Below are 72,089 nucleotides of genomic sequence, written 5' to 3' on the forward strand. Positions count from 1 at the left end.
TCTAATTAATTTCACATCGAAATTTAAATATCCAACCACAGGATGCACATGGCAAAATTTTCATATGGTTGGACACAGTGAGAGGGGGCCACGCCGTTGCAGTCCTGCAGCCTACAGGTAGCAAACGGTCCACTTTGGATTTTTTTTTTCATGTTTTTTTTTTTTTATTTTTTAAAATAAATTTTCAATTATAAATAACTAAATTTTACCTCACTCAAAATTATTTTAAAATTTTCTTAATTTTTTATTCAATTCTCTCAAAATATTCTAATTTTCTAAAAAACTCTAATACTTCAATTTGATATTTTTTTAATAATATGACAAGTTCTAAAAATTTATTAATGAGAGTAGATAAGAGTAAAGGGAAATTGATGTTACATAACACCTGTTCAAAATAAACTGTGAGCTGTCATCAAAAGACAGAGGTCACGTGGTAAGGATTTGGTAAGTGAGAAATACAGTCTCGCTCGAGTAAAAGGAGACCTGGACACTTTAATTCTCAGACTGCTGTCATAACTCGCCTTCCCCTAATAGGCTGAATCTTGGCAACAGAGTTACTGTTATCAAGCACATTCTCATTTCACCTGCTATCGCCGGATTACCCACTTATTAGCTAGCGATGTCTTTTACCGAGTAGCCAGTCACATCATTGCCAGATTTTCAAGAAATACTATATTTATTTCCATTTTATTATAGTATAAAAAAAGAATTATCACAGAGGCAAAGGTAGGCTATCTCTAAGGCTATTTAAGTTCTAAGTAATCTATTACATTCTCTCTATTCTTCCTGATGCTGACTTGAGCGTCGGAATGGCCGCCGTGGACATCCACCGCCGCCTCACATTTCCTCTCTTATAGGTTCTAGCCAATTACAATCTAGTTCCAGTCCGGCCATATCATCAATATAATTTCAGCGACATCATTTGGTTCCACTGTGAGGAGATACCGGTCTCCGATCGTCGTACCTTACTCAAAATGGCTAGAAGTCCTACAGCTACTGTCAACATTGCTATCAATGAAGGAGTCATTGTCTCCTCTACCCCATATAACCGAGAGAACACGCCCACAGTAATCAATGAAGTAGACCTTAATAATTTAAACAACAAGCAGATACTCCAGTATTGTAACAGCCCGGAAATCAGACTGCTACCGGCGCTAGGATCCAGATCGGCTTAAGGCCGCCGGGACCCGTAGCAAGCCTAACATACATCCTGTGAACCTGTTTAATCCCATACATGATCAACAACATACATAAAAATTAAAACTTTTCTTTTCATTCATGAACCAAACTCAACCTGTGCATGCATTAACATAGACATTAACATTAACCCCACCATGGAGTCCTCATCAATGCTCCAATGGGGTTCCATGATCATGCATTAAGTTTGGTAAAACATAAACATCAATAAAAGATCATGCATTCATAAAGGGATTACACAGCTAGGGTCAAGCACACTTCTAAACCTCAATACCGTCATTACATTACATAACTCAACATTACATTACAACATCCATCATGTCCACTACTAACTATTACATAACCAAAACTTTACTCTATCCGACCTCCTGCTCTATCCTGTACCTGCAAACCTGGGGGTTAAGGGAATGGGGTGAGCTAAAAAGCCCAGTGAGCAGAATCATAAAACATTTTAATTATTCATGTTTTCATGGAATGCATCATAGCACAGACATTTCACATCAAGGACGGACTTGTCACTAATAACTCTCATTTCCTTAAACAATCATGCATTTGCCCGGACGTGTGGCATGGGCAGCCCGGGACTTCATAACATGGGGCCAGGACGCGTGGCATGGGCAGCCCTGGACTTCATATGTTACATATTGAGAGCTAGTGGGTCATCCAACATCCATCCACATCAACAATAAAATGCAATGCATCATATTCGTGGTTACTAATGTAATACAACCTACGTAAACATAGCATTTATAATGCATGGGTCATGCTAAACATTTTATTAAATTTAAAACATAGTTCTGTTCCACTCACACCTCTGGCTGATGCTCTAAGGACTCTGAAGCAGCTAGCACTGCTGACCTCCTCGGTTCCTCGGGTCCGAACCTACACAGGTGGACTCAGATGAGGGACCAAATATACATAAACATAACCCTAAAACATCCCCCAAAAACCCCCTAAAACACCTCAAAACAATCATAGAAAACATGCAAGAAATGGCTGGACAGGACACTTTCAGCGGCAGGTTCGGCGGCCGAAAGTCCCTCAAGAGCCGAAAGTCAGGCAGGTTCGGCGGCACCTTCGGCGGCCGAAACTCCCAGACAGAGACGAAACTCATGCATGTTCGGCGGCACTTTCGGCGGCCGAAACTGCCTTCCAGAGACGAAAGTCCTCTTTCGGGGGCAGGCTTCGGCAGCCGAAGGCTGCCTCCACAAGCGGGTTCGGCGGCCGAAAGTCCATTCGGCGGTCGAACCTGAGTTTCTCCAAAGTGGCAGAAACTCAACTCCAACATGCACAAACGCCTCCCAAACTTTTCAAACATGCATAAACCTGATCTACAACATGCATACTCAAGCAAACAAGCTCCTAGGGGCTTCAAACTATCTTAAACCCCAACTACAACACATCAAGCAACCACAAATATCATACATTGCTAAAAAACTTAACATAACCCATAAAACCAACCAAAACCTAAACATGCATTTCTACCCCATAGATCAACTTAAAACTTGTTTAAAACATATAGTGAGCTCAAGATCGGCCCTTACCTCTTGGAGATCGAGAGGAAAACGACCTAAACTTGGAAACCAAAGGAAAAGAGCTCCTGTGCCTTCCAAGCTTCAAAACTTGCTCAAATGCTCAAAATCTTCAAAACAAAGTGAAAACTTGTGAAAATCGTGAAAGATTTGAAGGAAGAAACTCAAGATCGGTGAGGGACGGCGGAGAGCTCACCTTGGCCAAAAATAGGGAGAAAAGCTCGCCCATTTCGGCTAAGGGACCCCTTTATAGGTGGCTGGCCAGGCCACATTCGGGAACCGAACGTGCCCCCGCATGCATGCCATGTTTGGCGGCCGAACATAAGGTTCGGCGGCCAAACCTGGACTTCCCTCACTCATGGTTTCGGGGGCCTAAGGCACACCCGAAGCGCATGCACGTTCGGCGGCCGAACTTGAGGTTCAGCGGCCGAACCTGGGTCTTCCTCCAAGATTATTTTTATGCAAAAACTCATTTCTTACTTGAGTAAAACCATAAAATACATTAAAACATTTTATGAAAACATGACTTTACCCTTTTAGAGGTTTTCGACATCTGAGATCCCACCGGACGGTAGGGATTCCGATACCGGAGTCTAGCCGGGTATTACATTCTTCCCCCCTTAAGAACATTCGTCCCCGAATGTTCACCAACAAACCTGGCATGGCATAAAACATAAACATACATAGCATGCAACATACACATTAACATAAAACACATAACACTTACTTCAAAAGAGATGAGGATATTGCTGGAGCATGGACTCCCGTGTCTCCCAGGTACACTCCTCTATGTTGTGGTGATTCCAAAGGACTTTCACCATCGGGATTTCCTTGTTTCTCAACTTTCTGATCTGGGTGTCTAAGATCCGTACTGGCTATTCAACATAGGTGAGATCTTCTTGGATCTCCACATCAGGCTCACTAAGAACCTTGCTCGGATCTGACACGAACTTTCTCAACATGGAAACATGGAAAACCGGATGGATTCTCTCCATTGAAGCAGGCAAGTCCAGCTTGTACAATACATTCCCAATCTTTTGCAAGACTTCAAAGGGTCCGATGTACCGTGGAGCCAGCTTACCTTTCTTCCCGAACCGAATCACCCCTTTCATTGGAGACACCTTGAGCAATACCAAATCCCCCTCCTGAAACTCTACTTGTCTTCTGCGGACATCTGCATAACTCTTCTGCCTGCTCGAAGCAGTCTTGATCGTTTCTCTGATTATGGGTACCACCCTGCTGGTGATCTCTACTAGCTCAGGCCCTGCCAAGGCCTTTTCTCCAACTTCTTCCCAGCAAACGGGTGATCTGCACTTCCTTCCATACAAAGCTTCATATGGGGCCATCCCTATGCTAGCATGATGGCTGTTATTGTAGGCAAACTCCACCAAAGGTAGATGCTGCCTCCAAGAACCGTCAAAGTCCAGCACACACATTCTGAGCATATCCTCTATTGTCTGGATGGTCCTCTCTGACTGTCCGTCCGTCTGTGGATGAAAAGCAGTGCTAAAATCCAATTTGGTACCCATAGAGTTCTGCAGACTCCGCCAAAACCTGGAGGTGAACTGAGGTCCTCTATCGGACACTATAGAAATAGGGACCCCATGCAGCCTGACGATCTCATCAACATACACCTGCGCCAACTTGTCCATAGAATAGCCACTCCTGACAGGGATGAAGTGAGCAGATTTGGTGAGTCTGTCCACAATCACCCATATGGAGTCCAATCTGTTGGACGTCGCCGGTAACCCCACTATGAAGTCCATAGCTATATTCTCCCATTTCCACTCTGGAATAGGTAGCGGGTTAAGCATTCCAGCCGGCTTCTGATGTTCCAGCTTCACCCTCTGACACACTTCGCAGGCTGACACGAACTGTGCCACTTCTCTCTTCATAGTTGGCCACCAATAGACCTTCTTCAGATCTTGATATATCTTGGTGGCTCCAGGGTGAACGCTGTATCTGGCATTATGAGCCTCCCTCATAATGTCTCCTCTTAGCCCTATGTCATCTAGTACACAAAGACTGCTCCCATAGCGGAGGATCCCCTTGCTGTCGAATCTGAACTCACTATCTTTGCCTGACTGAACAGTGCTGGCGATCTTCACTAACTCTGGGTCCTCATGCTGTTTCTGAGCCACCTGCTCCAGAAACACGGGTGCCACTCTCATCTGAGTAATCAAAGCACCTGTACCAGACAACTCCAACTGTAGACCTTCATTTATGAGCTCGAAGAACTCCCTCACTACTGGCCTCCTCTCTGCCGAAATATGGGACAAACTGCCAAGTGATTTCCAGCTTAAGGCGTTCGCCACAACATTCGCCTTACCCGGATGGTACTGAATCTTGCAATCGTAGTCACTGAGCAGTTCTACCCATCTTCTCTGCCTCAAATTCAAATCTCTCTGACTCAGGATGTACTGTAGGCTCTTATGATCTGTGAAGATCTCACATTTAACCCCATAAAGGTAGTGCCTCCACATCTTGAGTGCAAAGATTACTGCTGCCATCTCTAGGTCATGCGTAGGGTAATTCAACTCATGCTTCTTCAGCTGCCTAGAAGCATAAGCGATCACCCTTTCATTTTGCATTAGTACACAACCCAGTCCCACACGGGACGCATCACAATAGACTGAGAAGTCTTCATTACTAGATGGCAGAGCTAACACTGGTGCTGAAGTCAACCTCTTCTTGAGCTCCTCAAAGCTTTCTTCGCACTGGTCGGTCCACACAAACCTCTGGTTCTTCTTAGTTAGTCTGGTCATGGGAGCTGCAACTTTAGAGAAGTCCTGAACGAACCTCCTGTAGTAACCTGCTAAACCCAAGAAGCTCTTGATCTCTGTCACTATGGTGGGTCTAGGCCAGTTAGCTACAGCTTCCACTTTCTTGGGGTCTACCTCGATTCCATTTTCTGACACTACATGCCCCAAGAATGAAATGCTCCTCAGCCAGAACTCACATTTGGAGAACTTGGCATACAAGCCATGTTCCCTCAAGGTCTGCAAAACCAACCTCAGATGATGGGCATGCTCCTCTACATTCTTGGAATACACTAAGATATCATCTATGAAGACAATAACAAAGTGATCCAGGTACTGGCTAAACACTCTGTTCATGAGATCCATGAATGCTGCAGGGGCATTGGTTAGCCCGAACGGCATCACAAGGAACTCATAATGCCCATATCTGGTCCTGAAGGCTGTCTTCGGCACATCCTCTTCCCTTATCCTCAACTGGTGGTACCCCAATCTCAGATCTATCTTAAAGAAACAACCCGCTCCTGCTAGCTGGTCGAATAGATCGTCGATCCTTGGCAATGGGTACTTATTCTTGGTAGTGACCTTGTTCAACTGCCTGTAGTCGATACAAAGTCTGAGGGATCCATCCTTCTTTTTCACAAATAGCACTGGAGCACCCCAAGGTGAGGTACTCGGTCGGATGAAGCCTCTATCTACCAACTCTTGTAACTATTCCTTAAGCTCTTTCAGTTCCGCAGGTGCCATCCTGTAGGGAGGGATAGAGATCGGTCTAGTTCCAGGCATCAATTCAATTTCGAACTCTATCTCCCTAGCAGGTGGTAAACCTGGCAGCTTGTCTGGGAAGACATCTAAGAACTCTCTGACTACTGGCACTGAGGCGGGCTCCTTGACCTGACTATCGATCTCTCTCACATGTGCTAGAAAACCCTGACAACCCCTCCTGAGCAGCCTACGAGCCTGTAGGGCTGATATCAAACCTCTAGGTGTACTCCCTCTGTCTCCTTTGAAGACAACCTCTGACCCATCCTGACATCTGAACTTGACTACCTTGTCTCTGCAGTCCAAGGTAGCACCATGGGTAGATAGCCAATCCATCCCTAGAATGACGTCAAAATCTGTCAAATCTAGAACCACAAGGTCGGCTGAAAGGCATCTTCCCCCTATAAAAACTGGACTATACTGGCAGACTGACTCTGCCACTGACGGGTCACACTTGGGTCCACTAACCCAGAGGGGACACTCTAACCCAGAGACCATCAAACCCAACCTCTCTACTGCTCTCGGAGCCACAAAAGAATGAGATGCACCAGGGTCCATTAATGCATACACATCAGAACAGCCAATGATGAGATTACCTGCCACCATGGTGTTAGATGTGTTCGCCTCCTGCTGTGTCATGGTGAAGATCCGTGCTGGAGCTGATGGACCTTCACCCCGGGAACCTGAAGAAGAGGCTGCTCCTCTCCCTCTGCCTCTGCCACTTGCCTGAGTCATGGCTGGAGCTACTGGTTGGGCTGCACTACCAGAACCCGTCTGCTGAGACTGTGCCCCTGAAACTGCTCTAGGACACTCCCGAGCCATGTGTCCCTCTTGTGCACATCTGAAGCATGTGTTCGTCCCAGCCCGACAGATTCCTTTGTGTGGTCTACCACACTTCATACAGACATGTCCGCCCGAACCAGAACTCGCGCCACCTCCCATTCCCAGACTAGACTTTATCTTGTTCCAGAACTTGCTCCTTTTGGACTTGGATCTGTCCCACTTTGCACTGCTCGGTGTCTTAGAAGCTGAAGACTGATCCACTGACTGTTTAACCCTTCCCTTTATGGTTGCGCTAGCCTCCATTTTTCGGGCCATATCCACTATGGCATGGAAGCTCTCCCTTTTTGCTGACTGAATTAAGGAGGAATACCTGGAGTCAAGCTTCATGATATACCTCCTTGCCTTCTTCTGATCTGTATCTAAGGTTTGCCCTGCAAACGGCAGCAGCTCCAAAAACTTGTCTGTGAGCTCCTCCACACTCATCCCATCGGTTTGCCTCAACTGTTCAAACTCAATCATTTTCAATTCCCTGGAGCTATCAGGGAAAGCCCATCCTGCAAACTCATTTGCAAACTCCTCCCAGGTCATGCTGTCCACCCTCGGGTTCACATAATTTTTAAACCACTCACGTGCCTTCTTGCATTTGAGTGTGAACCCAGCCATCTGAATGGCTCTGCTATCATCCGCTCCTATCTCATCTGTAATCATTTTGACCCTTCCAAGGTACTCAAATGGGTCATCCCCTTTGTCATACTGAGGAGCACCAAGCTTCATGTAGTCAGTCATCTTCACCTTGCTCCCTCCAGATGAGCTAGGTTTAGGTATGTGGGTTTCTGGAACTGTGGGTTCTGCTGGGGGTGGAGGAGGTACAGCATTCCCCGAGGTAGGGTTTGCTGGATTTGGATGGTAGGGAGGGGGTGGATACATAGGGTACTGTGAGTATGGTGGGTAGTAAGGTGGGTATGGCATCTGAGAGTGATAAGGGTTATAGCTGGGGTAATCCGATGTACCTCCCATCGAATACCCGGGGTTTTGAGAAAAGGGTGGGTAGTAAGGTGGCTGGACAAATCCCGAGGCCTGAGTGCTTCCTTGGGACTCTCCCATTCCCTCTTCCGACATACTTACTCTGAGACTGCCATCCCTCCTCTGGTCCACATCCATCTGATCCTCCATATCCTCTGACATCCCACCTTGAACTGTTCCCCTCACTGATCTACTTCTGCTCATATCCAAAGACCTTCTAGGGTCTCTTACCGCTCTTTCCCTGCTAGACCTGCTAGACATTGCCCTTGGCAATGCAGGGGGATGGGCACTCATGCCCTCATCCTCAGGTGGTACTCCAGTCAATCGTGCAGATCGACGAGTTCCCCTCATCCTGTTTTCTGAAAAACAGTACACATCACATAAACATTAGCATCATATGGTTCATGTGAGAACACATGAACCCGCATCACATACATAGCATACATCACATATCATTAATGCTCATGCTTATAATCATGGCATTTCACATCATCATCAAAAGACAGGACTACTCATCCTATCCTAGTGGACATGATCTTTCCTATTGTGCTTGACCTTCTATAACATCTATGAGCCCGACACACTATAGGTCCGACCATATGAACCTAGCGCTCTGATACCAATCTGTAACAGCCCGGAAATCGGACTGCTACCGGCACTAGGATCCAGATCGGCTTAAGGCCGCCGGGACCCGTAGCAAGCCTAACATACATCCTGTGAACCTGTTTAATCCCATACATGATCAACAACATACATAAAAATTAAAACTTTTCTTTTCATTCATGAACCAAACTCAACCTGTGCATGCATTAACATAGACATTAACATTAACCCCACCATGGAGTCCTTATCAATGCTCCAATGGGGTGCCACGATCATGCATTAAGTTTGATAAAACATAAACATCAATAAAAGATCATGCATTCATAAAGGGATTACACAGCTAGGATCAAGCACACTTCTAAACCTCAATACCGTCATTACATTACATAACTCAACATTACATTACAACATCCATCATGTCCACTACTAACTATTACATAACCAAAACTTTACTCTATCCGACCTCCTGCTCTATCCTGTACCTGCAAACCTAGGGGTTAAGGGAACGGGGTGAGCTAAAAAGCCCAGTGAGCAGAATCATAAAACATTTTAATTATTCATGCTTTCATGGAATGCATCATAGCACAAACATTTCACATCAAGGACGGACTTGTCACCAATAACTCTCATTTCCTTAAAAAATCATGCATTTGCCCGGACGCGTGGTATGGGCAGCCCGGGACTTCATAACATGGTGCCAGGACGCGTGGCATGGGCAGCCCTGGACTTCATATGTTACATATTGAGAGCTAGTGGGTCATCCAACATCCATCCACATCAACAATAAAATGCAATGCATCATATTCGTGCAAACAAGCTCCTAGGGGCTTCAAACTATCTTAAACCCCAACTACAACACATCAAGCAACCACAAATATCATACATTGCTCAAAAACTTAACATAACCCATAAAACCAACCAAAACCTAAACATGCATTTCTACCCCATAGATCAACTTAAAACTTGTTTAAAACATATAGTGAGCTCAACATCGGCCCTTACCTCTTAGAGATCGAGAGGAAAACGACCTAAACTTGGAAACCAAAGGAAAAGAGCTCCTGTGCCTTCGAAGCTTCAAAACTTGCTCAAATGCTCAAAATCTTCAAAACAAAGTGAAAACTTGTGAAAATCGTGAAAGATTTGAAGGAAGAAACTCAAGATCGGTGAGGGACGGCGGAGAGCTCACCTTGGCCGAAAATGGGGAGAAAAGCTCGCCCATTTCGGCTAAGGGACCCCTTTATAGGTGGCTGGCCAGGCCACATTCGGGAGCCGAACGTGGACTTCCCTCACTCATGGTTTCGGGGGCCTAAGGCACACCCGAAGCGCATGCACGTTCGGCGGCCGAACTTGAGGTTCGACGGCCGAACCTGGGTCTTCCTCCAAGATTATTTTCATGCAAAAACTCATTTCTTACTTGAGTAAAACCATAAAATACATTAAAACATTTTATGAAAACATGACTTTACCCTTCTAGAGGTTTCCGACATCCGAGATCCCACCGGACGGTAGGGATTCCGATACTGGAGTTTAGCCGGGTATTACAAGTATATCCAAAGGTTGCAGGCTAAGAGTTTAAATAATTTTGTGTTATGTCGAGTGTTCTTATTAACACTCATAGTTTTGGCTCAGAAATGGATCAACCACTAAGCCCAGGTTTAATTCAAAATTTTACACAGTATTTTATGCTATTCAAATCCAAATTTATCATTTGCATACCTCCCAAAAAGTTTTCCTCAGACCTGTGAAAGATCTGCCAGGGAGAAGGCGAGTCTTTAAGGAGTTTTATTTCTTGTTTCAATGCTGAAGTCATACAGGTGGAAGAATTGAATTATGAGATAGCATGTGAGGCATTGAAGAAAGGAACTCGTAACTTCAAGTTCATGGATTCCTTAATAAAAACCCAGTCGTGACGTACCAACAATTGATAGACAAGGCCTAGAAGTATATCAGGTTGGATGATGAGTTTTAGACATTAAAAGAAGACAAGAAGGCAAATCAAAAGCTAAGTCAAAAATTCGAAAGACGAGCCCATGAAAGGGATCACAGGAGCTACCCCATCTCACGCAAGAAGGACGAATAGAGTAAGTACAAGAATCATACCCCGCTAAGTGACTCACGAACTCATATCTTGATGTGGATCAAGAAAAATAAAAAAGAGATCAGGTGGCTGCCTAAGCTCAATCCCAATAAGGCGAAAAAATGAGACAGAACCAAGTATTGTCGCTTCCATGAAGACCATGGCCACACAATAGAAAAATGTCGACAATTAAAGGACAAGATCAAGAGACTTATAAGGGATGACACCCTCCAAAAATTCATGAGAAAAGGAAAAGAAGGTAGAGGTATGAGCCTGAGGAAACAAAACTTGAGACAACTCCTGATAGAGAACCCGTAGGAGTCATATATGTGATAACAAAAGGACTCGGCGAGGTATAGACAAATTACATACATAATCACCGGAAAGTTAGGGAACTTTTAAAGTCTTGGGTAAACATTCGCCCATGAGGGTGGTCCATCCGAAATCTCATGAGAATTCTAGTATCGTTCAGATTTTTATAGCAATTTAGTCCTACCCTCATATGTAAATGGAGGATATCATTTAATAATAAACCCAACAAAGTTTTTTTTTTTTTTTACATGGTATGCTCTTCAGTGAAAAGGGACAATAGACCATTTGGGTGTTGGTCCCACTAATCAAGGCCACAAGGAGGTTCTCGTCAGGCCAGGTCATAAGGTGGTTTTCGCCAGACCGCTTGGGTGTTGGTCCCATGAATCAAGGCCACAAGGCAGTCTTTGCCAGACCAGGTCACAAGGCGGTTTTCGCCAGACCACTTGGGCATTGGTCCCACAAATCAAGGCCACAAGGCAGTCTTCGTCAAGCCAGGTCATAAGGAAGATTCCACTAGACCACTTGGGCATTGGTCCCACAAATCAAGGCCATAAGGCAGTTCTAGCCAGAGTAGGTCACGAGGCAACTTTTTCCAAAACCACTCGGCCATTGGTCCCACTAATCAAGGCTATAAGCAGTCTTTGCCAGGTTAGGTCACAAGGCGGCTTCCACTAGACCACTTGGCCATTGGTCCCACAAATGAAGGCTATAAGGCAGTTCTCGCCAGACTAGGTCACAAGGTGGTCTCTTTCAGACCACTTAGGCATTGGTCCCATGAATCAAGGCCACAAGGCAGTCTTCGCCAGGCCAGGTCATAAGGTAATTTTTGCTAGACCACTTGGGCATTGGTCCCACAAATTAAGGCCACAAGGTAATCTTCACAGGTCAGGTCACAAAGAGTTTTCTGCCAGACCACTTGGGTGTTGGTCCCATAAATCAAGGCCATAAGGCAATTTTTGCCAGGCCAGATCACGAGGTGGTTTCTGCCAAGACCACTTAGGCACTAGTCCTACTAGCCAAGGCCATAAAGCAGTCTTTGCTAGGCTAGGTCATAAGGTGATTCCTGTCAGACCACTCAGGAATAGATCCCACTAATCAAGTCAGTTTTTGCCAAGCCAAGTCACAAGGCAATTTTCGCCAGATCACTTGAGTGGTTGGTCCCATGAATTGAGATCATAAGGTAATTTTTGCTAGATCACTATCCTACGAGTCAAGACAGTTTTTGCCAGGCCACCAATTATAGCCACAAGGCAAGCATCCGCCATACCTTATGTTTAGGGCATTAGTACCACTCTAGAAATTCACTAAGTTTCTTATTTCATGGCCCCAAGGCGGGTTAGTGACTAGGCATTGTAGACGGATGTTAGCCCCTTGAGCAAACCTTTTTCCCTTGAAAAAATAATATGCAGAAAATGTAAATGCCTAAAAGGAAATAAATACAACATTCTCATTAAAAAATAAGAAAATATTACAAAAAGGCAAGGTCATCAGCCTCATCCGCCCAAGTCTCTATTACATTGATATTTTCGGCATTCATTATAGGAGAAACTCGTTAGAGGGTACATCTTCATCACGCTCATCCTCAAGGGGAGTATCTTCAACACGCTCCCCTCCACCCTCATTTTCTTCCTTGGGGAGGATGTCATGTATCTAGGAGAAATCTTTCTCAGAAGGAAAACGCTTCATCAGCTCCTTCTTCACAGAATGCTGGCCTTGAAGAAACATCTCCCTAACTTGGGCCACTGTCTCCTGAAGTTTTGCCTTGAGCTCGGCTATCCTGGTGGAGGCAACCTGAGCCCCCTCAACTTGAGCCTGCAGCTCCTAGACCCGGCATTACAACAGGGCCACTTGATCCTCGACAGATTTAGCCTGACTCTCAAGGCCCAGGTTGGAGGCAAGGGCCGCTTCAAGGTCAGCCTGAAGCTTTTCCATCGATTCCAGGGTCTACTTCATTGTACCCTCAACTTTGACCACCTAGGCCTTTAATTTTTGAACATTCCTCGGCCAAAATCTCCCTGTGTGTCTCATTTGCACCAATTTCTCCCTTTAAGGCTCTAAAATACTCCTTGACCACATAGGCGCAAAGGGCACCCTCCAATGCAGAATGAATAACATTAACAAACAGCTTATCCGTCTCAACCTCATTCAAGTGACGACGATCTGCAAACCTCAGGGAACTTTTGATTAGTAGGAGACGTAGAGAAAGGTCATCAAGGAGACAAGGTACCCCGTTTAGCGCTAAGGCAAATATTGAATGCCAGTGGTTTAAGAAGATCTACCCTAGCACTCACAAGAGCGGAGGAAGAAGGGGCATCAGTACGGGTAGATTCAAGCTAAAGGGGGAGAGGGCAATACAATCACCTTATCTGAAGGGCGTACACATTAGGGGACTAGCAAACTCAGCAGCAATAGCCTTACCCTTTCGAGCAGTATGTACCACCTCGGTGAATCTGCTTGACCCTGCCATATCTGCAAACAAAAGGAAAAGTAAGATAGTAAGTTCGAATAAAAAGGATGAAAAGAGAAGTACCTTGATCCTGAGGTAGGGGTGCACTTTTAAGGAGGACAGGCGAGTGAGGAGTGCGAGTCTTGGGTTGCCAGTAGATGACTCTGCCAGGACAAGGTGGTGTTCCTCATTGCCTTGGTAATATCAATCTTCCTCAAGGCTTTAGCCATTGTCATAAGGGAAGCTAAAGCCTTGTCTTCCTCCCTCCTCGGGTGGACTGACAGTGCGGTTGTCGAGACCGGTCAAAAATAACCTTTTTAACTATCAACAATATTAAAACTGTAGACAGTGGTGAAAGGATCGTATCCATAGGGAATTGACACTTACTTACCTCTCTTGTTAGGACCAAATAAAGTAAAGTGCAAGTGCATGTAAAGTAAAAATGGGGGTTTTGAGATTGATTTGATTATACTAATAAAAAGAGCAATTAAAAAGAAAGCAGATGGTAAATTAAGAATGAAACAATAATGATGAAAGCTCTAGTTGAAGATTCAGATTCACTTTAGTTGATGGGATTGATCATTGACTCATATGTTCCTTTGTTTGATTCAACAAATTGGCCATGGAGATTGAAGAAGCTTCTCACCTCCATTATCTCTCCTTAAGATTAAATCAATTAGGGAAAGTCCTCCAATTAATTACTAATTAACAAGTTGTCAAAGAACGTCTTTGAGCCTTAGGCCTTTTACAACAGTCAATCGCATTAAGAAATAGAGAGAACCAATTCTAGTTACCCAAATGTATGGAGACAACACTAGATAATGCAATTTCCTTGGTTGTGCACCAAGTGTTCTTCTGTTTGAACAATTCAAGCAATTACGGACTAAAAATCATTCAAACTAACAATAAATTACTTTGCATCGAAGAATCAATGTAGATCTTAAATAACAAAGCAATAATGTCTCAAAGCATGAAATCACAAGAATACTGAATAACAAAAGATTAACAATGTAGTCCAAGTCTCTCAAACCACAATACAACTAAAGCTTCACTTATTCTTCAACTAGAATAAAAAGGTTTCAGCCACTCATGGCTGAAACAAAATAACCAAAAAGAATGATAGAAGAAGAGAAGAAGAAGCCGAAGGAGGTGGAAGCGAGGCGGTCTTGCTTGATCCGGATGGGAGAAGGAGAAGAGTCTCTGAGAGTCTAAAAAATTCGTGGCTGCCAATGAGAGTACCTTTTTATAGAGATTATGTGCTGCCCTAGGTCTTCCTTGCTTCCTAATTAGTGTAGAGGCTGCCTATAATGCTGCCCAAGTTGTTGCAGAAGAGGAAAGAATCGGACTGCAAGGCTTTAGAAGGGAGTTGGTGCGCAGATTGCTTTTAGAATAGGAAAGGGACGTACCTTGTGCTTGAAAAGGAAGGAAGAGTGATTCAAGGCTGCCAATAGAGGAAGATGGTGCGGCTTGACCTTCAGGAGAGAGGTGTGCGCGCGGATGGCATTGAATAGGAAGGAGGCGCGCAGATGGTGCTCTGCAGAAGAGGCAGGCGCGCAGATGCTTCTGAATAGGAAGTACGAGTTATCCAGATTTTCTATTTAGATGGAGCTTCTTTTGAATCTTGAATCTGGACTAAATAAAGGCCATGTGCATTGAGATCTCCTTCCTGAATAGAGAGTGGTGCGCAGATCATGCTACAGAAGGAAGTTGGCGCGCGGTCATTGAATGCAGAAGGGAAAGTGCATCTATCCAGTCTTTCCTTTTTAGGTAGAGCCTTCGTTTGAATTTTGAACACTGAACGCAGGAGAGGCAAGTGTGCCTTCATGAGATCTTGCTGCCTAAATTGGAAGATATGACTGCTGCAGTGTGTGCACATCTTTAAACAAGGAAAGAGAGATCTACGATTCGAATTTCAAATAATCTTCTGACTGAGCTTTCCTTATTTACTTTTGCTTCTGCACTTTCCTCATTTGAAGACTTTCCTTTTCTGAAAACTTGCCTTATTTGAAAACTTTCCTTTCTTGGCACATGTTCTAAATAAGGCAGGAAAGATTCTACAGTTCAAATTTCGGACAAATTGCTAACTGTGCTTTCTGACTCTTTCCTTATTTGGCATTTTCCATATATGAAAACTTTCCTTATTTGAAACTTTCCATATATGAAAACTTTCCTTTTCTGGAACTTTCCATATTTGGCACTTTTTGGCAGTTTTAAGAGCATTTTCTTCAGATTGTCTTTTCACACCTAGTTTCTGCAAAACATGAACAAAACCACCAAATTAGGTAGAAAAGGTGCAAATAAACATCATTAAGATCATGATAATATGGCCTAAAATATGCTCTGTCATGGACCCCATCTTTCTTCAGCTTTTTCCAGTAGTGCCAACTAGTTTGATGGAGCCCAAAACCCCCCTAGAGTACGATGATAGAGGACAAAAATCTTATTCTTCCACCATTTTAAAGAAGAAGGCATCCAGTTAAAAATAAGAAACTCGTTTAATAAAAACTTATTCATTTGATGGGTCGAGGTGCTGTGAGAATTTGAAGAATCAATTATCACAAACCGTACGTTTACATAAGCTAAGCTTTAACTTAATAACCTTTGGTTCGAGCTGCGAACAAGCCAAGTGATGCTGCACAAGGGTCGCCCAAAGAAAGGCATGAGTTGTCAACACATAATAGGTCCACGTGGCAAGATCTGATGAGTGGGTAGCGCGGCCCCACTCTAGGAAAGGAAGACCCGCACACCTCAACACCCGGTTTATTAGCAAGACTTGCCCTCTCCTGGATAAGATGAGTCTCGGCACAAAGTTATCATTATCAGGCACAGTCCCGCGTATACCCATTATGCCTATAATCACGGGATCACCGACCTATTAGTCGGCGATATCCCTAATCAAGCAAACGATCACATCATCATTAGATTATTAGAAAATGCTATATTTATCTCTGTCTTCTTACAGTATTAAAGGAGAACGACCAGAGAGGCAAATGTACGATGTTCTTTTATACTGTTCAAGTTCTAAGCAATTCCTTTCTCTCGCTTTTCTCTTCAGGCTTATTGAGTTGAGCGTCGGAGTGGCTGCCGTGGGCACCCATCACCTCACGTTCTCATTCTTGCAGGTTTAACCAATCACAGCACAACTCTATTTTCCGACTGCATCACCAAGCTAGCCTGGATGCTTGTTGGTCAATAAGCTCAAAGTTTTGGAATAAAAAATGCATAAGCTCTATCACATCGACATATTGTCGAACCCCGTGAATATGTGCGTCGCCTATTTTGCTTTTCATTTTAGCAAAGGCACAGCAGAAAAATAAAATTTCTCTGATTTCTTTTTGCCAGAATCCGAGTGCTTCGTTTAATTCACAAGAAGGATATGAGACTAACCTGTTAATCTCGTCGAGAAGATACAATGTTGGACTGATGGTGCTGTTTTTTCAAACGAACACCCTCAATGGTATCCACATGAACGTCTTCTATCCTTCTGGAGTGCTAGCTCTCTCAAAGATGGATAGATTATGTGCTCCACAATCTGCAGCTTTTTAGACTGAGTTTTCTCAAAAATATGTCCCATACACAATTCGTAGAAGGGGTATTTATATGTTTCAGTCTTTTGTTTTTCCCACAACTCCTTTTTCTAAAAAGAGTTGTGTTTTTCCCATAACTCCTTTTCCTAGAAGGAGTTGTGTTCATAACCCACTATCACAATCTCGCAGATACTCAAATATCTTATGTGATAGAGTCCTTCATCTGTAATAGTTACAGATAGTCTGCAGATCTTTTAAATATTATTATCTCATAATAATAAATGATTAATAATAATAACACTTTATTATTATTAATTATATTAATAATTAATATTAATAATAATAACACTTTATTATTATTAATTTTTATTAATGATTAATATTAATAATAATAACACTTTATTATTATTAATTATATTAATGATTAATATTAATAATAATAACACTTTATTATTATTAATTATATTAATGTGCTTTGGGCTTTTAGCCCATTAATATGACATAGCACATCAACAATATTTTTTTGTGTGTGACCCAATAGGCTCACATTAATTGGCAATAGGCCCAGTCTAACAAGGCCTATAAGTCATAAGTGGCCTCTAGCAAGACATTATGACTACCCAACTAATATGAGGATCAATAGTCCGATAAAGTCTAATAAATAGAACATGAATTAATTCCTTTGTCACACGATATCTAGTTTGAACATAAGTCATGGTCAATGTCAAACTTATAATGTTCAAATTTATGATTTCTCGATCTTTAAATAGACTGATAAAAATCAAATGATATTCATCGCACTATCAATTCATTTGAGTACGGCCATGCATTTCTCAGTCTCACTTATCGAGGAGCCCAGAAGATATCTCTCTCGGAGAGAGGGACAAATCCTATCTTGATTGTTCATTATCCTCTACATAATTTCTATTATGCTCAATCATAACCTTTATGATTATCCGATTAAAGACAATGTTTGGTTATGTCAAAACATAATAGTCCTCATGTTGGAAAATATGACAATCTCAAGTCAAAGGATTAAGACATAACTACTTTGAGATTCACTTATGATAATAACCCATGTAGTGATCTCAGTGCGGGTCCATCCAATACTTTGTTCTCTAACAAGTATCCATGATTATTGAATTATATCAGCATGTACATAATCATCTCATGATTATCAATCAATAATCATACTAGCTATATTTTATTATTATCAACATAATAATAAGTAACCAGGGATGATAATCATTATTACATAACATGCAAACAAATAATAATGATAAAACCCCTTTTATTAATAACCAAAACGACTGATAGAGCATATTTTAGTCCACTTTATCATTATGTTCTTAATGTTTATTTGCATCTTTCTGCTTAATTTTGTGGTTTTAATAATGTTTTGCAGTTATTAGGTGTAAAGAGACAATCTGGAGAAAATGCTCTTAAAACTGCCAAAAAGTGCCAAATATGAAAAGTGCCAAATATGGAAAGTGCCAAAAAAGAAAAGTTTTTAAATAAGGAAAGTTTTCAAATAAGGAAAGTTTTCAAATAAGGAAAGTTTCAAATAAGGAAAGTGCAGAAGCAAAAGCAAATAAGGAAAGCTCAGTTAGAAGATTATTTAAAATTCAAATCGCAAATCTTTCTTTCCTTGTTCAAAGATGTGCACACACTGCAGCAGTCAAATCTTCCTATTTAGGCAGCAAGATCTCAAGAAGACGCACTTGCCTCTTCCGCATTTAGCATTCAAAATTCAAATGAAGGCTCCACCTAAAATGGAAAGACTAGACATATTCACTTTCCTTTCTGCACATCCATCCGCGCACGCCAACTTCCCTCTGCAGAGCATCCGCGCGCACCTCTTGCCTTCTAAAGAGCTTGCAACGCAATTCTTTCCTTTTCAGACACAACTTGGGCAGCAAGCACCTCTTGGGCAGTAAGGGCAGCAAGTAAGGACCTAGAGCAACACTTTCAACTATAAAAAGACACATAAGGAGCCTCCCCGTACCTCTTTACACACCTCCTTAGACACACCTACGGTATTGCAAGTAGCCATATCTCTTCTTCTTCCTTTCTTTAATTTTGGTTTTTGTTTCAGCCATGAGTGGCTGAAACCTTTTATTCTAGTTGAAGATTAGGTGATATTTTGGTTGTTTTATAGATTGGGAGACTTGATCATATATTGTTCATCTTTTGGTTATTCAATATTTGTGCAATTTCATGCTTGATTCCATTATTGCTTTGTTATTTTGATCAATGTGGCCAATTGATTCTTGATTGCAAGGTAATATATTGTTAGTTTGAATAATTTTGAGTCCGTAATTGCTTGAATTGTTCAAACACAAGAACACTTGGTGTAAAAACTAAGGAAGTTGCATAATCTAGCAATATCACCATGCGTTTGGGTAGCTAGGATTAGATCTCTCTATTTCTTAATGCAATTGACAATTGTTTTGATGCCTAAGGCCCAAGGACGTTCCTTGGCAACTTGTTAATTAGTGATTAATTAGAGGACGTTCCCTAATTGGTTTATGATTAAGGAGAGACATGGGGTTGAGAAGCGTCTTCCATCTCCATAACTAATCTATTGAATCTATCAAGGGAAACTAAGTGTCAATGATCAATCCCAACAACTGAAGTGGATCCAACTCTTCAGCTAGATCTTTCTTATTATTGATTTCTCTTTATTTTTATTATTTGGTTTACTTTGATTGCTTTCAGTTTTAGATTAATTAAATCAATCTCAAAATCCCCCATTTTACTTTCAGTTTTGTTGCTTTCAGTTTTATCTCGTTTCAGTTTATTTCGCTTTCAGTTTATTTTGCTTTCCGTTTATTTCTCTTTCATTTTATTTTTGTTTCCGTTAATTCTCTTGGTTTTGATAAGGAAGATAGATGAGTTTTCAATTCTCTGTGGATTCGATCCTTTACCACTATCTGCAGTTGTAATATTGTTGATAATCGGAAAGGTTATTTTTGACCGGCTTCGACAATCGCGAGTTAAAAATTGGCGCCATTGCCGGGGAATTGATTTAACTCATTGATTTTTCTTTCAGGACCTGATCTGTAACCCGAAGAACACCCTATCGCAGATCTGCACATAAAAAAAATGAGCACTCCATTGCAGACCACACTTCTGAAACACTCCAATCGCACCACACTCCTTCTCTTCACCATTCGGCCGCCAAATCTCATCATCATTCGGCCACCGAACCTCATCCTCATTCAGTCGCTGAACATCTCACCAAAGGCACAGTCACCATCGTAGAACTGATTCATGGATGAGGTAAGTACATCTATTCTCAGTGCTCAAATTTCTAAACTAACCTCTATTGTGAACAGTTGTGTCATAGGTCGAGCTCAACAAATTCAGCCACCAAGGCCATGTAGGATCTGTGCATATGTGGGACACCCAACTGATCAATGTCCTACACTTTATGAGTATGACCAGCCTAGACATACATTTGGAGGATTCTATGAACAGCCAAGACATGATCCATACTATAACACATACAATCCAAGTTGGGGAGCCTATCCAGACTTCAGTTATGAAGAGGCTAACAACTACCAGGATTATCAAGGATATCAAGCCCAACTAGAACCTCCAAGTTCCAACCAGTACCTTGAGAAGATGATGGAGACATTGGTAAGTTCTACGCAAAGTCTCCAACAACAAGCAGATCAAATGGCCACCAGAGTGAATGCACTAATGTTAAGAAGAGAGCAAGAATTTCAAGATGATGAGACAGATGATGAAAGTTTGCAAGTACAAGAACAAGCTGCTGAAGAGACACAACCAGAATATTGTTTGTCCAAACAAACTGATCAAACAGAACTTGTTGATAGTTTAGATATCATTGATTGTTTGAGCAAAGATGTTTTTAATATAAATCAAGATGATATTCTGAACAATAATTTATACAGGGAAGAGAGCTAGAAAGAGCCAGAATCGAAAGAAACCGACTGTTGCATCCAACAGGTGGACTGCAGCCATGTGCAGAATGAAGAAAGCTTAATCGCACCTCTTTAGATGAGTTCGCAGAAAGGCCTTGCACAGGACAGTCTTGCAACACTTCCAGTCGCACCTCTTCAGCTTCCATCACATGAAACTCATAGGACAGTCTTGCAACACTTCCAGTCGCACCTCTTCAGCTTCCATCACATGAAACTCCTTCCAGCCTTCCATTGCAGACCAGTCTTGCATAAGAAGGAGTACCTGAAAGCCTTTCAGGTGCGTCCTTTCAGCTTCAATCGCAGATCAATCCTCTTCAGCTCCCCTTTCAGTCAGATCTTGCGCAGAAGGAGCAAACTGAAACCAATTCAGCCATAGATCCAACGCAAACAGCCTATATTCACAAGGAACAAATGGTATTCCAAGCACCTAAACCAAAGGACCATGCGAATCAATGCCTTCCCAAACCTCCGGATAAGGTAGAGTTTGTTTTGCCTGAATTCAGTACTAAATTGCAGCTAGCTATGGAGAAATACGAATTGAAGTTGGAAATGCTCAAGAATGCAAACATGAGAGCTAGAGGCTCACCTCATCTGAAAGAGGAGAAGCTAATCATGGTACTTCATGAGTACATGGAAAAAGTAGGATGGGTTATGACCAAATCAAAAGGAGTGCTATAGTTTCTACTCAATTCAGTTGGGACTCTTTCCCCTTCCCCAATTACTTAAACCTTGATCAAGTGGATCGCACCATGCACACTACACCCAGGGGAGTACTCAGTTTTCTTTTGCATTTTAATATTTCCTATACATTGAGGATAATGCATGAATTAGGTGTGGGAGTGCATATCTCTGAATCTTTTCCTTTCAGTCTTTCAGTTTTGCGATTTTCCCTTCTTCTTTCAGTTTTTGCACATTTTTTTTTCTTTTTTTCTTTGAGTGTTTGCCATTTTTCTATCTTTTCCTTTCAGTTTTTGCGTTTTTTTCCTTTCAGTTTTCTTTCAGTTTTTGCTTTCAATAACACACACAACGACAATCTTCTTCTTTTTAATTTGCTCTACTCAAAATGATAGAGTATGTTGGATGAGTTTTCTTTCCATGACCTCATTGATGTGATGACTCTTTAAACTTATGTTGAATCAATTGCAGTGAGTTGTATTCATGTTTGAGAATTGCCTTTTGAATTGAATCTTTGAGCTTGCCATGGTGAAAAATATATTGATGACACTCATTAGAAAGAATAAATTGAAAATTGTGTGAATGAACTTAACATGACTTGTTTTAGCAATTGGTGTTGATTTGCCCAAATTATTAAGAGAAAGAAATTCAACAAAGGCTTAGACTTCAAAAGCACAAATTGAAAAACTGTTCCAATGGTCAAAAGACTATGAACAGAGCTAGTAGCCATTTGGACAGGTGACCAACTGAGTAACTGGGGGTGGGTATCACAAATATGTACCTTCACGTCAAAAGGTTGATGAATTTTTCAAGCAAGGATAAAGTGCAAAAGGCTGGATAAAGTACTTCAAGGTAAGGGCAAGTCAATCCGAAAGCTAGAAACAGTCTTATCTGAACAAATAATATGTACATGTGTAATCTCTCTCTCGAGGAAAATAAATCCTAGCCATGGTAAGTAAAGGGAGACAAAGAAGGAAGGTAAGTAACTTTGATGCATATATTCTTCACTGCAATGATTCAAAATAGGTATCTAGAGTAAGAACTTAAGTGGAAATAAGGATGAAAAAGCAAAGAGAGCTCGTTTGACAATGTTTATGTAATACCCGGCTAGACTCCGGTATCGGAATTCCTACCGTCCGGTGGAATTTCAGATGTCGGAGACCTCTAGAAGGGTAAAACCATGTTTTTATGAAATGTTTTAATGTTTTTGATGATTTTAAGTAAAGAGGAAATGAGTTTTTGGATAAAAACACCCTTGGAAGAAACTCAGGTTCGGCCGCCAAAACTCAAGTTCGGCCGCCGAACATGCATGCTTTTCGGGTGCGCCTTAGGCCCCCGAAGGCATAAGTGAGGGAAGCCCAGGTTTGGCCGCCGAACCTCAAGTTCGGCCGCCGAACATGGCATGCATGCGGAGGCACTTTCGGCCCCCGAACGTGGCCTGGCCAGCCACTATAAAAGGGTCCCTTAGCCGAAAACGGGCGAGTTTTTTTCCCCATTTTAGGCCAAGGTGAGTCCTTCCGCCATTCCTCACCATCCTTGAGTTCTTTCCTTCGAATCTTTCAAGATTTTCATAAGTTTTTACGTTGTTTTGAAGATTTTCGAGTTTAAAGCAAGTTTTGGAGCTTTGAGGTTCAAGAACTCAAAATCTCCCACCTTCGAGTTTAGGACGTCTCTCTCTCGATCTTCAAGAGGTGAGAGCCGATCTTAAGCTCATTTCATGTTTAAAGTAAGTTTTATGCAAGATCTATGGGGTAGAATGCATGTTTAGCTCATAGTTAGGTTTTTGAGTTAATGTTATGTTTTGAGCATGTATGTTGGATTTGTGTTGTTGTTGTGTGTTGTAGTTGGGGTTTAAGTTAGTTTGAAGCCCCTAGGAGCCAATGTATGTATATTTGCATGTTTTGGATGAGTTATATGCATGTTGAAGGATTTGGGAGGCAAATGTGCATAAAGGAGCCAAGTTTCTGCCCTTTGGCAGAAACCAGGTTCGGCAGCCGAAGGAACTTTCGGCCGCCGAACATGGCTGGGGAGGCAGGCCTTTCGGCTACCAAAGTTGCCCCCGAAAAGAGACTTTCGTCTCTGTCTGGCACTTTCGGCCGTCGAAGGTGCCGCCGAACATGCATGAGTTTCGCCTCTGTCTGGGAGTTTCGGCCGCCGAAGGTGCCGCCGAACCTGCCTGACTTTCGGCTCTGGAGGGACTTTCGGCCGCCGAACCTGCCGCCGAAAGTGCCCTGTCCAGCCTTTCTTTGCGTGTTTTGTATGGTTGTTTCATGATGTTTTAGGGGGTTTTTGGGGAGTAGTTTATAGTTATGTTCAGGTGTGTTTGGTCCCTCATTTGAGTCCACCTGTGTAGGTTCGGACCCGAGGAACCGAGGACCCCAGCAGTGAGTTCAACTGCTTCTGAGTCAGTAGAGCTTCGGCCAGAGGTGAGTAGAATAAACCTTTATGTTTTTAAAGCAAATGAATTATAAAGTTGAGCATGTTCATGCATCATGAATGCCATGTGATGAATTAGGTTGTTTGCATTAGAATTCACGAATATGTTGCATTGCATTTATGATGTTGATGTGGATTGGTCATTGAATGATCCTTTAGTCCTCATATGGTATGATGATGCTACGTCATGAGATGGTATGGAAGTCCAGGTTGTACCCATTCTACGTCCCTGGCACTATGTAAGAGAAAGTCCAGGTTGTACCCATTCTACGTCCCTGGCACATTGGTATGTATGATATGTTATGTTAAGAGAAAGACCGGTTATACCCATTCTACGTCCCGGCACTTTGGAAATGTAGAGGACTATTGGTGACAATACCATCCGAGATGTGATTAATTGTGATGTGTTGCATTACATAATGACATGAGATTTAAATATTGTTTTCTATTATTCTGCTCACTGGGCTCTTGTAGCTCACCCCTTTTCCCTAATCCCCCAGGATTGCAGGTACGGGCTAGACAGAGAAGTCAAGAAGAGTAAAAGTCATATGTATGTAATAGTTAGAATGTGGACATGACAAACTGTATAATGATGTATAGATGTGTAATGTAATAATATTGAGGTTTAGAAGTGTGCTTGACCATAGTTATTGTAATCCCTTTTTATTACATGATCCTAGATGTTTATTGATGACTATGTTAGCCAACTCAACACATGTTATGCCACCATTGGGGGCTTTGATGAGATCCCATAGAGGGGTTAGGCTATGATGATGATTATATATATGTTCAGTGCATGCACAGGTTGAGTTTGGCATATGATAGAATGTATGAAAGAAAAGTTTTAATTTTTATGTATTTTCTTGATCATGTATGGGATTAAACAGGTAAACAGAATGCAGGTTAGGCTTACTACGGGTCCCGGCGGCCTTAAGTCGACCCGGATCCTAGCGCCGGTAGCGGTCCGATTTTCGGGTCGTTACAGTTTATTTGCTTGAGGATAAGCAAAAGGCTAGGTGTCTGGGTATTTGATAGAGCATATTTTAGTCCACTTTATCATTATATTCTTAATGTTTATTTGCATCTTTTCTGCTTAATTTTGTGGTTTTAATCATGTTTTACAGTTATTAGGTGTAAAGAGACAATCTGGAGAAAATGCTTTTAAAACTGCCAAAAAGTGCCAAATATGGAAAGTGCCAAAAAAGGAAAGTTTTCAAAGAAGGAAAGTTTTCAAATAAGGAAAGTTTTCGAATAAGGAAAGTTTCAAATAAGGAAAGTACAGAAGCAAAAGCAAATAAGGAAAGCTCAGTCAGAAGATTATTTGAAATTCAAATCGCATATCTTTCTTTCCTTGTTCAAAGATGTGCACACACTGCAGCAGTCAAATCCTCCTATTTAGGTAGCAAGATCTCAAGAAGACGCACTTGCCTCTTTCGCATTTAGCATTCAAAATTCAAACGAAGGTTCCACCTAAAAAGGAAAGATTAGACAGATTCACTTTCCTTTCTGCACATCCATCCGCGCGCGCCAACTTCCCTATGCAGAGCATCCGCGCGCACCTCTTGCCTTCTGAAGAGCTTGCAATGCAATTCTTTCCTTTTCAGACACAACTTGGACAGCAAGCACCTCTTGGGCAGCAAGGGCAGCAAGTAAGGACCTAGAACAACACTTTCAACTATAAAAAGACACATAAGGAGCCTCCCCATACCTCTTTACACATCCCCTTGGACACACCTACGGGATTGCAAGTAGCCACATCTCTTCTTCTTCCTTTCTTTAATTTTGGTTTTTGTTTCAGCCATGAGTGGCTGAAACCTTTTATTCTAGTTAAAGATTAGGTGATATTTTGGTTGTTTTATGCATTGGGAGACTTGATCATATATTGTTCATCTTTTGGTTATTCAATATTTGTGCAATTTCATGCTTGATTCCATTATTGCTTTGTTGTTTTGATCAATGTGGCCAGTTGATTCTTGATTGCAAGGTAATATATTATTAGTTTGAATAATTTTGAGTCCGTAATTGCTTGGATTGTTCAAACACAAGAACACTTGGTGTAAAAACTAAGGAAGTTGCATAATCTAGCAATATCACCATGCGTTTGGGTAGCTAGGATTAGATCTCTCTATTTCTTAATGCAATTGACAGTTGTTTTGATGCATAAGGCCTAAGGACGTTCCTTGGCAACTTGTTGATTAGTGATTAATTTGAGGACGTTCCCTAATCGGTTTATGATTAAGGAGAGACATGGGGTTGAGAAGCGTCTTCCATCTCCATAACTAATCTATTGAATCTATCAAGGGAAACTAAGTGTCAATGGTCAATCCCAACAACTGAAGTGGATCCAACTCTTCAGCTAGATCTTTCTTATTATTGATTTCTCTTTATTTTTATTATTTGCTTTGATTTTATTGCTTTCAGTTTTAGATTAATTAAATCACTCTCAAAACCCCCCCATTTTACTTTCAGTTTAGTTGCTTTCAGTTTTATCTCGTTTCAGTTTATTTCGCTTTCAGTTTATTTCGCTTTCAGTTTATTTCGCTTTCAGTTTATTTTGCTTTCCATTTATTTCTCTTTCATTTTATTTTTGTTTCCGTTAATTCTCTTGGTCTTGATAAGGAAGATAGATGAGTTTTCAATTCTCTGTGGATTCGATCCTTTACCACTATCTGCAGTAGTAATATTGTTGATAATCGGAAAGGTTATTTTTAACCGGCTTCGACAACCGCGAGTCAACGACATACAAAAAGGTCCAAAATAATGGCCTAGGGCATATACACTAACAAATGTGGGTCCATCCAATACTTTATTCTCTAACAAGTATCTATAATTATTGAATTATATCAACATATACATAATCAACTCATGATTATCAATCAATAATCATATTAGTTATATTTTATTATTATCAACATAATAATAAGTAACTAGGGATGTTAATCATTATTATGTAATATGCAAACAAATAATAATGATAAGAAAACCTCTTTTATTAATAATCAAAATGACATACAAAAAGGTCCAAGATAATAGCCTAGGGCAAATACACTAACATTATGGACATGTTATGTTATGTTTAAGAGGAAGTCTTGAGGAGCACCCGTCGTGGATCGGACACTATTGGAATTTGTAGAGGGTTACTGGTGATAAGTCCATCTTGATGTGAATTGTTTGTGTTGTGATGCATTCATATGATCATATGTTTATTGAATTGTTTTTATATTCTGCTCACTAGGCTTTTGTAGCTTATCCCTTTCCCCTAACCCTAGGTTTGCAGGATCAAAGTTAGCTCAGGAAGTCGACTGAGTTGCTAGTATAGTCTGTTGTAAAAGTATAGTTATGGACATATATTAAATTGTGGATTAGAATTGTGCATTGCCCTAGTGTTCTTCTTTGTAATCCTTGTTTCATGATCCCTTATATGTAAAAGTTTTTAAGTATAAGTTATGTTTGAACCGAGCTTGAGGCATGTTATGTTGACCATACTATAGCATTTGATGAGGGCTCTAATATGGGTTTATATGATTTCATTTATGGTGCATACACAGGTCAAGTCTTAGTTCATGAGATGGATATGCTTTTGTTGTTTGTGTGATCATGTATGGGATTATATCAGGTGTAACAGGATGTATAGTAGGCTTGCTACGGGATTCAGCGACCTTAAGTCGGTCTGAACCCTAGAGCCACTAGTGGTCCGGTTCCCGAGTCGTTACAGAGTGGTATCAGAGCCCTAGGTTCATATGGTCGGACTTAGAATGTTGGGCTAGCAAGCACAATTAGGAAAAATCATGTCCACTAGGATAGGATGTAAAGTCCTGTCTTGATGTATGTATGATGATATGTAATGCCGTGACCGTATGCATGTGCATTAATGATATGTTATGTATGATGTGGGTTCATATGTATTCACATGAACCATATGATGCTAATGCTTATGTGTTCAATGTTATTTTTTAGAAGAAAGGATAGGAGGCTCACATCGATCTGCACGGTTGACCAGAGTCCCACCTGAAAATTAGGGTATGGATGCCCTTCCCTCTACTACTCCGTCAAGAGCGCGATCGAGTAAAACTAACAGGGGTGAAATGTCAAGGGACCCTAGAAGGTCTTTTGATGTAAATAGAAGGAGAATATATCCGGGTAGGATGTCTGTAGATGTCAGAGAAACAGTAGGTGATGATCAGCAGAGAGATGGATGTTTGGATATGAGCTTTGAAGGAGAGGGTGTACAAGAGTCTGAAGGAGGAACAATAGGCACTTAGGCCTCAGGACCCACCTATCCACCTTAGTACCAACCCTACCCATAGGGACCCGAGTATCCGATGGGAGGTACATCGGATTACTCTAGCTGCCACCCGTACCCCTTATACATGCCCTATCCTCCCTATTACCTACCATATCCACCCTACCCTATGTTTTCACCTCTACCCTATTACCAGAATTTCGCAAACCCTAACATAGGGAGTGCTGCACCACCTTCTCCTCCCCCAGCATAACCGATAATTCCTAAAACCATACCACCCAAACCTAACCCATTAGTAGGGAACAAGGTCAAAATGACAGATTACCTGAAGTTCGATGCTCTTAAGTATAAAGAGGGTGGTGACCCATTTGAGTACATTAAAGCAGTGAAAATGATAGCTAATGAGTTAGGGGCTAGCGATAGTAGAGCCATTTAGATGGTGGGGTTCACTCTAAAGTGCAAAGAAGGCAAAGGAGTGGTTTATGAATTATATGGACCTGAAGCTAGACGGTTTGTCCTAGGAGCATTTTGCAAATGAATTTGCAGGGTGGGATTTTCTAGACAGTTCAAGGGAGTTGAAGGTGATAGAGTTTGAATAGTTAAGGCAAACTGAAGAAATGCGTGTGGATGAGTATACAGACAAGTTTCTGGAGTTGCTTCAGTATATGGGTTACACTTATGACATTGACCAGAAGAAGGCTAAGAGGTATACCATGAGGATCCACTCTAGGTATTCCTCCCTGATCTTAGAAGCAGAGAGAGAGAGTTTTCACACTATAGTAGATGCAGGTAGAAAGATGGAAGCTAGTGCCATCATATAGGGAACAATAAAGCAGCAGATGGCACAATCATCGGGTTCCAAAACCTCGAGTATAGGAAGGTTTGATCTCTCTTCTCTGAGTGCAGCTGCTACAAGAAGTAGAAAGTGGAGTAGATCCACTAAGTAGACTAAGAAGAACAAGTTCTCAAACAGGTTGAAGCGTTGTTTGGGAATGGGTAGTGGTTCAAGCTTTAGTTCAGATAGCTTTGGATGTGTGAGGTGTGGTAAGCCGCATAAAGGAGTCTGTCAGTTTGGGACTACAATTTGTTACAGATATGGACAAGAGGGACGCATGGCACGTGAGTGTCCCAATGTAGCTAGGATGTCACAGCCCCAACAGATGGCTTCTGGCAGCGTGGCTCAGCTAGCAGCTTTAGCCAAATCACAGGGCAGAGGCCGAGGTAGAGGGAGAGGGACAGCCTCTTCTTCAGCAAGTTCCTAAGGGGAAGGTCCTTCAGCCCCAACAAGGATCTTCACCATGACACAACAGGAAGCTAACACATCAAACACAATGGTGTCAGATAAACTCACTATTGGGTGTTCTGATCTGTATGCTTTTATGGAACCAAATGTGTAATACCCGGCTAGACTCCGGTATCGGAATCCCTACCGTCCGGTGGAATCTCGGATGTCAGAAACCTCTAGAAGGGTAAAGTCATGTTTTTATGAAATGTTTTAATGTATTTTATGTTTTAAGTCAATAAGGAAATTGAGTTTTGAATGAAAAAGACCAAGGAGACATTTCCAATTTCGGTCGCCGAACCTCAAGTTCGGCCGCCGAACGTGGGATGGTTTAGGGGGGCATGTTAGGCTTTCGAAAATCTCAAAGGTTCGACCGCCGAATCTCATGTTCAGCCGCCGAACTTGCATGAGATGTGGGGGCACGTTCGGCTGCCGAAAGGTGGTCTGCCAGCCCTATATAAGAGCTCCATAGCCGAAACGGGCGAGTTTTCTCCCCATTTTCGGCCACGGTGAGTTCATGCTCTCCTATGGTTCGTTTTTTATGTTTTTCCTCCGATATTTCATGTTTTAACAAGCTTTATATTGATTTGAAGAGATTTGAGTAAAAAGAGCAAGTTTTGGAAACTTGGAGACCAAAGAGCGGATCTCTCCCATCTCCTAGTTGGATCGTCTCTCCTCTCGTTCTACAAGAGGTAAGAGTAGATCTATAGTTCCTTTTACGTTTTAAGTAAGTTTTATGAAGTTTCTTGGGGTAGAAATGCATGTGTAGGTTTATGTTGAGTTTTTGGTTAAATGTTATATTTATGAGCAATGTTGGTTGTTTGATGTGTTGTAGTTGGGGTTTAGGATAGTTTGAAGCCCCTAGGAGCTTGTATGCTTGAATATGCATGTTGTAGAATAGGAAAATGCATGTTTGAATGTGTTAGGAGGCATTTGTGCATGTTGAGCTGAGTTTCTGCCCTTTTGGGAGAAACCAGGTCCGGCCGCCGAACCTGCCTGTGGTAGCATGAATCGGCTGCCGAACCCTGCCCCCGAAAGTGGACTTTCGGTTCTGGAAGGGAGTTTCGGCCGCCGAAGGTGCCGCCAAACATGCATGAGTTTTGTCTCTGGAGGGAACCTTCGGCCGCCGAAAGTGCCGCCGAAGGTGCATGACTTTCGGCTTTGGAGGGCCTTTCGGCCGCCGAACCTGCCGCCGAAAGTGCCCTGTTTAGCCCTCCTTTGCATGAATTCCTTGATTGTTTTGAGGTGTTTTAGGGGATTTTTGGGGGATGTTTTAGAGTTATGTTTATGTATGTTTGGCCCCTCATCTGAGTCCACCTGTGTAGGTTCGGACCCGAGGAACCGAGGAGGTCAGCAGTGCTAGCTGCTTCAGAGTCCTTAGAGCATCAGCCAGAGGTGAGTGGAACAGAACTATGCTTTAAAATTTAATAAAATGTTTAGCATGATCCATGCATCATAAATGCTATGTTTACGTAGGTTGTATTGCATTAGTAATCACGAATATGATGTATTGCATTTTTATTATTGATGTGGATGGATGTTGGATGACCCACTAGCTCTCAGTATGTAACATATGAAGTCCAGGGCTGCCCATGCCACGCGTCCTGGCACCATGTTATGAAGTCCCGGGCTGCCCATGCCATGCATTCGGGCAATTGCATTATTGTTTATGGAAATGAGAGTTATTGGCGACAAGTCTGTCCTTGATATGAAATGTCTGTGCTATGATGCATTCCATGAAAGCATGAATAATTAAAATGTTTTATGGTTCTGCTCACTGGGCTTTTTAGCTCACCCCGTTCCCTTAACCCCCAGGTTTGCAGGTACAGGATAGAGCAGGAGGTCGGATAGAGTAAAGTTTTGGTTATGTAATAGCTAGTAGTGGACATGATGGATGTTGTAATGTAATGTTGAGTTATGTAATGTAATGATGGTATTGAGGTTTAGAAGTGTGCTTGACCCTAGCTGTGTAATCCCTTTATGAATGCATGATCGTTTATTGATGTTTATGTTTTACCAAACTTAATGCATGATTATGGCACCCCATTGGAGCATTGATGAGGACTCCATGGTGGGGTTAATGTTAATGTCTATGTTAATGCATGCACAGGTTGAGTTTGGTTCATGAATGAAAAGAAAAGTTTTAATTTTATGTATGTTGTTGATCATGTATGGGATTAAACAGGTTCACAGGATGTATGTTAGGCTTGCTACGGGTCCCGACGGCCTTAAGCCGATCTGGATCCTAGCGCCGGTAGCGGTTCGATTTTCGGCTGTTACAGATTGGTATCAGAGCTAGGTTCACATGGTCGGACCTATAGTGTGTCGGGCTCATAGATGTTATAGAAGGTCAAGCACAATAGGAAAGATCATGTCCACTAGGATAGGATGAGTAGTCCTGTCTTTTGATGATGATGTGAAATGCCATGATTATATGCATGAGCATTAATGATATGTTATGTATGCTGTTTATGTGATGTGGGTTCATGTGTTCTCACATGAACCATATGATGCTAATGTTATGTGATGTGTACTGTTTTTCAGAAAACAGGATGAGGGGAACTCGTCGATCTGCACGATTGACTGGAGTACCACCTGAGGATGAGGGCATGAGTGCCCGTCCCCCTGCATTGCCAAGGGCAATGTCTAGCAGGTCTAGCAGGGAAAGAGTAGTAAGAGACCCTAGAAGGTCTTTGGATATGAGCAGAAGTAGATCAGTGAGGGAAACAGTTCAAGGTGGGATGTCAGAGGATATGGAGGATCAGATGCATGTGGACTAGAGGAGGGATGGCAGTCTCGGAGTAAGTATGTCGGAAGAGGGAATGGGAGAGTCCCAAGGAGGCACTCAGGCCTCGGGATTTGTTCAGCCACCTTACTACCCACCCTTTTCTCAAAACCCCGGGTATTCGATGGGAGGTACATCGAATTTCCCCAGCTATAACCCTTATCACTCTCAGATGCCATTCCCACCTTACTACCCACCATACTCACAGTACCCTATGTATCCACCCCCTCCCTACCATCCAAATCCAGCAAACCCTAGCTCGGGGAATGCTGTACCTCCTCCACCCCCAGCAGAACCCACAGTTTCAGAAATCCACATACCTAAACCTAGCTCTTCTGGAGGGAGCAAGGTGAAGATGACCGACTACATGAAGCTTGGTGCTCCTCAGTATGACAAAGGGGATGACCTGTTTGAGTACCTTGGAAGGGTCAAAATGATTACAGATGAGATAGGAGCGGACGATAGCAGAGCCATTCAGATGGCTGGGTTCACACTCAAATGCAAGAAGGCCTGTAGGGGTGAGTAGTATTCGGTTCAAACCGAAAAAATCGACCGAACCGAACCGATTTAAAATTTTGGTTTGGTTTTTTATACATTTTGGTTCGGTTCGGTTTTTAATTTCAAAAATTTCGGTTATTTCGGTTCGGTTCGGTTTTGATCAGAAAAAAACCGAAAAAACTAAACCGAACCGATTAGTGATAATAATATATTTTTTTAATAATATAGAGAAATTAAATCATATTAAGATTAAAATATTTTAATTAAATTTTAAAATATTAAAAATAAAGTGTAAAAAATAAAAAAATTATTAAAAATCGAAACCGATCAAACTGAACCGAATCGAACCGAATTAGACCGGTTCGATTCGATTCGGTTTCTGACCAAAATCGGTTCAGTTCGGTTTTCATAAATACTAAAATTTCGATTTTCGGTTTATTCGGTTCGGTTCGGTTTTGAACCGAACCGACTGAATGCTCACCCCTAAAGGCCCGTGAGTGGTTTAAAAATTATGTGAACCCGAGGGTGGACAGCATGACCTGGGAGGAGTTTGCAAACGAGTTTGCTGGATGGGCTTTCCCTGATAGCTCCAGGGAATTGAAAATGATTGAGTTTGAACAGTTGAGGCAAACCGATGGGATGAGTGTGGAGGAGCTTACAGACAAGTTTTTGGAGCTACTGCCGTTTGCAGGGCAAACCTTAGACACAGATCAGAAGAAGGCAAGGAGGTATATCATGAAGCTTGATTCCAGGTATTCCTCCTTAATCTATTCAGCAGAAAGGGAGAGCTTCCATGCCATAGTGGATATGGCCTGGAAAATGGAGGCTAGTGCAATCATCGAGGGGAAGGTTAAACAGTCAGTGGATCAGTCTTCAGCTTCTAAGACACCAAGCAGTGCAAAGTGGGATAGATCCAAGTCCAAAAAGAGCAAGTTATGGAACAAGATAAAATCTAGTATGGGAATGGGAGGTGGCTCAAGTTCTGGTTCGGGCGGTCAGGTCTGTATGAAGTGTGGTAGACCACACAAAGGAATCTGCCGGGCTGGGACGAACACATGCTTCAGATGTGGACAAGAGGGACACATGGTTCGGGAGTGTCCTAGAGCAGTTTCAGGGGCACAGTCTCAGCAGACGGGTTCTGGTAGTGCAGCCTAACCAGTAGCTCCAGCCATGACTCAGGCAAGTGGCAGAGGCAGAGGGAGAGGAGCAGCCTCTTCTTCAGGTTCCCGGGGTGAAGGTCCATCAGCTCCAGCACGGATCTTCACCATGACACAGCAGGAGGCGAACACATCTAACACCGTGGTGGCAGGTAATCTCATCATTGGCTGTTCTGATGTGTATGCATTAATGGACCCTGGTGCATCTCATTCTTTTGTGGCTCCGAGAGCAGTGGAGAGGTTGGGTTTGATGGTCTCTGTAACACCCCTTACCCTATCAAAGAGTAGACAGTGCAAGGAATGTCACAAACTATACCTTTTTAGCTATATCTTTACCTCCAGAGTTAGACAGAATACACAATGTCTTCCATGTATCCATGTTAAGACGATACAGATCTGATCCTTCACATGTCATTCCAGCTGAAACCATTGATGTACAATCTGACCTAACTTATGAAGAGGAACCAGTGAAAATTTTAGCAAGGGAAATGAAAGAGTTAAGAAATAAGAAGATTCCCTTAGTGAAAGTGTTGTGGAGAGATCATAAGGCAGAAGAAGCTACATGGGAAAGTGAAGAAGTGATGAAGCAACAATATCCCCAGCTATTCACAGCAGGTAAAATTTCGAGGTCGAAATTTCTTAAGAGGGGAAGAGTTGTAACATCCTCAAACCCATAGGTAGAGTAGTGCCATCGTTAGGCTATTTCAAAAACACTTTATCCCCAATAACAAATTCTATATCTTTTCTTTTCAAATCTGCATATGATTTTTGCCTATCTGTTGCAGCTTTCAATCTTTCTTTGATAATCTTCACTTTCTCCTCAGTCTGTCTTATCAACTCTGGACCTACAAGTTTAGCTTCACTGAGTTCTGTCCAGCACAATGGGGTTCTACATTTTCTGCCGTACAATGCTTCATAAGGGGCCATCTTAATACTAGCCTGATAACTGTTGTTGTAAGCAAATTCCACTAGTGGGAGATATCTTTCCCAGCTTCCTTCAAATTCAATTACACAACTTCTGAGCATATCTTCCAAAACTTGAATTACTCTCTCTGACTGGCCATCTGTTTGAGGATGAAAAGCTGTACTAAAATTCAATCTTGTCCCTAAAGCTTCATGTAGTTTTTCCCAAAATCTGGATGTGAATCTTGGGTCTCTGTCTGATATGATAGAGATAGGGACACCATGTAGTCTCACAATTTCATCAATGTACAATTCTGCATACTTTTCCAATGTATAATCCATTCTGATTGGCAAGAAATGCGCTGATTTAGTTAACTTATCAACTATTACCCATATGGCATCTTTCTTCCTTGGTGTGAGTGGCAGTCCTGTCACAAAATCCATGGTAATTCTATCCCATTTCCATTCTGGTATAGCGATAGGCTGCAATAACCCTGATGGAACCTGATGCTCTGCTTTTACCCGTTGACATGTCAAACATTTTGTTACAAATTCAGCTATATCTCTTTTCATACCTGGCCACCAATATTGCATCTTCAGATCTTGATACATCTTAGTGCTACCTGGATGCATAACATATGGACTATTGTGTGCCTCTGTAAGAATACTCTGTTTCAACTCTCCAATGGTAGGTACACATACTCTGTTACCATAGTACAAGTAACCATCATCACTTATCACATGCTTCTGCTTCTTCCCCTCTTGTACTTGTCTAGTCCATAAGGCTATCTCTGTATCTTCTTTCTGTGCTTCTTTAATTTGTTGCAGTAAGTTGGGTCTAACTTTCAATTCTGCTACGATAGCTCCATCCTCTGCTATAGTCAACTGCGCATTCATTGCTCTTAATGCAAATAAGGATTTCCTGCTGAGTGCATCTGCTACCAGATTAGCTTTGCCTGGGTGATAATCTATAATGCAATCATAATCTTTCAGTAACTCCATCCATCTTCTCTGTCTCAGGTTTAGCTCCTTTTGTGTGGGCAAGTATTTCAGGCTTTTATGATCTGTATAGATGTAACATTTCTCACCATATAAGTAATGTCTCCATATCTTTAGTGCAAAAACTATGGCCGCCAACTCTAGATCATGGGTAGGATAGTTCTTCTCGTGTGGCTTCAATTGTCTGGAAGCATAGGCAATCACTTTACCTTCTTGCATCAAAACACATCCAAGTCCATTGTGAGAAGCATCAAAGGAAGAAGTTGATTTGGTGAAGTTTTGGCTTGGCTTTGGTGGGAGAAAGAAAAGCAAATTCTTTTTCTTTGAAAATGGGTGACCTACGGCAATTTGGAGGAAGAAAGAAGATGACAACCCTTTTCATTTTGCATGGTCATTTCTCCTTTCCTTAGTTAGGTGACACATGGAAAGGTAAATATGAATTTTATGTTTTAACTTTTCATATTTACACTTTGACCTACTAAACTCTTTACCATGTTTCAATTTAGTTTTTAAACTTTCAATAATCATAGATTGACCTACTAAACTATACATATAGCCTTTAGAAGCCCTTTTCACTTAAGCAGGCATGATGGATATAAACAAGCACCTCAAGCAAGCACGTCGGGAAACCCTAAGCACCTCCCGAAAGTGACTCGTTCCCGATTCGCTAATCACACTGTCTGCTTTATTTCTGGATATGTCCGTTTCTTTATTTAAGTTTTAAATTCCTTGCCAGAAACAGGTTGTGTAAGTATAGGTGCTTCAGTGAGCATAGTCTTCAATCTATCAAAGCTTGCTTGACATCTATCATCCCAAACATACTTAACATCCTTATGTAGCAATTTCGTCAATGGAGCTGCTATAAGTGAAAACCCTTTCACAAACCGTCTATAGTACCCAGCTAGACCCAAGAAACTTCTGACCTCTGCAACATTCTTTGGTGGCTTCCATTCCAGAACAGCATTTATCTTCTGAGAATCTACCCTGATTCCCTCTGCTGATACAACATGTCCCAAAAATGCTATTTCATTGAGCCAAAAATCACATTTACTGAACTTGGCATAAAGTTGCTTTTCTCTCAGAGTCTGCAATACTACCCTTAGATGTCTGTCATGGTCTTCCCTAGTTTTAGAGTATACCAGAATATCATCAATAAATACCATAACAAATTGGTCTAAATATGGATGGAAGATACGGTTCATTAGATCCATGAATGATGCAGGTGCATTTGTTAACCCAAATGGCATAACTAAAAACTCATAATGTCCATATCGTGTCCTGAATGAGGTCTTAGGCACATCTGCCCCTTTAACTCTCAACTGATGGTAACCTGATCTCAAATCGATTTTAGAGAAAATGCTGGCCCCTTTCAACTGATCAAACAAATCATCTATTCTGGGCAGTGGATATTTATTCTTTATAGTTACCTTATTCAACTGTCTGTAATCAATGCACAATCGAAGAGATCCATCTTTCTTTTTTACAAACAACACTGGTGCACCCCATGGTGAAACACTAGGTCGAATAAAACCCTTATCAAGTAACTCTTGTAACTGTATTTTCAACTCTTTCAATTCTGTAGGAGCCATTCTGTAAGGAGCAATTGAAATAGGTGCGGTGCCTGGCACAACTTCTATAGCAAAATCCACTTCCCTTTCTGGAGGTAACCCTGGCAACTCTTCAGGAAATACATCTGGAAAATGACATACTGTGGGTAGGTTTGACACATTAGGCCCTTCCTTCTTAGTTTCAGTTACACTAGCCAGATAGGCTGTACAGCCTTTTCTAATCAACCTCCTAGCTGTAGTGGCAGATATGACATTAGAGAGGTAATCTGACCTCTCGCCCACAACTATAACCTCAGAACCCTCTAATGTTTTGAGTGTAACTCGTTTTAACTTACAGTCAACTATGACATGATGTCTAGACAACCAATCCATACCCAAAATCACATCAAACTCTCTAAAAGGTAACTCTATCAGGTCACCTAAAAAGGTATGACCTTGCACACATATAGGACAATCTCTGTAAACTCTATTCACAATCACAAGATGTCCTAAGGGATTGGTCACTGCTATGTCATGTTCTAAGTGTTCTACTTGAATTCCCTTCTCATTACTGATGGGTATGCTGATGTATGAATGTGTGGAACCAGGATCAATTAATGCATAAACATATTTGCCAAAGATAGAAAATTTACCAGCAATAACATCTGGTTTGTCCTGGTCTTCCTTTGCACGAATGGCATATGCTCTGGCAGGTGCTCTAGTGTCTGGTCTATCTACTGTCTCTGATACTCTGTGACTCTGAGCACTGCTAGATTCACCTCTACCTCTACCTCTGCCTCTAGACCCTGTCGGTAAAGATCTCTCTGTCTGTATAGGCTGCACTGACTGGCCTCTAGGACAATCCCTCATAAAGTGATCTGAGCTTCCACATAAGTAGCAAGCCCCAGTTAATCTCCGACATACTCCACCATGTCTCCTGCCACAATGCTCACATACTGGTGGCAACCCTCTGCCTGGTCCTCCTGTACTGGATACTGAGGTAGTCTGCTGTCCAGACCTTACTACTGAACTCTGCCCAGGTCTCTGAATCTGCCTAGGTGGTCCTCTCTGCCCTGTCTGCTGAAATTCCCTCTGTCTTTTACTACTTGTCTGAGATGCAGAGGATTGTCCCTGATACTGGCTCTGACTCCTCTTCTGCTGCCCTTTCTGCCTTCTACTTTGCTCTTCTTCTTTAATTCGCTCCAGGCTGTGGGCCGTCTCTACTAAAACTGAAAGTTCCCTGATATGCATAGCTGTGAGGTACATCCTGATATCAGCATGTAATCCCTGCTCAAAGCGTTTACATCTTTCTTCCTCTGTAGGAACTATCTCTGTGGCATACTTACTAAGTCTGACAAATTCTCGCTCGTACTCAGTTACTGTAAGCCTGCCCTGTCTGAGGTATAAGAACTCCCTCCTTCTCTCCTCTATATATAAGGCCCCAACATACTTCTTCTTAAACTCTGACAAAAAGAATTCCCAAGTCTGGCGCTCTGGTCGAACCATCTGTGTTAAAGTTGTCCACCATCGATACGCTTCATCTTTTAGCAATGATACTGCACACATCAAGCTATCTACTGGTGAACACTGTAGCTGCTGTAAAACCTTTTCTGTACTTTCTAACCAGAATTCTGCAGCTGAAGGATCATCTTCCTTTTTACCTCTAAAATCTGTTGCACCATACTTTCTGAGTTTTTCTATTGGAGGCCTAGCGACCACAGGTGGGGGAACCTGGACTGCTACAGGTGATGGTGGTACCTCTGGTACATTTTGTGTAACCCTCCTAAGCAACTCAGCTATTTGCTGAAATAATGCATCCTGCCCTAGTCCGCCAGCAGCAGCAGGTGGAGGAGTAGCAGCAGGTGCAGCTGCCTCAGAGGGAGCATGACTCTCTACCTCCTCATCTATTGCTCTCTGTGAGTCAGATGACATCTTATATACGACCTAAACACAAAAAGAAGAGATTTACATCAGAACCATATCATAGCTGTAACTCATTTTGGCATGTACATATACTATGCATATACACATACATACTATGACCTAGAACCGCCTAAACCTATGCTCTGATACCACTAATTGTAACACCCCTTACCCTATCAAAGAGTAGACAGTGCAAGGAATGTCACAAACTATACCTTTTTAGCTATATCACAACTAAACAATTACCTTTATCTGTAAATACCAAGTTTTAAGGTAATGCATGTAAATTTTATCAAATAAATGTGAGATTTTAAACCAAAAAGTTAACAGAGTCTCATCTGTTTCATCCACAGTTTACCCTGTAGCATATATGAAAAACACATGCAACATTATCAACTGTTATTTGACATCTTACTATTCTTTGATTTACATGACCTTCATAACTCACTCTCTATTTAATATGTACATGCCAAAATAAAACTATACTATGCCTCAGAGACTCAAAACAACCAGCTATGATAATGGCCTTGATATCTGATGTAGACCTCTGATGAACTTCGCGTGCCTACTCTATCTACAACCTGCGTGAGGTAAAAACCAACACGCTGAGCTAATGCTCAGTGGGTGATAGCAAACAAATAACAAAATAGAGTAAACAAGTTCACTTATATAGATAATCAGGTAAACAAGTACAAGCTAGTAGATGCAAACATATTAACACTCACTAATAAGTCACCAAAATCAAGTATCAATCTTAATTAAGATCTTAGCCCTTATAAACACATAGTAGAATCGACTAGGTAGATAAGGAGTTATAACGGTAGGCACAGGGTGCCAAACGATAGGCTCAGAGGCCAAAACTGTGATAGCAGGGCTCTGTGGCCATGCTTATGAGGTACCAGATATGTAACCTCTAATATAGATCATGTATCGGTAGCAGTACTGCGAACTCTGTATGTTTATATGGCATGCCATACCCTTAAGCTAACCTCGACTCCTATTACGTTTACCAGGGCCAAGTATCATTAATTCAATGTAAATGCACATCATGTGAAGCTATTTGAATTCATTTTCCAAAGTACATATATCATATGTCAAGGTTTACAATATGGAAAACTCATGGCAAATAGTGCAAAACTTTATTGACTTAGCATTTCAATATAGAAAACTACATTCTGCCATATATTGCATAAACTTTTCAAGCAGTTTAGAGTTACAATTTGACTTCAGTTTCTTCATAAGAAATGTATATTTATGTCTTATCTTTCCAACAAGGTATGGTTCATGCAAATCTGATCATCCTAGCTTAAGTTATGAATTTTTCTTTACAAGCTGCTCAATAAGGTCTTAATCAGTCCAGTATTGGTACTTGTTAATAGTATCACAAAACTTATCCGATTCATACATTTCCATACAAATTCAAGCTTAAATGTCTTCTACAAAATTTTAGGTATACTTCTTAAGATTCATTTGGCACTGGTCTTAACAAATTTCACTAAGTATGTAATTAGTTATGGTATAAGCAATAGACTCTGTTCCGGATGCACTACCACTGTGTCCATTTTAGGTTCACTTGAAATTTTCATCATTTTCACTACAGATTCAGAATTTTGTCAATTCATGAAAGTTTTAGATATTTGTCTTAGCTTTCATTTGGTATATCTTAGGCCTAATTTCAATATATACACAATAAGTTATGAAGTTAGTAACACAAGCTGTCCTGTTACAACCTATTCTGCCAGATTTACACTTTTAGCTCCCATGTTAAATTTCTTTACTCTAAGCCTTTCAAACATCATTTTAACATTCATATCACATATTTATACAATCAAAGCAACATTTTCAGCAAGTAAAATCAACCTCTAATTTCACTTATTCATGGCAGAATCAAAGGAAAACAGAAAATCATTAAAACACCAAACCTTTCTTGAATTCTTCTTTTCTTTTCCTCTTCTAATCTCTAGCTATCTCCTTTCCCTTTGATGTTCCTTCACCTATGCCAATTTATATCTTAGGGAAGGATTGAATAAATTGTAAATTAAAGCTTTATAATTCAAATTCATGCATGAAGAAATGAGATGATGCTATTTCCTACTCATTTCTAAGCTTACCTTGATTTTCAAGCTTGGTGTATATGGAACCCTAAACTTTTCTTCTTCAAATCCTTCACTATATGGCTGTTCCTTTAGCTCCTGGTCTTAGGATAAATTTTGGTTAAAGGAAGAAGTTGATTTGGTGAAGTTTTGGCTTGGCTTTGGTGGGAGAAAGAAAAGCAAATTCTTTTTCTTTGAAAATGGGTGACCTACGGCAATTTGGAGGAAGAAAGAAGATGACAACCCTTTTCATTTTGCATGGTCATTTCTCCTTTCCTTAGTTAGGTGACACATGGAAAGGTAAATATGAATTTTATGTTTTAACTTTTTATATTTACATTTTGACCTACTAAACTCTTTACCATGTTTCAATTTAGTTTTTAAACTTTCAATAATCATAGATTGACCTACTAAACTATACATATAGCCTTTAGAAGCCCTTTTCACTTAAGCAGGCATGATGGATATAAACAAGCACCTCAAGCAAGCACGTCGGGAAACCCTAAGCACCTCCCGAAAGTGACTCGTTCCCGATTCGCTAATCACACTGTCTGCTTTATTTCTGGATATGTCCGTTTCTTTATTTAAGTTTTAATCTAGCACCTCCCCTAATGCCCCTTACTCTAGGAATGAAATAGCCTAACGATGGCACTACTCTACCTATGGGTTTGAGGATGTTACAGTCTCTGGGTTAGAGTGTCCCCTATGGGTCAGTGGACCCAAGTGTGACCCGTCAGTGGCAGAGTCAGTCTGCCGGTTTAGTCCAGTGTTTATAGAGGATAGATGCCTGACAGCCGACCTTGTGGTTCTAGATTTGACAGATTTTGATGTCATTTTAGGGATGGACTGGTTATCTACCCATGGTGCTACCTTGGACTGCAGGGACAAGGTAGTCAAGTTCAGATGTCAGGATGGGTCAGAGGTTGTCTTCAGAGGAGACAGGGGGAGTACACCTAGAGGTTTGATATTAGCCCTACAGGCTCGTAGGCTGCTCAGGAGGGGTTGTCAGGGTTTTCTAGCACATGTGAGAGAGATCGATAGTCAGGTCAAGGAGCCCGCCTCAGTGCCAGTAGTCAGAGAGTTCTTAGATGTCTTCCCAGACGAGCTGCCAGGTTTACCACCTACTAAGGAGATAGAGTTCGAAATTGAGTTGATGCCTGGAACTAGACCGATCTCTATCCCTCCCTACAGGATGGCACCCATGGAATTGAAAGAGCTTAAGGAACAGTTACAAGAATTGGTAGATAGAGGCTTCATCCGACCAAGTACCTCACCTTGGGGTGCTCCAGTGCTATTTGTGAAAAAGAAGGATGGATCCCTCAGACTTTGTATCGACTATAGGCAGTTGAACAAGGTCACTACTAAGAATAAGTACCCGTTGCCAAGGATCGACGATCTATTCGACCAGCAAGCAGGAGCAGGTTGTTTCTCCAAGATAGATCTGAGATCGGGGTACCACCAGTTGAGGATAAGGGAAGAGGATGTGCCGAAGATAGCCTTCAGGACCAGATATGGGCATTATGAGTTCCTTGTGATGCCGTTCGGGTTAACCAATGCCCCTGCAGCATTCATGGATCTCATGAACAGAGTGTTTAGCCAGTACCTGGATCACTTTGTTATTGTCTTCATAGATGATATCTTAGTGTATTCCAGGAATGCAGAGGAGTATGCCCATCATCTGAGGTTGGTTTTGCAGACCTTGAGGGAACATGGCTTGTATGCCAAGTTCTCCAAATGTGAGTTCTGGCTGAGGAGCATTTCATTCTTGGGGCATGTAGTGTCAGAAAATGGAATCGAGGTAGACCCCAAGAAAGTGGAAGCTGTAGCTAACTGGCCTAGACCCACCACAGTGACAGAGATCAAGAGCTTTTTGGGTTTAGCAAGTTACTACAGGAGGTTCGTTCAGGACTTCTCTAAAATTGTAGCTCCCATGACCAGACTAACTAAGAAGAACCAGAGGTTTGTGTGGACCGACCAGTGCGAAGAAAGATCTGAGGAGCTCAAGAAGAGGTTGACTTCAGCACCAGTGTTAGCTCTGCCATCTAGTGATGAAGACTTCTCACTCTATTGTGATGCGTCCCGTGTGGGACTGGGTTGTGTGCTAATGCAGAATGAAAGGGTGATTGCTTATGCTTCTAGGCAACTGAAGAAGCACGAGTTGAATTACCCTACGCATGACCTAGAAATGGCAGCAGTAATCTTTGCACTCAAGATGTGGAGGCACTACCTTTATGGGGTTAAATGTGAGATCTTCACAGATCATAAGAGCCTACAGTACATCCTGAGTCAGAGAGATTTGAATTTGAGGCAGAGAAGATGGGTAGAACTGCTCAGTGACTACGATTGTAAGATCCAGTACCATCCGGGTAAGGCGAACGTTGTGGCGGACGCCTTAAGCCGGAAATCACTTGGCAGTTTGTCCCATATTTCAGTAGAGAGGAGGCCAGTAGTGAGGGAGTTCTTCGAGCTCATGAATGAAGGTTTACAGTTGGAGTTGTCTGGTACAGGTGCTTTGATTGCTCAGATGAGAGTGGCACCCGTGTTTCTGGAGCAGGTGGCTCAGAAACAGCATGAGGACCTAGAGTTGGTGAAGATTGCCAGGACTGTTCAGTCAGGCAAAGATAGTGAGTTCAGATTTGACAGCAAGGGGATCCTCCGCTATGGGAGCAGACTTTGTGTACCAGATGACATAGGGCTAAGAGGAGACATTATGAGGGAGGCTCATAATGCTAGATACAGCGTTCACCCTGGAGCCACCAAGATGTATCAAGATCTGAAGAAAGTTTATTGGTGGCCAGCCATGAAGAGAGAAGTGACACAGTTCGTGTCAGCCTGCGAAGTGTGTCAGAGGGTGAAGCTGGAACATCAGAAGCCGGTTGGAATGCTTAACCCGCTACCTATTCCAGAATGGAAATGGGAGAATATAGCTATGGACTTTGTAGTGGGGTTACCGGCGACGTCCAACAGATTGGACTCCATATGGGTGATTGTGGAAAGACTCACCAAATCTGCTCACTTCAACCCTGTCAGGAGTGGCTATTCTGTGGACAAGTTGGCGCAGGTGTATGTTGATGAGATCGTCTGTAACGACCCGAAAATCGAACCGCTACCGGCGCTAGGATCCAGATCGGCTTAAGGCCGCCGGGACCCGTAGCAAGCCTGACATGCAACCTGTAAACCTGTTTAATCCCATACATAATCAACAACATACATAAAAATTTAAAACTTTTCTTTCATACATTCTATCATTCACCATACTCAACCTGTGCATGCACTGAACATATACATAATTATAAACTTGACCCCTCAGTGGGGTCTCATTAATGCCCCCAATGGGTGGCATAACATGTGTTGAGTTGGCTAAACATAGACATCCATAACATTAAGATCATGTTTCAAAAGGGATTACATCATACTATGATCAAGCACACTTCTAACCTCAATATCATTACATCACGTATCTATACATCATTATACAAACTGTCATGTCCACATTCTAACTATTACATACATATGACTTCATTACTCTTCTTGACTTCTCTGTCTAACCCGTACCTGCAAACCTGGGGAATTTGGGAAAGGGGTGAGCTACTAGAGCCCAGTGAGCAGAATAGTAAAGCATTTAAAACATATGATAACATGAAATGCATCACATCACAACTAATCATATCAAGGATGAACTTGTCACCATTTAGCCCTCTACATAATCCAATCATGCCAGGGGCGTAGTGCAGGCCACAACTGGACTTCCATGTCATATCATCATGTCATAACATATGAGGGCTAATGGATCATTCAACGTTCATCCACATCATCAACATATTATGCAATGCAACATATTCGTGATTTCTAATGCAAGCATCCTAGAATGTCACATGGCATCCGTGATGCATGAACATGCTCAAAACTGATTTATTTATTTATTTAAAACCATAAGAGTCATTCCACTCACCTCTGGCTAGCTCTGACCAGACACTGGGGCAACAGACTCACAGCTGGGGTCCTCGGTTCCTCGGGTCCGAACCTACACAGGTGGACTCAAATGAGGGACCAACATACTAGAACATAACTCTAAAACATCCCCCAAAAACCCCCCTAAAACATCTCAAAACATCAATGCAAAACATGCAAAGAAAGGCTGGACAGGGCACTTTCGGCGGCAGGTTCGGCGGCCGAAAGTCCCTCCAGAGCCGAAAGTCAGGCAGGTTCGGCGGTACCTTCGGCGGCCGAAACTCCCAGACAGAGGCGAAACTCATGCATGTTCGGCGGCACCTTCGGCGGCCGAAAGTGCCAGACAGAGACGAAAGTCTCTTTTCGGGGGCAACTTCGGCAGCCGAAAGGCCTGCCTTCCCAGCCATGTTCGGCGGCCGAAAGTTCCTTCGGCGGCCGAAAGTTCCTTCGGCTGCCGAACCTGGTTTCTGCCAAAGGGCAGAAACTTGGCTCCTTTATGCACATTTGCCTCCCAAAACTTCCAACATGCATATAGCTCAACCAAAACATACATACAAGCTCCTAGGGGTCTCAAACTACCTTAAACCCCAACTACAACACACATACACAAGCATTGCAAGCCACATTGTTCATGAACATACATTTATACCATAAACATAACTATAACCTAACATGCATTCTACCCCCATGAACTTCATAAAACTTGCTTAAAACATACTATAGGCTAGAGATCGACTCTTACCTCTTGAAGATCGAGAGTAGAGGCGACCAAACTTGGGGTTGGGAGAGATTTGAGTTCTTGAACCTCAAAGCTCCAAAACTTTGCTCAAAAGCTCAAATCTTCAAAACAAAGTCAAAACAAGTGAAAAAACTTGAAGGATCTAGAGGAAAAGCATCAAAGATCGGAGAGTGGCGGCGGAGAGCTCACCTTGGCCGAAAATGGGGAAAAGCTCGCTCGTTTTCGGCTAAGGGACCCTTTTATAGTGGCTGGCCAGGCCACGTTCGGGGGCCGAATGTGCCTCCGCATGCATGCCATGTTCGGCTGCCGAACTTGAGGTTCGGCGGCCGAACCTGGACTTCCCTCATTTATGCTTTCGGGGGCCTAAAGCGCACCCGCAACGCATGCATGTTCGGCGGCCGAACTTGAGGTTCGGCGGCCGAACCTGAGCTTTCCTCCAAGGTTATTTTTATTCAAAAACTCATTTCCTTTTCATTCCAAATCATCAAAAACATTAAAACATCTCATGAAAACATGGTTTTACCCTTCTAGAGGTCTCCGACATCCGAGATTCCACCGGACGGTAGGAATTCCGATACTGGAGTCTAGCCGGGTATTACATTCTCCCCCCCTTAAGAACATTCGTCCCCGAATGTTTCTCAACTAACACATAGCATGGCATACACATAACATACACATAAAACACATAGAACTCACAAGGGACAAACCTCAGAAAAGATAAGGGTATTGCTGGAGCATGGACTCCCGTGTCTCCCAGGTGCACTCTTCCATATTGTGGTGGTTCCATAGGACTTTCACCATCGGAATTTCCTTGTTTCTTAACTTTCTGATCTGGGTGTCTATGATCCGCACTGGCTGCTCAACATAGGTGAGATCCTCTTGGATCTCTACATCAGGCTCACTAAGAACCTTGCCCGGATCTGACACAAATTTCCTCAACATTGAAACATGGAAAACCGGATGGATTCCTGCCATTGAAGCAGGTAAATCCAGCTTGTACGACACATTCCCAATCTTTTGCAAGACTTCAAAGGGTCCGATGTATCGTGGGGCTAGTTTACCTTTCTTTCCGAACCGAACCACTCCTTTCATTGGAGACACCTTAAGCAATACTAGATCCCCCTCCTGAAACTCTACCTGTCTTCTGCGGATGTCTGCATAACTCTTCTGTCTGCTTGCAGCAGTCTTGATTCTCTCTCTGATTATGGGTACCATCCTGCTGGTGATCTCTACAAGCTCAGGCCCTGCCAAGGCCTTTTCTCCAACTTCCTCCCAGCAAACAGGTGACCTGCACTTCCTCCCATATAAAGCTTCATATGGAGCCATCCCGATGCTAGCATGATGGCTGTTATTGTAGGCAAACTCCACCAAAGGTAGATGCTGCCTCCAAGAACCGCCAAAGTCCAGCACACACATTCTAAGCATATCCTCGATAGTCTGGATGGTCCTTTCGGACTGTCCGTCCGTCTGGGGGTGGAAGGCAGTACTGAAATCCAATCAAGTACCCATGGCATTCTGCAGACTCCGCCAAAACCTGGAGGTGAACTGGGGCCCTCTATCCGACACTATCGAAACCGGAACCCCATGCAGCCTGACGATCTCATCCACATATACCTGCGCCAACTTTTCCACAGAGTAGCCACTCCTGACAGGGATGAAGTGAGCAGATTTGGTGAGTCTGTCCACAATCACCCATATGGAGTCCAATTTGTTGGACGCTGCCGGTAACCCCACTACGAAGTCCATAGCTATGTTCTCCCATTTCCACTCTGGAATGGGTAGTGGGTTAAGCATTCCAGCCGGCTTCTGATGTTCCAGCTTCACCCTCTGACACACTTCGCAGGCTGACACAAACTGTGCCACTTCTTTCTTCATCGCTGGCCACCAATAAACTTTCTTCAAATCTTGATACATCTTGGTGGCTCTAGGGTGAACGCTGTATCTTGCATTATGAGCCTCCCTCATAATGTCTCCTTTTAGCCCTATGTCATCTGGTACACACAATCGACTCCCATAGCGGAGGATCCCCTTATTGTCAAATCTGAACTCACTGTCCTTGCCTAACTGAACAGTCCTGGCAATCTTCACTAACTCTGGGTCCTCATGCTGTTTCTGAGCCACTTGCTCCAGAAACACAGGTGTCACTCTCATTTGGGCCACTAAAGCACCGGTACCAGACAACTCTAACTGTAGACCTTCATCAATGAGCTTGTAAAACTCCTTCACCACTGGTCTCCTCTCTGCCGTGATGTGGGATAGACTGCCTAGTGACTTCCGGCTTAGGGCGTCTGCCACGACATTCGCCTTACCCGGATGATACTGAATCTTGCAATCATAGTCACTCAGCAGCTCTACCCATCTCCTCTGTCTCAAGTTCAAATCTCTTTGACTCAGGATGTACTGCAGGCTTTTATGATCTGTGAAGATCTCACATTTTACCCCATAGAGGTAGTGCCTCCACATCTTGAGTGCAAAGATTACTGCTGCCATCTCAAGGTCATGTGTGGGGTAATTCAACTCATGCTTCTTTAGCTGCCTAGAAGCATAAGCAATCACCCTCTCATTCTGCATCAACACACAACCCAGTCCCACACGGGACGCATCACAAAAGACTGTGAAGTCCTCATCACTAGATGGCAGAGCTAAAACTGGTGCTGAAGTCAACCTCTTCTTAAGCTCTTCGAAACTCTCTTCGCACTGGTCGGTCCACAGAAACTTCTGATTCTTCCTGGTTAGTCTGGTCAGAGGAGCTGCTATTTTCGAGAAGTCCTGAACGAACCTCCTGTAGTAACCTGCCAAACTCAAGAAACTCCTGATCTCCGTCACTGAAGTGGGTCTAGGCCAGTTAGCCACAGTTTCTGTCTTCTTAGGGTCCACCTCAATCCCATTCTCTGACACTACATGCCCCAAGAACGAAATGCTCCTCAGCCAGAATTCACATTTGGAGAACTTGGCATACAAGCCATGTTCCCTCAAGGTCTATAGAACTAACCTCAGATGATGGGCATGCTCCTCTGCATTCCTGGAATACACTAGGATATCATCTATGAAGACAATAACAAAGTGATCCAGGTACTGACTAAACACTCTGTTCATGAGATCCATGAATGCTGCAGGGGCGTTAGTTAACCCGAACGGCATTACAAGGAACTCAAAATGCCCATATCTGGTCCTGAAAGCCGTCTTTGTCACGTCCTCATCTCTGATCCTCAGCTGATGGTACCCAAATCTCAGATCTATTTTGGAGAAACATCCCGCTCCTGCTAGCTGGTCGAATAGATCGTCGATCCTTGGCAAAGGGTACTTGTTCTTGGTAGTGACTTTGTTCAACTGTCTGTAGTCGATACAAAGTCTAAGGGATCCATCCTTCTTTCTGACAAACAAGACTGGAGCACCCCAGGGTGAGGTACTCGGTCGGATGAAGCCCTTGTCTACCAGCTCCTGTAACTGCTCCTTCAACTCTTTCAATTCTGCAGGCGCCATCCTGTAGGGAGGGATAGAGATCGGTCGGGTTCCAGGCATTAGTTCTATCTCGAACTCTATCTCCCTAGCAGGTGGTAAACCTGGCAGCTCGTCTGGGAAGACGTCTAGAAACTCTCTAACCACTGGCACCGAGGCGGGCTCTCTAACCTGACTGCTAAGCTCTCTCACATGAGCCAAATACCCCTGACATCCCCTCCTAAGCAACCTACGAGCCTGAAGAGCTGATATCAGACCTCTAGGTGTACCCCTCCTGTCTCCTCTGAAGACAACCTCTGACCCATCCTGACCTCTGAACTTGACTACCTTATCCCTGCAGTCCAAGGTAGTACCATGGGTAGATAACCAGTCCATCCCTAGAATGACGTCAAAATTTGTCAAGTCTAGAACCACAAGGTCGGCGGACAAGCATCTTCCCTCAACAAATACAGGACTACACTGGCAGACTGACTCTGCCACTGATGGATCACACTTGGGTCCACTGACCCAGAGAGGACACTCTAACTCAGAGATCATCAACCCTAACCTCTGGACGGCTCTCGGTGTAACAAAAGAATGAGATGCACCAGGGTCCATCAAGGCATACACATCTGAACAACCAATGACTAAGTTACCTGCCACCACGGTGTTAGATGCATCTGCCTCCTGCTGTGTCATCGTGAAGATCCGCGCTGGAGCTGATGGACCTTCACCTCTGAAACTCGCTGAAGAAGAGGCTGCCCCTCTCCCTCTGCCTCTACCACTGGCCTGAGTCATGGCTGGAGCTGCTGGCTACGCTACACTGCCTGAAGCTGTCTGCTGGGACTGTGCCATCGGGGCTGCTCTTGGACATTCTCGAGACATATGCCCCTCCTGACCACATCTGTAACAGGCCATCGTCCCAAACCGATATACTCCTCTGTGTGGCTTACCACACCTTGCACAAACTGCATTATCCGCACCAGAGCTTAAGCCACTTCCTAGTCCCAGACTGGACTTAACCTTGTTCCAGAACTTGTTCTTCTTAGACTTCCTGGGACCTCTGTCCCACTTCTTGCTACCTGAGGTTGCTGCACTCATTGAAGAAGAGCCTGGGGTCTTAGAACCAGAAGGCTGTGCCACTGACTGTTTAACTGACCCTTGAACGATGGCACTGGCCTCCATTTTTCGAGCCATATCCACTATGGCATGGAAGCTCTCCCTATCTGCTGACTGGATCAAGGAGGAATATCTGGAGTGGAGTTTCATGATATACCTCCTTGACCTTTTCTGATATGAGTCAAGGCTTTGCCCTGCAAAAGGCAACAGCTCCAAGAATCTGTCTATGAACTCCTCTACACCCATCTCATTAGTCTGCCTCAACTGCTCAAACTCTATCATCTTCAGCTCCCTTGAACTATTGGGAAAAGCCCATCCTGCAAACTCGTTTGCAAACTCTTCCCAAGACATGCTATCCACTTTCGGGTTCACATAATTCTTGAACCACTCTCGTGCCTTCTTGCACTTAAGTGTGAACCCAGCCATCTGAATGGCTCTACTATCATCAGCCCCAATCTCATCTGTGATCACCTTGACCCTCTCCAGATACACAAACGGGTCATCCCCTTTTTCATACTGGGGAGCACCCAACTTCATGTAGTCGGTCATCTTGACCTTGCTCCCACTGGCTGAGCTAGGTCTAGGAGGTTAGGTAACTGGGGCTGCTGTTTCTGCTGGAGGAGGAGGAGGTGCAGCATCCCCTGGGGTAGGGTTTGCTGGATTTGGATAGTAAGGTGGAGGTGGATACATTGGGTACTGAGAATATGATGGGTAGTAGGGTGGGTATGGCATCTGTGTGGGATAAGGGCTAAAGCTGTGGTAGTCCGATGTGCCTCCCATCAAATACCCAGGGTTTTGTGAGAAGGGTGGGTAGTAAGGTGGCTTAACAAATCCCGAGGCCTGAGTGCCTCATTGGGATTCTCCCATTCCTTCTTCTGACATACTGACTCCCAAACTGCCATCCCTCCTCTGCTCTACATCCATATCATCCCCCATGTCCTCTGACGCTCCTCCTTGAACTGTTCCTCTGACTGATCTGCTTCTACCCAGATCCAAAGACCTTCTAGGGTCTCTTACTGCTCTTTCTCTGCCAGTCCTACTAGACATTGCCCTAGGTAATGCCAGAGGACGGGCGCTCGTGCCCTCATCCTCAGGTGGTACTCCAGTCAATCTTGCTGATCGACGAGTTCCTCTCATCCTGTTTTCTGAAAAACAGTACACATCAGATAAACATTAGCATCATATGGTTCATGTGGGCACACATGAACCCGCATCATACATCATAGCATATCATTCATATCATAGCATTTCACATCATCATGTAGGACAGGACTCCACATCCTATCCTAGTGGACATGACCTTCCTATTGTGCTTGACCTTCTATAACATCTATGAGCCCGACACTCTAGGTCCGACCATATGAACCTAGGGCTCTGATACCATTCTGTAACGACTCAAAAATCGGACCGCTACCGGCGCTAGGATCCAGATCGGCTTAAGGCCGCCGGGACCCGTAGCAAGCCTGACATGCAACCTGTAAACCTGTTTAATCCCATACATGATCAACAACATACATAAAAATTTAAAACTTTTCTTTCATACATTCTATCACTTACCATACTCAACCTGTGCATGCACTGAACATATACATAATTATAAACTTGACCCCTCAGTGGGGTCTCATTAATGCCCCCAATGGGTGGCATAACATGTGTTGAGTTGGCTAAACATAGACATCCATAACATTAAGATCATGTTTCAAAAGGGATTACATCATACTATGGTCAAGCACACTTCTAACCTCAATATCATTACATCACGTATCTATACATCATTATACAAACTGTCATGTCCACATTCTAACTATTACATACATATGACTTCATTACTCTTCTTGACTTCTCTGTCTAACCCGTACCTGCAAACCTGGGGAATTTGGGAGAGGGGTGAGCTACTAGAGCCCAGTGAGCAGAATAGTAAAGCATTTAAAACATATGATAACATGAAATGCATCACATCACAACTAATCATATCAAGGATGAACTTGTCACCATTTAGCCCTCTACATAATCCAATCATGCCAGGGGCGTAGTGCAGGCCACACCTGGTCTTTCTCTTATACATAACATAACATAACATACATAATCCATGATGCCGGGGGCGTAGTGCAGGCCACATCCGGTCTTTCTCTTACATAGTGCCAGGGGCGTAGTGCAGGCCACACCTGGACTTTCATGTCATATCATCATGTCATAACATATGAGGGCTAATGGATCATTCAATGTTCATCCACATCATCAACATATTATGCAATGCAACATATTCGTGATTTCTAATGCAAGCATCCTAGAATATCACATGGCATCCGTGATGCATGAACATGCTCAAAACTGATTTATTTATTTATTTAAAACCATAAGAGTCATTCCACTCACCTCTGGCTAGCTCTGACCAGACACTGGGGCAACAGACTCACAGCTGGGGTCCTCGGTTCCTCGGGTCCGAAACTACACAGGTGGACTCAAATGAGGGACCAACATACTAGAACATAACTCTAAAACATCCCCCAAAAACCCCCTAAAACATCTCAAAACATCCATGCAAAACATGCAAAGAAAGGCTGGACAGGGCACTTTCGGCGGCAGGTTCGGCGGCCGAAAGTCCCTCCAGAGCCGAAAGTCAGGCAGGTTCGGCGGCACCTTCGGCGGCCGAAACTCCCAGACAGAGGCGAAACTCATGCATGTTCGGCGGCACCTTCGGAGGCCGAAAGTGCCAGACAGAGACGAAAGTCTCTTTTCGGGGGCAACTTCGGCAGCCGAAAGGCCTGCCTTCCAAGCCATGTTCGGCGGCCGAAAGTTCCTTCGGCTGCCGAACCTGGTTTCTGCCAAAGGGCAGAAACTTGGCTCCTTTATGCACATTTGCCTCCCAAAACTTCCAACATGCATATAGCTCAACCAAAACATACATACAAGCTCCTAGGGGTCTCAAACTACCTTAAACCCCAACTACAACACACATACATAAGCATTGCAAGCCACATTGTTCATGAACATACATTTATACCATAAACATAACTATAACCTAACATGCATTCTACCCCCATGAACTTCATAAAACTTGCTTAAAACATACTATAGGCTAGAGATCGACTCTTACCTCTTGAAGATCGAGAGTAGAGGCGACCAAACTTGGGGTTGGGAGAGATTTGAGTTCTTGAACCTCAAAGCTCCAAAACTTTGCTCAAAAGCTCAAATCTTCAAAACAAAGTCAAAACAAGTGAAAAAACTTGAAGGATCTAGAGGAAAAGCATCAAAGATCGGAGAGTGGCGGCGGAGAGCTCACCTTGGCCGAAAATGGGGAAAAGCTCGCCCGTTTTCGGCTAAGGGACCCTTTTATAGTGGCTGGCCAGGCCACGTTCGGGGGCTGAATGTGCCTCCGCATGCATGCCATGTTCAGCGGCCGAACTTGAGGTTCGGCGGCCAAACCTGGACTTCCCTCACTTATGCTTTCGGGGGCCTAAAGCGCACCCGCAACGCATGCATGTTCGGCGGCCGAACTTGAGGTTCGGCGGCCGAACCTGAGCTTTCCTCCAAGGTTGTTTTTATTCAAAAACTCATTTCCTTTTCATTCCAAATCATCAAAAACATTAAAACATCTCATGAAAACATGGTTTTACCCTTCTAGAGGTCTCCGACATCCGAGATTCCACCGGACGGTAGGAATTCCGATACCGGAGTCTAGCCGGGTATTACATCGTCAGGCTGCATGGGGTCCCTGTTTCTATAGTGTCCGATAGAGGACCCCAGTTCACCTCCAGGTTTTGGCAGAGTCTACAAAATGCCATGGGTACCAGGTTGGATTTTAGCACTGCTTTCCATCCACAGACGGACGGACAGTCAGAGAGGACCATCCAGACAATAGAGGATATGCTCAGAATGTGTGTGCTGGACTTTGGCGGTTCTTGGAGGCAGCATCTACCTTTGGTGGAGTTTGCCTACAATAACAGCCATCATGCTAGCATAGGGATGGCCCCATATGAAGCTTTGTATGGAAGGAAGTGCAGATCACCCATTTGCTGGGAAGAAGTTGGAGAAAAGGCCTTGGCAGGGCCTGAGCTAGTAGAGATCATCAGCAGGGTGGTACCCATAATCAGAGAAAGGATCAAGTCTGCTTCGAGCAGGCAGAAGAGTTATGCAGATGTCCGCAGAAGACAAGTAGAGTTTCAAGAGGGGGACTTGGTATTGCTCAAAGTGTCTCCAATGAAAGGGGTGATTCGGTTCGGGAAGAAAGGTAAGCTGGCTCCACGGTACATCGGACCCTTTGAAATCTTGCAAAAGATTGGGAATGTATCATACAAGCTGGACTTGCCTGCTTCAATGGAGAGAATCCATTCGGTTTTCCATGTTTCTATGTTAAGAAAGTTCGTGTCAGATCCGAGCAAGGTTCTTAGTGAGCCTGATGTGGAGATCCAAGAAGATGTCACCTATGTTGAGCAGCCAGTACGGATCCTAGACACCTAGATTAGAAAGTTGAGGAACAAGGAAATCCCGATGGTGAAAGTCCTTTGGAATCACCACAATATAGAGGAGTGTACCTGAGAGACACGGGAGTCCATGCTCCGGCAATATCCTCATCTCTTCTAAGGTAAGTTTTATGTGTTTTGTATGTATGGTCATGTTTTATGCTTTGTATGTTCATGTCTTATGCTATGCCATGTTTGTTGGTGAACATTCGGGGACGAATGTTCTTAAGGGGGGGAGAATGTAATACCCGGCTAGACTCCGGTATCGGAATCCCTACCGTCCGGTGGGATCTCGGATGTCGAAAACCTCTAGAAGGGTAAAGTCATGTTTTTATGAAATGTTTTAATGTATTTTATGTTTTAAGTTAATAAGGAAATTGAGTTTTGAATGAAAAAGACCAAGGAGACATTTCCAGGTTCGGCCGCCGAACCTCAAGTTCGGCCGCCGAACCTCAAGTTCGGCCGCCGAACGTGGGATGGTTTAGGGGGGCATGTTAGGCTTCCGAAAATCTCAAAGGTTCGGCCGCAGAACCTCATGTTCGGCTGCCGAACTTGCATGAGATGTGGGGGCACGTTCGGCTGCCGAAAGGTGGTCTGCCAGCCCTATATAAGAGCTCCATGGCCGAAACGGGCGAGTTTTCTCCCCATTTTTGGCCACGGTGAGTTCATGCTCTCCTATGGTTCGTTTTTGATGTTTTTCCTCCGATCTTTCATGTTTTAACAAGCTTTATGTTGATTTGAAGAGATTTGAGCAAAAAGAGCAAGTTTTGGAAACTTGGAGACCAAAGAGCGGATCTCTCCCATCTCCGAGTTGGATCGTCTCTCCTCTCGTTCTACAAGAGGTAAGAGTAGATCCATAGTTCCTTTTACGTTTTAAGTAAGTTTTATGAAGTTTCTTGGGGTAGAAATGCATGTGTAGGTTTATGTTGAGTTTTTGGTTAAATGTTATGTTTATGAGCAATGTTGGTTGTTTGATGTGTTGTAGTTGGGGTTTAGGATAGTTTGAAGCCCCTAGGAGCTTGTATGCTTGAATATGCATGTTGTAGAATAGGAAAATGTATGTTTGAATGTGTTGGGAGGCATTTGTGCATGTTGAGCTGAGTTTCTACCCTTTTGGGAGAAACCGGGTTTGGTAGCCGAAGGCTCTTTCGGCCGCCGAACCTGCCTGTGGTAGCATGAATCGGCTGCCGAACCCTGCCCCGAAAGTGGACTTTCGGCTCTGGAAGGGAGTTTCGGCTGCCGAAGGTGCCGCCGAACATGCATGAGTTTCGTCTCTGGAGGGAACCTTCGGCCGCCGAAAGTGCCGCCGAAGGTGCATGACTTTCGGCTCTGGAGGGCCTTTCGGCCGCCGAACCTGCCGTCGAAAGTGCCCTGTTTAGCCCTCCTTTGCATGAATTCCTTGATTGTTTTGAGGTGTTTTAGGGGGTTTTGGGGGATGTTTTAGAGTTATGTTTATGTATGTTTGGCCCCTCATCTGAGTCCACCTGTGTAGGTTCGGACCCGAGGAACCGAGGAGGTCAGTAGTGCTAGCTGCTTTAGAGTCCTTAGAGCATCAGCCAGAGGTGAGTGGAACAGAACTATGCTTTAAAATTTAATAAAATATTTAGCATGATCCATGCATCATAAATGCTATGCTTACGTAGGTTGTATTGCATTAGTAATCACGAATATGATGTATTGCATTTTTATTGTTGATGTGGATGGATGTTGGATGACCCACTAGCTCTCAGTATGTAACATATGAAGTCCAGGGCTGCCCATGCTACGCGTCCTGGCACCATGTCATGAAGTCCCGGGCTGCCCATGCCACGCGTTCAGGCAATTGCATTATTGTTTATGGAAATGAGAGTTATTGGCGACAAGTCCATCCTTGATGTGAAATGTCTGTGCTATGATGCATTCCATGAAAGCATGAATAATTAAAATGTTTTATGGTTCTGCTCACTGGGCTTTTTAGCTCACCCCGTTCCCTTAACCCCCAGGTTTGCAGGTACAGGATAGAGCAGGAGGTCGGATAGAGTAAAGTTTTGGTTACGTAATAGCTAGTAGTGGACATGATGGATGTTGTAATGTAATGTTGAGTTATGTAATGTAATGACGGTATTGAGGTTTAGAAGTGTGCTTGACCCTAGCTGTGTAATCCCTTTATGAATGCATGATCGTTTATTGATGTTTATGTTTTACCAAACTTAATGCATGATTATGGCACCCCATTGGAGCATTGATGAGGACTCCATGGTGGGGTTAATGTTAATGTCTATGTTAATGCATGCACAGGTTGAGTTTGGTTCATGAATGAAAAGAAAAGTTTTAATTTTATGTATGTTGTTGATCATGTATGGGATTAAACAGGTTCACAGGATGTATGTTAGGCTTGCTACGAGTTCCGGCGGCCTTAAGCCGATCTGGATCCTAGCGCCGGTAGCGGTCCGATTTCCGGACTGTTACAAAATGCCTCTCATTCTTTTGTTTCTCCGAGAGTCTTAGACAGTTTGATTTTGATAGCTTCTTGGCTAGAGTGTCCTCTTTGGGTCAGTGAGCCCAAGTGTGATCCATTTATGGCAAAGTTAGTCTATCGGTTCAGTCCAGTTATAGTTGAGGATAGGTGCCTTCCAACTGACCTTATGGTTCTAGATTTGACTGATTTTGACGTCATTATAGGGATGGATTGGCTCTCTACTCATGGTGCTACCTTGGACTGCAGAGACAAGGTAGTTAGGTTCAGAGAACAAGATGGATAAGATGTTGTCTTTCGAGGAGACAAGTTAGGTACGTCTAGAGGTTTGATATCTATCTTGCAGGCTCATAGGTTGCTTTGAAGGGGTTGTCAGGAGTTTCTTGCTCATGTCAAAGAGTTTAATGGTCAGGTTAGGGAACCAGCTTCAGTGCCCATGGTCAAATAGTTTCTCGACGTTTTCCCAGACGAGCTACCAGGTTTACCACCTGCTAGGGAAATAGAGTTTGAAATTGAAGTGATGCTAGGAACCAGACCCATCTCTATTCCTCCCTACAGAATGGCACCTGCTAAGTTGAAAGAGTTAAAGGAACAGTTGCAAGAATTGGTAGATAAGGGTTTATCCGACTTATTACCTCACTTTAGGGTGCATCGGTATTGTTTGTGAAAAAGAAAGATGGATCTCTAAGATTTTGTATTAACTACATGCAGTTGAACAAAGTCAATACCAATAATAAGTATCCATTACTTTGGATTGATGATCTGTTTGACCAGCTAGCAGGAGCCGGTTATTTCTCCAAGATAGATTTGAGATCCGGGTACCATCAGTTGAGAATCAGAGAAGAAGATGTGCCTAAGAAAGCTTTCAGGACTAGATATGGGCATTATGAGTTCCTAGTAATGTCGTTCGATCTGACCAATGCCCCTCAGAATTCATGGATCTCATGAATAGAGTTTTCAGACAATTTCTAGATCACTTTGTTATTGTTTTCTTTGACGATATCCTGGTGTATTCCAGAAATGTAGAGGAGCATGCCCATCATCTGAAGAGAGTATTGCAGACTTTAAGAGAACACGGTTTGTATGCCAAGTTCTCTAAATGTAAGTTCTAGTTGAGGAGTATCTCTTTATTGGGGCATGTAGTGTTAGAAAAGGGAATAAAGGTGGACCCTAAGAAAGTAGAAGCTGTAGCTAACTGGTCCAGACCCACTACAGTAACATAGACCAAAAGCTTTTTGGGTGGCAGGTTACTACAGGAGATTCATTTAGGATTTCTCCAAAATAGTTACTCCTATGACCAGATTGACCCAGAAGAATCAAAGTTTGTCTAGTCAGATCAGTGTGAGGAAAGTTTCCAAGAGTTAAAAAGAAGATTGACGTCAGCACCAATGTTAGATCTGCCTACAAGTAATGAGGATTTCACAGTGTTTTGTGATGCATCCCGAGTGGAACTAGGTTGTGTGTTGATGCAGAATGAGAGGGCAATTGCTTATGCTTCTAGACAGTTGAAGAAGCACGAGTTAAATTATCCTACACACGATCTAGAGATGGCACCTGTGATCTTTGCACTTAAGATATGGAGGCATTACTTGTATGAGGTGAAATGTGAGATCTTCACAGATCATAAGAGTTTTCAATACATCTTAAGTCAGAGAGAGTTAAACTTGAGGCAGAGGAGACGGGTGGAATTGCTTACAATTATGATTGCAAAATCCAGTATCATCCGGGTAAAGTAAATGTGGTGGCAAATGCTCTTAGCCAAATATTATTTGGCAGTTTATCCCACATCTCAGTGGAAAGAAGACCAGTGGTAAAAGAGTTTTACAAGCTTTTTAATGAAGGTTTGCAGCTAGAGTTGTCTGGTATAGGTGCGTTAGTAGCACAGATGAAGGTGACACCTGTATTTCTGGAACAAGTGGCACAAAAATAGCATGAGGATCCCGAGTTGGTAAAAATAGTAGGAGCAGTTTAGAAAGGTAACAATGGTGATTTTAGGTTTGACAATAGAGGGATTCTCTGTTACGGAAATAGATTGTGTGTACCCAATAACATAGGCTTGAAAGGAGATGTTATGAGAGAGGCTCATAATGTCAGGTACAGTGTTCACCCTGGAGCCACTAAGATGTATCAGGATCTGAAGAAAGTGTATTGGTGGCCATCTATAAAGAGGGAAGTGGCTCAGTTTGTGTTCGCTTGTGAAGTGTGTCAGAGGGTAAAATTAGAACATCAGAAGCCAGCTGGAATGCTCAACCCACTATCGATTGAGTGGAAATGGGAACATGTAGCAATGGATTTTATAGTGGAGTTACTAGCAACGTCCAACCAATAGACATGACTTTATATGGGTAATAGTGGACAGATTGACGAAAACTACTCACTTTGTTCCTATCAAAAGTGGTTATTCTGTGGACAAGTTGGCACAGATCTACATGAAAGAAATCATCAGGCTGAATGGGGCTCAAGTTTCTATAGTGTCAGATAGGGGACCCCAGTTTTCTTTCAGATTTTGGTAGAGTCTGCAGAATGCTATAGGCACAAGTCTAGAGTTTAGCACTGATTTCCATCCACAGACTGATGGACAGTCGGAAAGGACCATCCAAACTATAGAAGACATGCTAAGGATGTATGTACTAGACTTTGGGGATCCTTGGAGGCAACATCTACCATTAGTGGAGTTTGCCTACAATAACAGTTACCATGCTAGCATTGGGATGGCTCCCTATGAAGCTTTATATGGCAGGAAGTGCAGGTCACCTATTTACTAGGAAGAAGTAGGAAAAAAGGCTTTAGCAGGGCCAAAATTAGTAGAGATCACCAACATAGTAGTGCCCATCATTAGAGAAAGAATCAGAATAGCTGTAAGTAGGCAGAAGAGTTATGCAGACATCCACAGAAAGCAAGTTGCCTTTCAGGAGGGAGATATGGTATTGCTTAAGGTGTCTCCTATGAAGGGGGTGATTCATTTTGGAAAGAAAGGTAAACTAGCTCCAAGGTACATCGGACCCTTCGAAGTGTTGTAAAAGATTGGGAATGTATCTTACAAGTTAGATTTAACTGCTTCTATGGAGAGAATCTATCTGGTTTTCCATGTTTCTATGTTACGAAAATTCATGTCAAATCCGAGCAAGGTTCTTAGTAAACTTGATATGGAGATCTTAGGAGATCTCACCTATGTTGAGCAGCCAGTATGGATTATAGACACACAGATCAGAAAGCTGAGGAATAAGGAAATCGCGATGGTGAAAGTTTTGTGGAATCACCACAATATGGAAGAGTGCACCTAGCATACCTGAGAGTTGATGCTTAAGCAATATCCTCATCTCATTTAAAGTAAGTTGTTAAATGATTTATGTGTCTTTTTAATGTATATGTTTTGGAAGAATGTAATACCTGGCTAAACTCCAGCGTCGAAATTCCAACTTTCCGATGGAATTTCAGTCGGAATCTGGAATCTCAAAGCTGAAATCTTTAGAAGGGTAAACTAGGATTTTCATAAAATGAATTTGAAGTTTTTGGAATCATGTTGAAAAAAAAAGGAGAGTTTTAGAGGAATCTTAAGGTTCGGCCGCTGAACCTTCAAGTTCAGCCACCGAAGGTGGTTTCTCTAGCCACTTATACAATGCCTTCAGCCCGAAAATGTGAGAATTCTTTCTCCATTTTTGGGCAGAGGTGAGTCCATACACCTTCCTTGGCATTTTTGCTGAAAATTCTTCAAATCCCTCAAAGAATTCACGAGTTTCTACTTTTTGTTTTGAAGATTGAATTGTGTTTCAAAGTTCTTGCTCTTGGGACCCTCGGAGCTCATCTTTCCATCTCCTAAACCCTCCCCTTGCTTGTTGTCACCTTTGTGTTTTTCAAGAGGTAAGTTTGATCCTTGCTTTTCTTCTATTTTCTGAAAGTTTCAGTAAGGTTTATAGGGGTTTAAGGGGATTATTGATGCATGCAAGTTAGTTATTTTAAGTTGAAAGATTTGAGCTTATGGTTGATAATGGATGTTTTCTCTTGGGTTCTGGATTGATGCATGTTGAGTTTAGGTCAATTTTAGGTGTTTCTATTGCATGTTAAGTGTGTATGGCTGTCTTAAGCTTCTGCACGTATGTTTGGAAACCATTTTTGGGGCTGCATGTTTAAGGCATAATCGAGTTCTGCCTTGTTGAAGAACCCAGGTTCGACCGCCGAACTTGCCTGTGGAGGCAGCTTTTAGGCTGCCGAACTTGCCTCTAAAGGTTTTGACCTTCGGATCTGTGAGGGATCTTCGGCCGCCGAACGTACCGCCAAAAGTCCCCTGCCCAGCCTTTTTTCAGCTCGTTTCCTACGTGTGTTCTTGTATCTTTATAGGGGCTTTTGGAGGGTTGTTTTGAGTGTTGCATAAGTTATGTTTGGTTCCTCATTTAAGTCCATCTGTGTAGATTGGACTTGGGAGACCATATAGGCTTGTTGTGAGATAACTGTTTTAATATTAGGCAAGCGTCAGCTTGAGGTGAATATAACTGAATTGATCTATTATTTTAAAGAAATCAAACTTTTAAGCATGCTCATGTATCACGAATAGCATGTATATACAATTAGATTGTTTTGCATTAGAGTTCATGAATATGATGCATTGCATAAATTATTGTTGTTGTGGATGGATGTTGGATGACCCACTAGCCCTCGAGTATGTTATGATATGTTATGACGGATATAGAAAGACCAGGGCTGCCCATTCTACACCCCTGGCACTATGGACATGTTATGTTATGTTTAAGAGGAAGTCTTGAGGAGCACCCATCGTGGACCGAGCACTATTAGAATTTGTAGAGGGTTACTGGTGACAAGTCCATCTTGATGTGAATTGTTTGTGTTGTGATGCTTTCATATGATCATATGTTTATTAAACTATTTTTATGTTCTGCTCACTAGACTCTTGTAGCTTATCCCTTTTCCCTAATCTTAGGTTTGCAAGATTAGAGTTAGCTCGGAAAGTCGACTGAGTTACTGGTATAGTCTGTTGTAATAGTATAGTTATGGACATGTATTAAATTGTGGATTAGAATTGTGCTTTGCCCTAGTGTTCTTCCATGTAATCTCTATTTCATGATCCCTTATATGTAAAAGTTTTTAACTATATGTTATGTTTAAACCAAGCTTAAGGCATGTTTTGTTGACCATACTAGAGCATTTGATGAGGGCTCTATCATGGATTTATATGATTTCATTTATGATGTATGCACAGGTCGAGTCTTAGTTCATGAGATGGATATATTTTTGTTGTTCGTGTGATCATGTATGAGATTATATTAGGTGTAACAGGATGTATAGTAGGCTTGCTATGGGATCCAGCGACCTTAAGTCGATCTGAACCCTAACGCCGGTAACAGTCCAGTTCCCAAGTCATTACACACCCTCTCCTTAGCGGATCTTCCACAAGTCAGAGGAAAGTTTTTTAGGAGGTATACAAGTAATAAATATGGCTTTAAATAACACAGCAAACTTTGTAAAGTTTTGAATTGAACTTGAACTTAGATGTTGGTACCATTTCTAAGCCAAACTTGTGAGTGTCGAAGGAAACACCTGGCATAACACAAAATTGTTTACATCCTAAGCTGCATGGTCGTCCTGAAGATCACCAGGTGGCTTATGGGGTTTCTTGTTCCGTCATACTTGTCTAGGCTAGGCAATTTAAACTTGGTGCGAAAGGTTTCTGCTAAGATCTCTTCCGAAAGAGGTGAAATACCATTTAGGCTGAAATCTTCTTCTTGTTCCTTTTGATATATTTGCACAGCCTGCACTAGCTTCTAATCAACACCTTTTGTAGACTCGTTTGATTCATCTCTTGACTCGGCTCTTACCTTAGGCCGCGTTTTAACTGCTTTTGTCTGAGCCCTTGGGGTGTCTATAGAGGCTTCCTCACTTCTTCCAGGGTCCATTTTTTATGCCTCTTCCCAAACCTTATACTACCCAAGTCTAGCCTATAGCCTTTGGATGTACTGAAGTATCTATTCGTTGTTTAAATTATTAAGGTCTACTTCATTGACTACTAGGGGCATGTTTTCTCTATGTTAGGTGTAGAGAAAACAATGACTCCCTCGTTGGTAGCAATATTGGCAACATCTCGTGAACTATCGGCCATCTTGAAAGCGAGAGGAGTGAAAGGTTTCTTTTTGAGAAAAAGAGCAAGAGACAGATTGAAATTCAAAAGAATAGTGAGAATTCCAAGGATTTCCCAGCAACAAAACCAAATAATGTTGCAGAGATCAAATTGATGACGTAGCTGGAGCAGAGTTATGTTGTGATTAACTAGAACTTGCAAGGAAGAAAATGTGAGGTGATGGTGGGTGTCCACGGTAGCCACTCCGACGCTTAAGTCAGTATCAACGAGTATAGAGAACGCAAGGAATTGCTTAAAGCTTTAGTATTAGAGAATAATATACCTTTGCCTCTGTGATTCTTCTCCTTTTATACTGTAAGAAGGTGGAGGTAAATATAGCATTTACTGATAATCCGGCTGTAATGTGGTCGATTGATTGATAAAAGATATTTTCAACTAACAGGTTGGTGATCCTATGTTTACAAGCATAATGGAGATATTCTATATTGTGCTGATTAATGGTAACTTTGCATCGGGACTCACCATGTCGAGGGAAGGGCGAGTCTTTGATGATGACTTGAGTGTTTAAGGTGTCCAAATCTTCCTTTCTCGAGATGGACTGCCTTTCCTACATATCTGGTCCTTTCCACGTAGTCTTATCTTGTAGTAACAACACATGGTTTACTTTGAATGGTTGTTATGTAACATCAATTATGTTTAATAATATGTATAATACCCGGTTAAACTCCAATGTCGGAATTCCAATATTCCATTGGAATCTCCGTCGGAATTTGAGATCTCGAAACTAGAATCTTTAGAAGGGTAAAATAGAGTTTTCATAAAATGAATTTGAAGCTTTTCTTGGTGTGTTTAAAAAAAAAAGAGTTTTAGAGGAGTTTTAAAGTTCGACCGCCGAAGGTGGCTCTTCCAGCCACCTATAAAAGGCCTTCAGCCCAAAAAGTGAGAGCTCTTTCTCCATTTTCGAGCAGAGGTAAGTCAACGCCCTTTCCTAGATATTTTTGCTGAAATTACTTCAAATCTCTTGGAGAATTCATGAGTTTTTACTTCATTTTTGAAGATTTGAGTTTGGATTTCAAGCTTTAACCTTTCGAGATCTCCAGAAATTGATTTCCCTCTTCTCCAAGTCTTGGTTGCTGTTTTTTCCATGTTCTTCAAGAGGCAAGTTCAATCCTTGCTTTTCTTATATTTTTTGAAGGTTTTAAACAAGTATTACAAGTAGTTATGGCATGCATGATTGATTATTCTAAAGTTTTAAAATTTGATTTAGTTTTGATGATAGATGATTTTCTCTTGGGATTTTTTTGATGCATGTTAAGTTTAGAACAATTTTTGATGTCCCTTATGCGTGTTAAGTGTGTATGGTAGTCTTTAGGTTGTTGCATGTACGTTTGGGTTTGTTTCTTGGCTATGAGCATAGGGTAAAAAATCAGGTTCTGCCTTACTAGAGAATTCAAGTTTGGTTGCCAAACCTGCCTGTTGACCTAGCCATTTGGCCGCCTAGCTTGCCTTCGAAGGTTTTGACCTTCGAATCTGTAAAGGACTTTAGGCTGCCGAACCTGCAACCGAAAGTCTCCTGTCCAGCCTTTTTCAGCTTGTTTCATACGAGTGCTCTTGTGTGTTCTTAGGGGTTTCTTGGGGGATTGTTTTAAGTGTTGTAAAAGTTATGTGTAGTCCCTCATTTAAGTCCATATGTATAGGATCGGACTTGGGAGACCATAGAGGCTTGCAGTGAGATAACTGCTTCAAGGTTAGACGTGCGTCAGTTAGAGATGAGTAAAATTGAACTAATATATTATTTTAAAGAAATCAAACTTTCTAAGCATGCTCATACATCACGAATGCCATGTATATACGATTAGGTTTTTTTGCATTAGAGTTCACGAATATGATGCATTGCATAAATTATTATTGTTGTGGATGGATGTTGGATGACCCACTAGCCATCGAGCATGTTATGATATGTTATGACAGATTTGGAAAGACCAGGGCTGTCCATTCTACGCCCCTTGTACTATAGACATGTTATGTTATGTTTAAGAGGAAGTTCTGAGGAGCACCCGTCGTGGGCCAGGCACTATTGGAATCTGGAAAGGGTTACTGGTGACAAGTCCATATTGATGTGAATTGTTTGTGTTGTGACGCATTCATACAATCATAAGAACTATTGAACTATTTTTTTTATATTCTACTCACTAGACTCTTGTAGCTTATCCCCTTTCCCCTAACCCCAGGTTTGCAAGATCAGAGTTAGCTCGGAAAGTCGGCTGAGTTGCTGGTATAGCCTGTTGTAATAGTATAGCTGTGGACATATATTAATTTGTGGATTAGAATTGTGCTTTGCCCGGGTTCTTCCTTGTAATCCCAGTTTCATGATCCTTTTATGTAAAAGTTTTTTTAAGTATAAGTTAGGTTTGAACCAAGCTTGTGGCATGTTATGTTGACCATACTGGAGCATTTGATGAGGGCTCTAGTATGGGTTTTATGTTTTCAGTTATGATATATGGACAGGTCGAGTCTTGGTTCATGTAATAATTTTGTTTTTGTTGTTCATGTGATCATATATGGGATTATATCAGGTGTAACAAAATGTATATTAGACTTGCTATGGCATCTAGCGACCTTAAGCCGATCTGAACCCTAGTGCCGGTAACGGTTCAGTTTCTAGGTCATTATAGAATGGTATCAGAGCCCTAGGTTCATATGGTCGAACCTAGAGTGTTGGGCTCATAGATGTTATAGAGGGTAGCATAATTAGGAAAAATCATATCCACTAGGATAGGATGTAGAGTCTTGTCTTGATATATATATATGATGATGTGTAATGCCATGACTATATGCATATGCATTGATGATATTATAGATATGATGTGGGTTCACGTGTATCCACATGAACAATATGATGCTAATGCATATGTGTTTAAATGTTATTTTTCAGAAGACAGGATTCGTGGCTCATGTCAATATACACGATTAACCAGAGTCCCACTTGAAAATGAGGGTATAGACACCCTTCCTCCTGCTGCTCTGTCAAGAGCACAATCAAGTAGAAATAATAGGGGTGAAACGTCAAGGGACCCTATAAGGTCTTTTGATATAAATAGAAGGAGAATAGATCTGGGTAGGATGTCTGCAGATGTCAGAGAAACTATAGGTGATGATTAGGGGAGAGATGAAAGTTTGTGTATGAGCTTTAAAGGAAAGGGTGTGGGAGAGTCTGAAGGAGGAATAGGAGGCGCTCAGGCCTCAGGACCCGCCTATCCACCTCAGTACCAACCCTACCCATAGGGACCCAGGTATCCGATGGGAGGTACATCGGATTACTCTAGCTACCACTCATACCCCTCATACATGCCCTATCCTCCCTACTACCCACCATATCCACCCTATCCTATGTTTTCACCTCCACCCCATTACCAGAATCCAGCAAACCCTAACCCAGGGAGTGAAGCACCAGCTCCTCCTCCCCCAGCAGAACCAGTAATTCATGAAACCCAACCACCCAAACCTAATCCATCAGCAGGGAGCAAGGTAAAAATGACAGATTACCTGAAGTTGGATGCTCCTAAGTATAAAGAGGGTGATGACCCATTTGAGCACATTAAAGCAATGAAAATGATAACTGATGAGTTAGGGGCTAGCGACAGCAGAGCCATTTAGATGGCGGGTTCACTTTGAAGTGCAAAAAGGCAAAGGAGTGGTTCAAGAATTATATGGAACCGAAGTTGGAGGGCTTATCCTAGGAGCAGTTTGCAAATGAGTTTGCTGGGTGGGCTTTTCCAGACATTTCAAGGGAATTGAAGATGATAGAGTTTGAGCAGTTAAGGTAGACTGAAGAAATGAGTATAAATGAGTACACGGATAAGCTTCTAGAGTTGCTTCAGTATGTGTGTCATGCTTATGACACTGACCAGAAGAAGGCTAAGAGGTATACCCTGAGACTTCACTCTAGGTATTCCTCCCTGATCTTAGCAGCAGAGAGAGAGAGTTTCTACACTATAGTGGATGCAGCTAGAAAGATGGAGGTTAGGCCATCATACAGGGAATAGTGAAGCAGCAGGTAGCATAGTCATCTTGTTCCAAACCCTCGAGTACCATAAAGTTTTATCTCTCTTCTTTGAGTGCAACTGCCACGGGAAGTAAAAAGTGGAGTAGATCCATTAAGAAGACTAAGAAGAACAAGTTTTAGAACAGGTTGAAGTCTGGTCTGGGAATGGGTAGTGGTTCAAGCTCTAGTACGGATAGCTCTGGATGTGTGAGGTGTGGTAAGCCACACAAAGGACTTTGTCGGTTTGGGACTACAGCTTGTTACAGATGTAAACAAAAGGGACACATGGCATGTGAGCGTCCCAATGCAGCTAGGATGGCACAGTCCTAACAGATGGCTTCTGGCAACGTGCCTCAGCCAACAGTTTTAGCCACATCACAGTGAAGAGGGCAAGGTAGAGGGAGAGGGACAACCTCTTCTTCAGGAGATTCCTAAGGGCAAGATCCTTCACCTCCATCACGGATCTTCACCATGACATAGTAGGAAGCCAACACATCAAAGATAGTGGGTTAGGTAAACTCACTATTGGGTGTTCTGGTGTGTATGCTCTTATGGACCCTAGTGCCTCTTATTCCTTTGTTTCTCTAAGAGCCATAGACAGTTTGGGTTTGATAGCTTCTAGGCTAGAGTGTCATCTTTGGATCAATGGGCCCAAGTGTGATCCATCTGTGGTAGAGTCATTCTGTCGGTTCAGTCCAGTTATAATTGAGGATAGGTGCCTTCCAGCCGACCTTGTGGTTCTAGATTTGACTGATTTTGACATCATTTAGGGATGGATTGGCTCTCTACTAATGGTGCTACCTTGGACTGCAGAGATAAGGTAGTTAAGTTTAGAGAACAAGATGGCTGGGAGGTCATCTTTCGAGGAGACAAGTCAAGTATGCCTAGAGATTTGATATCTGCCCTGCAGGCTCATAGGTTGCTTAGGAGGGGTTGTCAGGGGGTTTCTTGCTCATGTCAGAGAGTTTAGTGGTCAATTTAGGGAACCAACTTCAATGCCCATGGTCAGAGAGTTTCTTGATGTTTCTCCAGACGAGCTACCAGGTTTACCACCTGATAGGGAAATAGAGTTTAAAATTGAAGTGATGTCATGAACCAAACCCATCTCTATTCCTCCCCACAGGATGGCACCTACCGAGTTGAAAGAGCTAAAGGAATAGTTGCAAGAATTGATAGATAAGGGTTTCAACCGACCTAGTACCTCACCTTAGGGTGCTCCGGTATTGTTTGTGAAAAAGAAGGATGGATCTTTAAGACTTTGTATTGACTAGAGGCAGTTGAACAAAGTCACTACCAAGAATAAGTATCTATTACCCAGGATTAATGATCTGTTTGACCAGCTAGCAAGAGTCGGTTGTTTCTCCAAGATAGATCTAAGATCCCGGTACCATCAGTTGAGAATCAGAGAAGAAGATGTGCCTAAGACAGCTTTCAGGATCAGATATGGGCATTATGAGTTTCTAGTGATGCCGTGTGAGCTGACCAATGCCCCTGCAGTTTTTATGGATCTCATGAACAGAGTTTTCAGATACTTTCTGGATCACTTTGTCATTGTCTTCATTGACGATATCTTGGTGTATTCCAAAAATGCAGAGGAGCATGCCCATCATTTGAGAAAAGTGTTCCAGACCTTGAGAGAACACGGTTTGTATGCTAAGTTCTCTAAATGTGAGTTCAAGTTGAGGAGTATCTCTTTCTTGGGGCATATAGTGTCAAAAAATGGAATCGAGGTGGACCCTAAGAAAGTAGAAGCTATAGCTAACAGGCCCAGACCCATTACAGTAACAGAGATCAAAACCTTTTTGGGTTTGACAGGTTACTACAGGAGATTCGTTCAGGATTTATCCAAAATAGCTGCTCCTATGACCAGGTTGACCCAGAAAAATCAGAAGTTTGTCTAGTCAGATCAGTGTGTGAAAAGTTTCCAAGAGTTAAAGAAAAGATTAACGTCAGCACCAGTGTTAGCTCTGCCTACAAGTACTGAGGATTTCACAGTATTTTGTGATGCATCCCGAGTGGGACTAGGTTGTTTATTGATGCAGAATGAAAGGGTAATTGCTTATGCTTCTAGACAATTGAAGAAGCACAAGTTAAATTTTTCGACACACGATCTAGAGATGGTAGCTGTGATCTTTGTACTCAAGATGTGGAGGCATTACCTATATAGGGTGATGTGTGAGATCTTTACTGATCATAAGGGTTTGCAATACATCTTGAGTCAAAGAGAGTTAAACTTGTGATAGAGGAGATGGGTAGAACTGCTTAGTGATTGTGATTGCAAAATCCAGTAGCATCTGGGTAAAGTAAATGTGGTGGCAAATGCTTTTAGCCGAAAATCACTTGGCAATTTATCCCACATCTCAGTGGAAAGAAGACCGGTGGTGAAATAGTTTTACATACTTGTTAACGAAGGTTTACAGCTAGAGTTATCTAGTGTAACAGCCCAGAAACCGAACTGCCACCGGCACTAGGATCCAGATCGACTTAAGGTCGCCGGGACCCGTAGTAAGTCTGCTATCCTGACTGTGAACCTGTGACATCCCATACATGATCATATATTTTCTGTAAAAAAACATAAAACTTTTCTTCATTCCAAGACTTAACCTGTGCATGCACTATCTCTGTTCTCTACCAATCCCTACTAGAGCTCCTCATTGCTCTAGGCGGATAAAACTCATAATGTTAAGCCTGGTTTTCTCATAAACATACAACAATATATAAACATAAACTGATCATGTGAAAACACAAAAAGGGATTACAACTCTTATAATCAAGCACCATTCTATACACTGTACACATACATTATCTCTTTACATTTACATGTCCACACTGACTAACTATGACAAACTATATACTCTTCCTGTACCCTGCTGACTTCCCTCTGAATTCTGAACCTGCACAACTGGAGTTAGGGGAGAGGGATGAGCTACTATAGCCCAGTGAGTAGAACAGTAATAAAGAAGAGGTGATAAAACATGCTCTCATGCAATGTATCACATCACAAGTAATCACATCTCAGCATGGACGGATCAACACTCCCTCTAGACCATATGCCTGATCCCCGTAGGGCTGTTCCAGGTCTTTGTGCCTGGTCCCCGTAGGGCTGTTCCAGGTCTTTATGCCTGGTCCCCGTAGGGCTGTTCCAGGTCTTTCCTCTGAGGGCTATTGAATCCTTACTATGTCCATACAGTCATAGAATCAAGGATAAATGCAATGCATCATATTCGTGTACACTAATGCACTCACCCTATAGCATATTCATGATGCATGAAGCATGATAAAATACTCGTTTCTCATATTAAAATACTCAGTTCAGTTCCACTCACCTCGGGTTGACTCTGAACTGACTCTGCAGGTTCTGAAACTGGACTCACTGCTGACCTCCCTGATTCCTCTGGTCCGTACCTACACAGGTGGACTCAAATGAGGGACCAAACTCACTCATGAACATTTCTAAGAAACTCCCCAAAACCCTTCTAAACCATCCTAGAACATTCACAGAAAACATGCAAAAGAAGGCTGGACAGGGCACTTTCGGCGGCAGGTTCGGCGGCCGAAACCCCTCTCCAGAGACGAAACTCCTGCATGTTCGGCGGCACCTTCGGCGGCCGAAGGTCTCGTCCAGAGACGAAACTCACATACTTTCGGCGGCCGAACTCCCTCTTTCGGCGGCCGAACTCCCTCTTTCGGCGGCCGAACTCCCTCTTTCGGCGGCCGAACTCCCTCTTTTGGCGGCCGAAAGTCCCTTTCTAAACCGAAAGCTTAGCTTTCAGGGGCAAGCTTTGGCAGCCGAAACTTCCTCCAAGCATGTTCGGCGGCCGAACCTTCTTTCGGCGGCCGAACCTGGTTTTGTCCAGGGGACAAAACCTTGCTCTGTTTCATGCAAACTTTGCCCAAAAACCTACAACAGGCATATCAACTACTCCCAACTAGCACATACACATATATATGCACAAAGGGGTCTCAAACTATCCTAAACCCCAAACAAACATAGCACATAACACTTAAACATGAAAGATTACCAAAAACCTCACGTAAACCTAAACATGCATACTACCCATACAAACTTCATAAAACCTTCACAAATCAACAAAGAAGGTTCAGGATCTGTACTTACCTCTTCTAAACAAGAGATTACACGATCCTAACGTGGAGATATAGAGAAATCCGTTCTCAAACTCTCCAAGCTTCAAACTTTGTTCTTTTTGCTTAAAACCTTCAAAAAACATTCAAAACTCTTAAAACACACATGAAAACATATGTCTTACCCTTTTTGAGG

This window comes from Manihot esculenta, chromosome 18 (assembly GCF_001659605.2).
Source record: "Manihot esculenta cultivar AM560-2 chromosome 18, M.esculenta_v8, whole genome shotgun sequence".
NCBI classification, from domain to species: domain Eukaryota; kingdom Viridiplantae; phylum Streptophyta; class Magnoliopsida; order Malpighiales; family Euphorbiaceae; genus Manihot; species Manihot esculenta.